Genomic DNA, 72,089 nt, shown 5'->3' on the forward strand with positions numbered 1-72,089 from the left:
GAGAGGGACTTGATGCATCGCTATCAAGAATTATTCAGTAAGTTCTAATTTCGAGGACGAAATTTTATTTAAGGGGGAGGAATTGTAAGGTCCAAAATTAAGACGACGTAATCCAACTGCATGCAAATCTAGGGAATATGAAAAATGAGTAATTAATTGATTTGGTTGCTTAATTGATATGTAACATGCATGAATATATGTTAAATAGGACTTATTTGTCATTATGCATAAAATTGTATTTTAAGGGATACTCAAGTTGCGATCGAGGATCGGAGACCGAGGGCTGAAAAACGTAAAATATTTTTATTAAATAATTATTTTTAATTGTTTAAAATATGGTTGATGGTTTTTCATATTTTTGAAAATAAGGAGTTTTGATGTGATTTTATAAGCCGAGACGTAAATTTTATCGGTGTTGGTTTTTTCAACAAAAATACGAACTTTTTGGCAACCTTGCTAATAAATTCACAAGTTTATTTAAACAAAACTATTATATTATTTTAATTAATTCCTAATCAAGCAGTAGTGGACCTAATTTGGGGCTTAGCGGGCTTAAGCTTAATTAAGGAATTAATTAGTATAAATTATGTAAAACGGCCCAAACTTTACACAAAAAAGGCAACTTTTCAGATTTTGTGCACACACAAACTCCTCCAAGTACACGACAACTCACAAACAACAATTTGGAGAAAAATCGATAAAAAGCTCAAGAAAAAATTCAAGCCAAGGTCTTGCCCCGTTCTTCACAATCGTCAACAAATAATCGTGCGTTTAAAACGCAAAGGCACGCATAATCCTTTCCTTTCAAACATCATCGCACCATATTATGATTTTATGCATGCTTTGAATGACAATCAAGTAACATGTTAAATATTTTCGTTTTTGTTCATAAGCATGGAATTTAAAGCATGGGTATTATCCAAAAAGCATGTTTTTGTATTGATTAAGGGCTGCCATGATATAGGGATAGATCAAGCTTGTTTTCACGTGAATTTAGAGTCCTAGATTATCACCAAAACATCACCTAAACACGAACCACGAAAGATGGAATCATACTTGGTCTGGTGTGTCTTAAAGGCTCACGGCTTTAGAGTGTGAGGGGCTGGGATTGGTTCGGCTGGGATCAGGGGCTAGCCAGGGCCATGGGTGAGTCCAAGGTGGAGTCCTAGCCATGATAGGACTCGAGTTATGTGGGCTGGGAGGAGTCCTTGCCAATAAGGACTCCTACCCGAGAGATGCTAGGGAAGTTGCGTAGGGTTACGTAGGTTGCAGGGGGATATGGGGCTTGACCAGGGAGCTCGGGCTAGGCTAGGGTGACTTTTTGGGGTCCTAGGTGAGTGCACAATAGGCTGGTTCAAGAGTGGCTCGATCGGCTAGGGTCCTAAGCACTAAAACGAAGAGTCCATACACTAATGGGGTTCTCGGCTAGCACATGGTTGGGGTTGGGGGCTTCGGTTTCTTGGTTTAAGTTGGTTCCTAAGGGATCCAAGGGTCCAGTAGGGTGCACTAAGGGGTTGGTCAGGGTCTGGACCAACATGGTTCGATTGTGGCTCGAGAAAATTGAAAGATGGCTCGGGGTGAACTTTCAAGGGTCAAGTTAGGGTTTTTAGAATTAAAATAAATCGAAACACGGCTCACAGGGGTCGAGTCGTGGTTCACAAGGGCTAAAATAATATAAAAGGACTAAGTTTTGAATTTATGAATTTTATATTAATGTTTGAGATTTTTCGGGATTAAAACGCCTTCAAAACAATTAATTACGAATTAATTAAAAAAGCATTGTTTTTAAGATAAAAATATTATGAGAATTTTAATTTAGGCTTAAATAATTGTTTGGGACATGTTAGAGTCAATGAAATTATGAAAACATCAAAAACGTGAAATTTTACGTCTAGGGGTAAAACGGTCATTTTACACCCGAAAATTAGTAAATGTCATGGCAGTGTCCTCAATGTTGTTTTATATGCTAATATGATTATTTTCAATGATTGTGGATTTTTATGAATTTTTATATGTTAAATTATGATTTTTATATGTTTATTATTTTATGATTTAAATAATAGACATTTAAAATATATGTTGCATGCTTGGATTCAAAATAAAACGATATTGTTATGCATGTTTTTATTAAGTGATGGAAATACGACATGTTGAAGTACGTGAAGGGATTGTGACTAAATACGATGATATATTGGAAATATCGTGATGGTTATGGTCCCAGTGAAAGCCCGACGATCGTGTTTCCTTGGATACGGATACGAATACGAATACAAATACGAATATATTAATATGTTGGCTAAGGCCCAGTTGACCGGTGAGAGTGTCGCTGGTGTCCCCGTCGCCCAGTGCTGTGGTTTTCTCTAGATGGATCCATCGCCCAATATGATTAAGAATACGAGTCGCAATCACGATCTGAATTCAACAAAACACGAACAGGAATAGGGGTGTCAATCGGGTCGGGTGGGTCGGGTTTCCGGTCAACCCGCGAAATTTTTTTATTTTTTTCCCAACCAGAACCCGAAGCAACCCGAACACGAACCCGTCTAACCCGACTCAACCCGTTTAACTCGCCTAACCCGAATTTTTTTTATTTTTTAAAAAAAATTAATGCNGACCCAACCCGAAACCTGTCTAACATAGTACTAACCCCAACCCACCCAACCCGTACCCGAAAAACCCCAACCCGAACCTGATTTTTTTCGTGTTGGGTCGTGTCGGGTTGACGGGTCGTGTCGTATTTTGACACCCCTAAACAGGAATATGAATATGTTGATACAGATATGAATATGTTAATATGAATATGAATATGTTGATATGAAAATGTTTAAGTTTAAAGTTATGCATTGTTATGAAAATGTTATTTTAAGTACAAGTATTTTTCACTGTTGTATGTGAACTGTATTACGTATTATTTGTTATCAAGGATATAATGTGTTAAGTCTTTAGACTCACTAGGTGTGTTTGATGTAGGTGATATTAATAATTATGATATTGGAGGTCTTGATGAGTGACTTTGCTGGACTGTCGGTGCACATAACCCGAGGACCAGCGCTTTTATTTTCCGCATATAAGCTTATGATTTACGTTAAAGATTTTACGACATTTTATTTATGCTTTTTGAGAGATTTTTTAGAGGTTTAATATGGGCTACACATTTCAACATTTATACTTTTTAGGTTTGGTAAAATGATTAACGATTTCATGTTTTGACTATTTCCTTTGGATTTTCAATTACTAGTTGGATGTTTTAAGAAAACGATTAACAGACGTTTCAGTATAAATATAAAATTACATAAAGTAAATGTTAAATTAAATCATTATATTTCATTTAAAACAACCGATGGAGCCACACTATTGCCTAAATAAAATATATGATTTAATAAGTTAGTTGCGGTAAAGTAAATTTAAATCCGGAAAGTAAATGTTAGTTGTAATAAAGTAAATGTTAAATTGTTAGATCTTAGTATTAAATCATGATATTTCATTTAGAACAACCGGCAGAGCCACGTTATCGCTTAAATGAAATATATGATTTAATATATAATAATAATAATAATAATAATAATAATAATAATAATAATAATAATAATAATAATAATAATAATTGATGAAATATTTATTATATCAAAATTAAACAACAAATCAAGATGACCACTTCAATGGTACCAAGCATTTGATGTAAATTGATAACAATAAATAAATTATTTTTATACCTACAATAAAAAGAAGTTAGCTAAATGAAAAGAAATATAGAAAGAATATACAAAGTATAATCAACCTTACTTCACCAAGAATTCATCCTTTTAACCGTGACATATTAGATTTAGCTTGCCATGAACTTACTTTTGATCAAAACTACAATCATCACTCATAGTTGGGAAAATGAAAGAAAATATATTGGAACTTAAAACTTTTACTTCCACACTAATGCACACGCACTCTATTTTACAATGAGATATGATACTCATCAAGCTAACACAAGGCCTCTATTTATAGGCCAAATGAGAGAAAATGTCAAATTTTATTAATGCCATATTGTAATAGTAGTTTTTGTCTCCTCCAACTTCAATTCCATGGCCCTTCTTTGAATTTGACTTTGCTCAAAGCAGCAAACATGTAGAGAATTGTCTGTAAATGAATTTGACCTTTTGGTTTACCTCATTTGGTTAAATATTGAAATAGTTATGATTTTTTACTTGAAGCTGGCCATAGTAAAATTAAATATGTCATCCTTTTGATATTTGTACAATTTGATAATCTTAATAAATTTTTTAGGCATTCATATCTTCTGCAAAGTTGTAGATACTTCCTCAAGGATTCCAAATATGTTTGAATCACTTCAATATGAATTTTTGTAGCTTGAGTTATCATTATTTTACAAACATGTAGAAAACCTGAAAATAAAACATATTTAATAAGATATTTAAATAAAACAAAAAATAGTAAAATAACATAATTTTATAATTTTAATGAAACTTAAATTTTAAAATACAGATTTAACATATAATAAATTATTAATTTTAAGTTTCATCATCGATCGGCTCACTAAATCAGCACATTTTTTACCGATCAAGAAGACTTTCACCATGACTCAATATGCAGAGTTGTACATCAGAGAGATAGTCAGATTGCATGGGATTCCAGTGTCTATTGTGTCAGACAGAGACCCGAGGTTTACATCTGCATTCTGGAAGAGTCTGCATCATGCATTGGGTACCAAGTTGCTATTCAGTACAACTTTCCATCCTCAGACCGACGGTCAGTCTGAGAGAGTGATTCAGATCTTAAAAGATCTACTCAGGGGTTGCATGATCGACTTCCAGGGCAGCTGGGAGCAGAAGTTACTTCTTGTGGAGTTCACATACAACAATAGTTATCAAGCATCCATAGGTACGGCTCCGTACGAGGCACTTTATAGGAGAAAGTGTAGATCACCGAACTATTGGGATGTGGTAGTTGAACGAGCAGAGTTGGGTCCAAACATTATTAGATAGACTGTAGAGCTAGTAGTCAAGATCCAGGATATGATGAAGACTGTTCAAAGCTGACAGAAGAGTTATATTGATAAGCGGCCCAAAGATCTAGAGTTTGCAGTGGGTGAACACGTATTTGTGAAAGTTGCACCTATGAAGGTGTAATGAGATTTGGCAAGAAAGACAAACTAAGTCCTAGATTCATAGGTCCATTTGAGATTCTCGAGAGAGTTGGGAAACTAGCCTACAAAGTTGTATTGCCGCCGAATATGGCGGGAGTTCATAATGTGTTCTACGTCCAGATGCTGCGAAAGTGCATGTCGAATCCTTCACATGTTCTGAATTATGAGGCTCTGCAGTTGACACTTAACCTGGCCTTTGAGGAAAGACCTACTCAGACTTTGGACAGACAGGAGAGGAGTCTCCGGAACAAAGTAATTCAAATGGTCAAAGTCAAGTGGCTAAATCATTCCGAAGAGGAGGCTATTTGGGAGACTGAGACTGAGATGAGGAGTCGCTATCCGAAACTTTTCTGTAAGTTTTAAATTTCGATGACTAAATTCTAGTTAAGGGGGGAGGAATTGTAAGGTCTAGAAAATTCAAGCGATGTAACCTAACTACATGTAAATCTAGGGTATCATTAAAAATGCTTAATTAAATGTTTTAAATGCATTTAATGTATGGTCATGACATGATTTTATTATTATATGGCATGATTTATTAGAATTGCATAATTAGAGCGCTTTGCAGTATTCAATACTCGAACAAGGAATGAAGATCGGGGACAATTTAAGAAAAATGTTTTTATTAAATAATTATATTTTTATTATTTAATATATGATATAATTGATATGCAATTTTCGAAAATGGGTTGTATGTTATATTTTTATACATCGAGCTATATTTTAAACCGGTAGTCGATTTTTAGCAAAACGGAAGACTTTTTGAGGGTTCGAGTAATATTTTTGAAAATGTACCAAAATGAAATATTTAACGTGCGTGTTATTGGGCCTAATGGACTTGTTTTAATAAATTTTAAGGCCAAGCCACCTCACTATTTTAAAAACTTAGGCCCAAATACTCACTCATTTTGCTATCAAAAATTAACCCAAACACTAGCCTCCCTCCCCACTCCTCTCAGCTGCACCCCTCCGGAGAAAAGCAGCAACTTTTGATAATTTTCGCAAGGATATTTCGGTAGGAGCTTTTTCCCGTCCCTCCGATCTTTTTCCCTCGCTCCGTTTGTTGGTATTTTTGAACATTTCAACACCGAAACACGCCCTAAATCTTTGTTTTCTCATCGATCGCATCATAATAAGTATTTTAAATTGATCATGCACGATATTTGCTGGATTTACTGTTATGAAGTCGTTTTACTTGATTTTTTTCATGAAAATATTGGGTTTATTTGACATGAATCTCACGTTCTTGACATGGTAGAGGGAGCTGCCATGTTTCAGTGTATAAAAGACGATTTACAAAAGGTTTAGAGGAGTTCTAAGTATTGATATCATATCTGGATCGAGGATGTGTAAGGGTCGATCGTGCTTTTTTGTTTTAGGGCATATGATGGCTCGATCGGATGAAGGCGTGTAGGCAGCGTGCATGGACTCGGTCTGGGCCATAGTTCAGATCCTGGTGGGTCTAAGTCGAGGCTTGGGATGGTCCATGGGCCGCTAGTCGTAGGGCTTGGCGTGGATCGAGAGGTTGGGTTCAAGCTAGGTCACGGCTTGGGCGAGTTGGGTAGTCCAGCATGAGCTAGAATCAAATGTTAGAAGCCAAAGGTGCACTAGGGTTTGATTATTCTTGGTTCAGAAAATTACAGCAAGGTTCAGGGGACTTTTGAGGGTTCTAAATGGTTTGAAATGGGTTGTATGGGGCATGGTTAGGTGTTATTAAGTCATGGTTTAAGTTTGGGAAAGTTAGGTTAAGTTTCGAGTAGATTCGGGCTAAAACCGAGACTCCGGTCCAAGTTTTAAAAATAATTATAGAATTTAATGCATGAGATCGAGTTTACGTCTAAGAAATGATTAAAAGTATGTTTTAAGGTTTTTTGATAAGTTTGGATGGATTCAGGTCGAAATTTCAAGGTCCAGGGGTAAAATGGTCAAATTAGGGTTTCAGGGATAAAATGATCATTTTGCACCTGAATCGAGTTAGCAGTCCTGGCAGTGTCTTGATAACTAAAAATGCATATTTAGAATGTTTATGTGAATTATGATTACAATTTTTTTATGAAAATGCTGAAAAATACGTTGCATGCTTGGTTTAAGAAATGTATGTATATGCATGAATTTTTATAAGTGATGAATATGATAACATGTTTTGAAGGAGATGAGTTGGTTGTGACTAATATGAACACGAACACGAACACGAAATATGTAAGGCCAAGGCTCATTTGAAGGGCAAGAGTGTCGCTGATGTCCTCGTCGCTTGGTACCATGGTTATACGTAGATGGATCTATCGAACATCAGCTGATAAGAAAGTAACAACTAATGATCTGAATCTAATAATGGAAAAACGAACATGTATATGATAACATGATTTGATTACGTTTTTATGTTTATGTTCATGGTTACGTTTAAGTTCATACTTTTGAAAATCATGAAAGTTATTTTAATTAGAGTATTTTTCACTGTTGCATGATATTTATATGTACTTGTTATAATAGTTCAGGTGTGTTGAGTCTTTAGACTCACTAGGTGTGATTGATGAAGGTGAGCAGTTTGTTGATGAGGAGACTGGAGGTGTCTAGGACAGAGTGGACTAGGGCTGGTTGTGCGCTGAAAGCCCGAGGACCTTGCGTTTCTTCCGCATTTCATGATGTTACGATTTCATGAGGGTTATGGTTAAACAATATTTCAAAACGTTTATGATTTTTATATTTTGAGGTTTGGAAAGTTTTTAGTATTATGTGGTTGTTTTACTTTAAACAGTACGTTTCCGTTGCTCATACCTTTTAGTTTTTTTAAAAACGCAGTTATTTTATTAAGTATTTGGATCGTTTGATAAAACGAATGGGACGAATTTTTATATATGTATGTATGCATATTACGGCCAAAGCCTATATTTTAAAAACAATCAGTAGTATTTTGGCACTAGTTGTTTCACGTGTAATTAACAACAATATTTGTTACACATATTTGAATACTAAAAAAAATCATATATTAGTATCATTTCTAAAATATTTGGTATTCAAATAACATATATAGTATCATATTTTTAATGTTTTACACCAATTTTCATCAAAGAAAAGAGGTGTCATCAATAACAATTCTTGTTATACATGATCGGGTACTCAAAAATTTTATTTTAATATCATATCTAAAATATTTGGTACTCAAATATCATATATTATTAGTACCAAATTTTTATTTGTACCAAATTTCAACAGAGACTACACATATGAACTCAAGAAGTGCAAAAACAATTTTTTGTGTGAATCAAGAACTGTAGAAATTTTTTTCGTCAGACAAGAGCTGAACACAAATAAAAATATGTTATTAGAGATTATTAATTATTTACTGGTATGTATATGTATAGTTTTGATATGTTGCCCACCCTTTCCATCCACCTATATGAATACCGTTTAAGTAAAACTTATCTATTAGATGTACAATTTTGATATATTTCATCATATTCAATAGGTGAATGTCATCTCTGCGATACTCACATATGTTAACACGATGAATGAGCAACATATCAAAACTATATCTGCGGGACATAAACACACCTATGTTAGAAGACAAATGCCAAACGAAAAAAGGAGGAAAAAGTAGCATTTCTTTCGGGTTGTCTCTGTGAACTCTGGTCCTCCCCTTCTGTTAATGATAAAATACAAAAGAAGACTATAAATGAGTAAAAAATGATACATTAGAAAATTTAAAGTTGTTTCTATCATCTGCCAAGATTTATTGAAATCAAATTTCATCCGGGAGGAAAAAATATTGACCAACAAACATTCAAATACATAAAATGGAAATTTTCTTAGGGATAATTCGACAGTCCAACCTTCAAACCTGATCACATCACCGTCGGAGTTGCCTCCGGGCCAGAGCTGGTGCCCGTTTCGGCATGTAAACCTTATAGCTCACCTGGTTAAACATTCCAAAATGGGTACCATCATAAGAAATAGGGAACATAGCGCATTCAATCTAGCATTTCATGGTATATATCCTAGTATGTCATGATATAATTCTTACCTGCACCATTTCACCACCCCTCATTACATACATTGTTTTCTTGTCAAATTCAGACCCATTCTTAGCCCCATCTAGCTGTTCTTTCGAGCTATGCTCACCAGAGGCTTGATTAGTGTCATTAACGGCCAAAACAACAGGAGCTTTGGGCGGATCAGTAGCCATATGTTCAGAATCTGAATCTTTTTTAACCTCTGGGAGGGTGGGTCTACTTCTCTTATCTGCCTCCTGAGCAAGAAAGCTATTTGGCTCGGTATAATTGTCTTCAATACTATCATTCCTTTTGATGGGTGATTCGTTAACATTTTCATTATTGGTATCAAGATTAACAATTTTTCGAGCAGCTTTAAGACCCCCTTTGAACCTCCTCAGATTTTCCAGAGCTTTTTGCCTCAAAATTAACTCTATGTCATTGCCGACACCATCCTTCGTCTTATCCCCATCCAAAGGGGTAAAATTAACAGAAACATTAACCTCTTTTTCATTCTCAGAACGATTTGTATGAACCTCATGTGACCGAGAATCATCAGCGTTATATCCTTCATTTCCAGATTTTATGGGCAAGATCACTTCACTTTCAACATTTTCTACACTTTTCTTATGGGATACACCACGTGATTGATCATTCGACTCCTTTTTATTCACTCCTTCATTACTGTCCATGCTTTTGGGAGATGGATAATCATCATGCTCACATACAATTTCTTCTTTTTGAGGATCTTTCTCCCATCTGTTTTCCTCTTCATCAGTGGGTCGGTTGAGAATGGCAATAACTGATTTAAGCCGCCTAGAGTTATTCACAGGAACTAAAGCCTTGTCACTTTGGTCTACACTGATATTATGGCCTAAAGCCTCGTCACTTTGGTCTACAATGACATCATGGTCTCTACAGGTACCACAAGAAGAACCACTTGGAGACCTTGCTTTGCGCTTTCTATGAGCCCTGTGAGATTCCCTAACTCTTAAACTTCTTATCTTTTTATGGAGAATCATTTTACTCCTTCGATGTTTACCATCTCCCGTACTGTTGCTGCTTCTACTATCACATGCTGAGCAGCTCTCTGAATCAGAGCTCAAAGAACTAGTAAAATGCCTTCTTAATTTCTTCCTTAATGGTTTGTTACTTGACTTAACAACATGATGTCTCCTATATCTTTTTCTCCTTCTCGACTCTGCATCGGATTTGGCACTTTCAAATCCTTTTCGATTCCTTCTCTTTCTACCCTGAGGTAGGGCTTTCCGTCTTTTATAACTCTTGTCATCATGTGCGGACGAAGACTCGGAAGCTGAAGTCATTGAATGATCATCCGAATACGATGAAGCTGAATCATCACGACGGCGTTTCTTAGATTTATTTTTCCTAGTCCTATAATCAGATTCTGAAGATGTGGAGGACCACATAGATTTAGAACTTAAAGAAACAGAATCACGACCGTGAAGAACCTCTGATTCCTTTTTTCTGCTCTTCTTCTTCAATAACTAACAGTTTGAATTAAGAAAGACTCGGGGTTAAGTCATAAACAATAATAGATGATAAATTCCGGTAGAACACAGTCCAAACGCAGCCGGATGACATTAGTTCCACGAGTACGAGGAAAAAACTGAATTTGATGCATATATAAATAAATTTTAATTTTACCCATTTTAAGTGTACATTACTTTTTCATTCAACTGATAGTTTGAAGATGTTGACTGTTGACATAGACTATTTATCCCAAAAAAATCCCCATTTACACACAAAACCTACTTAAATCTTCGCTGCACGAAACAATTTGAAAACCAAGTTCGACAAAAGATCAGATCACCTAATCAAATTACTTGGTCTACCATATCACATCTCTAAATCTTTTCTATAAACTCAAGGAACCCTTGAAATCCATGTCCAATTCAGTTCAACGCATACAATAAATTCCAAGATTCGATTTTTTATAAAAATTCTAAAAGAATACACAAAGAGAATAAAGCCCGAATCAGAATTGAACAACTCGATTAAATTATTCAGCAAGTAATCGACATAAAAAGCGCAAAAAAATCAGACAAAAAGCGAGTGCTGAAGACAAACCTTAGAAGAAACCTTGTTTCTCTTCTTCTTAGATGCTTTTATCCTGGAGGAGGAAGCTTTTACTCCCATGGAGTTTTGGGATTTTGTGGTTCTTGTATGGCTTGCTCGTTGTAATGGAATTGGGTGTAGATTTTGGCAGGAGTTGTTCGAACGGAGTTATTTTAACGCCAAGCTTAAGCGGAACACTCCCTAAGAGTCGCGTTTCATCTAAGTGTCGCATATGCGTTATGACATGACTTTGTTTTTGCATGAATTGTATTACAAGATTCTGTTACTTGTATTTAAAAATAAAAAATAAAAAATAAAAAATAAAAAATCTAATGACTTCAGTCCCGGTCCCGACTGCTTTTGGATCTATTGGTGTCGGAACCGATCCATAACTGGTTTCAAGGTAATTTCTGGATCCATATGTGTCGGAATCAGAACCTTGGAACAAATCCAATACAGTACCCGAACCGATAGTCTATGGACCGGTTCCGTGCAGGTTCGAACCGGTTCCGAGATTCCATTGACGGCCAGAATGAGGCACACTAAAAAAATTATCTTTGTGGTATAAAAAATATTATTTTTATTAAGTACTTTAAATTGGGAAATTAGATCATGAAAAAAGATAAATATAAATGAAACATTGATGTTAACATTAAATATATAAAATTCATCATAATTTATTAAAATTTATTTGCAAAACTCTAGAGCTTCCTCGGAACTTGAGCTTGCAAATTCTCATATCGCTCCGACGATCCTTTTTTTTTTTTTTTGCACAAACTAATGTTGTAGACATGTTCAACGTTTTGGGCTTTAAAATAATTTTTTGTTCGCAAATGATTCTATTGCATGTGGAAATTGTTGATTCGTAAGCAACACTTGAACATTTGACTGTTAGGACATCTTTTGAAATTGCCCCTAAGATAGGATAAAGTTACAAATTTGCTCTCCACCTTTCTATAGTCTGAAAATTCTAGCTTAAATAGATTTGTATCTCATTGGACTTTATTGTCGCAACCGATTTTCCTTTCAAATTTTGTAGTTTCAAACTTTGAAAGAAGTTGATTGCTCTCATTTTTCTTTTTTCTTTTGGCTCTTCCTCCGGCTCCAGCTAGTTACTCACCCTACCCTGTTTGTTAGCGTAAAAATCGAACAATTCTTGAAGAAAATGCATATTTGACTTCTTTTGAACGTCAACATTCTTTTTTAAAAAATATGCATAATATTTAAAAATATTTCTAAGCCACCTTGACTTTGACTAAGGCCAAGTAAGATTGATAAGCCATGCACAATTGGGTCAGTCTCCCAATATTTTAAAAATTTATCTTCCATACTTGAAACAAATCACTCATAATAACATCAGTACGGTAACAGCAGGGTAGTTGACGTCAAAAAAAATTTGAGTTGCCTCTTTAAAAATTTCCAACAAAGAGACGTAGTTACTAAAAATATCCCAGTCGGAGTCGATCAATATTAAAGCTTCTGCCGTAACATTGTTGCAAAATAGTGTAAGTAAATCTTTAAAACGTAACAAAGTCCTAAGCAAGTGAAACTAAGAATTCCATCGAGTTTCAACATGAAGAGAAACTTTTTTATATCTAATTCCGTTAGCAATGACTAGTGCTTTTCAATCACGACAATGTCTTCTTTCACGTAATAATTTTTCACATATTTTGAATTTTTCTATCATAGTAGCCATGCATTAATCAAAGGCATGTTTAACACATAAGTTGATAATATGACATAGACATCTAACATGAAGTAAATTGCCTTCTAAAATTGTTCTTAAAGTATCTTTAATGTATTTAATCGCAATATTATTGGCATTTGTATTATCTAGTGTGATCGACATTATTTTTCCTCTGTATGCCATAAACATTAGCAATATTTAAAATATAAAGTCTGAAATCCGCTCACGTAAACTACATGCTTAAAAATTTTAAATGCACTAAAAAAATTTAAATAAATGTTCTAAGTAAATAATTAATATTATTTGGAAGTAACTATATGTCTATGTTTGAAATTTTGTTATTTTATTGAAATTGAGGATTTTCAGGCGAATATCTGATGCTTGACTGAGGGAAAGAGACCGGGGACAATTGCGATAAAATATTTTTAAAAAATTTATTTTTCTTATTATAGGAGGCTCAAAAATATTTTGAGGATGAAATTTCTAAATTATATAAATTTATTGTTTGTTCGCAAGCCGATAGTTATTTCACTCTAAAAATCGAATTTCGGTAAAGTATGAGACTTTTTTGAAATTTGCACCATAACTTCGAAAATTTTGATATTTTAAAATTTCATGAAGATTTTATTAGCCTTAATGGGTCAAAATAACTAGAACTGAGATGATTAATTAATGCCTATTTGTACAATGTTTAAAAAGACCCAAAACCCTAAGCCTCGAAGGGGATTTTCAAAAAAAATGAGAAAAACTAGGGTTCCTAGCAGTTGCAGCAATGGAGACCTAGCTGCACAAAAATTAATAGAAAATGAGAATTTATGGTGAGGAAAGGGAAGAAAAGTCGTATCTTAATCGTGCTCTCCACTCCTTTGCGTCGATATTCGAATTTTAAGCGTTTTTTAAAGCAAAGGCACATTCTAAACCATTCTTTTAACATCATTCAAATCATATTATTTGTGTTATTGATGTCATGAATGAAAAATGATTTGTAGCCACGTTTTTCGGTAAGGAATTTTAAAGAGTCCAAAATCTTGAAATTTCAACAAGTTTCAAAATATTTTAAATTCTATGATTTATATGTTTATTTTATACATTTTTGTAAATTTTGGTGTTATCTTCGATTTGAGAGTAAATTCAAAATTTTTGAGTAAGAAACTGAAGAGATATGATTTTTCTCGTAGAACTGGTCAATCTATGCGAAAATTTTATTTGTCAACCCATCAGCTTCTGTTCTTTTGATCACTACAATTTATAGGTTAGTTATCTGGAAATGTTGTCAACGGAAGATTTTTAGTACTCGGCGTTATCTTATATTGAATAGTGAATTCGAAATTTTTGAATGAGCAACAAAGGAGATATGATTTTTCTAGAAAAAATGCTCAATGTTTGAAATCCGCTCATGTAAACCACATGTTTAAAAATATTAAATGTACTAAAAAAATTTAAATAAATGATCTAAATAAATACATTATATTATTTGGAAGTAATTATATGTTTATATTCGAAATTTTGTTATTTTATTGAAATTGAGGATTTTCAGGCTAATATTTCATGCTAGGCTGAGGCAAGGAGACCGGGGACGATTGCGATAAAATATTTTTAAAAAATTTATTTTCTTATAATTACAAGGCTCTAAAATATTTATTTAGAGGAAGAACTTTCTAAATTTTATAATTTTAATATTTCTTTGCAAGCCGATATGTATTTCACTCTAAAAAACGAATTTCGGTAAAGTAGAGGTCTTTTTGGAAATTTGCACCATAAATTTGAAAATTTAATATTTTAAAATTACGTGCATATTTTATTAGGTTTAATGGGCCTAATTAACCAGAATTGAGATGAATAATTAACGCTTATTTATACTATGCTTTAAATGACCCAAAACATTAAGCCTAGAAGGGAATCTTCAAAAAAAAGGAGAAAACCTAGGGTTCCTAGCAGTTGCAACATCCGAGACATAGATTCACAAAACTAGTGGAAAACGTGAATTTATAGTGAGGAAAGGGAAGAAAAGTCATATCCCGATCGTGCTTTCCGCTCCTTTGCATTGGTATTCGAATTTTGAGCATTTTTAATGCAAAGGCACACACTAAACCTGAAACATCCACTACTTTTTAACTTTAAAATCCTATTATTTTTTTAAAAAATTCGAAACATCCATTCCAAAATAACTCAACATTTCAAAATCCTAAATCATAAATCGTCAACCACCAAAATCATACGTCACATTTAAAAATAATCCAAACTTAAACTTCAAAATAAAGCATGAAACTCTAAGAGAAAATCCTCAAAATATTTTCTTAAAAACTTTAAATACTAATATGTGCGGAAAATAAATGTCCCTCGGGAGTGTACTGCCGGAGTCGATTCACTCAAGAGTCAGCGCTTCCCTCAATCTCATCATCGCCTGCAACCATTCCTAGTGAGTCTAATGACTCATCACGTTCTAACAATGAGTAACAAATAATACATATACAAACACATGCATAAAAATCATACTTTTATTTAAAATAGCTAGCATAAATGTTTGGGGTGAAGTTTGATCCTTGAAAGTGACTAGCTGTAATCGTATTATCATGTGGTCGACTGATCAGTCTTAGCTCACCATTGCACATGGGGACGGGCACTAGGCAACGCCGTAAATGGAAATATGACTCCTTCTGGGGTCTTCTCCCTCACGATATTCTTAATCATATCATATCATATTTGTCACAGTCAATTCACATCCTTCAAAATATTTTTCCTTTTCATTTGCAAAATATCGTATATTCCAAAAATAGTGGTTTTCAGTAAAAATTGTACAGCCTTTGCATATATCATAAAATCTCATATCTTTATCATAAACGTTTTAAAATATCATTTAGCATTCATTATGATTCTTTGGGACACTGTCAGACCTTTCGAACTACTCGAGATGTAAAATGACCATTTTGCCCTTGGATTATAAAATTCTCGATTTGAATTTTTACCTTAAAACTTTGACCCCAGCCTATCCCAACTCATCATATAATCCTAAATTAGACTTCTAAACATTCCTTAGACATAAACTTGAGCCATTAAACCTATTTTCACAATTCGACTTCAAAACTTAACCCGAAGTCCCGATTTTAACCCGAATCGTCTGAAAACTTAATGTAATTTTCCCAAATTCGAACCATGACTTACCAAAATATATCTAACCCATATAACATGTAAATTAAACCCATATTAACCCATTAAAACTCAGAAAGCCCTTCTACCCCTATGACACTTCTCGGCAACCTAAGAACTTCCCTCAACCATGAGCTAAACTCCCTCCAACTTGAACCTGCCGCTGCCAAGCCTTGACCAGACCCTAACAAGACCTCAATGAGTTATGAAGGTCGTGTTTTTGGCCGTTTGTGATTTGGTTAAGTTTAGAAGTCGTACGAGAATTTACGGTGCAATGTGCCAAAGTGACTCTCGAAAGAGTGTTTCATGATTTTGGCCTCCATTCACATCTTTCGTGGATTACAGCCCTAGGGATTTATTTTCCATCATTTTAGGTGTATTTTAATCATGGCTAAACGATGGTTCAATGTTGGTTCGGGTTGGTACGAAGCCATGGTTGAATACTAAGTTGGTTGGACGTAATTGTCTCATTTTTGGTTCGGTTATGAGTGTTGGTCAAGTTAAGTTTATTTGCATGTTTCTCATGTTAGGATTAGGTCGCATCGAGCCTGGGAACGATCCAACTCATTCGGTATAAACAGGGTTATAATTATATTACATTCATAAAATATAAAAATGTTTATTTTTGAGATATATGTGATATGTCTTGTGGCCACCTTACGCTTATGAGATTGCTTCACCCGGTGACTTACGACCGGTTTATGTTTATGTATGGGTACGAACATCCAGTCCAAGGGCTGTGGTGATCTCTACCGCCTAGTATACTATAGTTTAGTCTGATCAGACGTGCATGATATGTTATGGGACACTTGTGTAGAAACATTATCTCTACCAAAAAAAAAAATTACGATATGATAATTTATGACAGGGCTCTATCGAGCAAATCTTTTACGTACGATTTTCAGATATGCACGTATTTATAATTACTCATGACACAATTTTTACTTTACGCTTTACGATACGATATTTTTACGTTGCATGCGATTTTATGATATATTTACTTATTATTTACGATATATGCATGCTGAGTCTTTAGAATTATTAGACTTGATTGTTGTAGGTACAGATGAGGTCGAGACCGAGGGCGGGGACCAGTGAGCTGGCTTGGGTTAGCAGTAGTAGGAACCCGATTACCTCATGCTTCAGTTTATTTATCATCTTGTGCTCAAAACTCATTTTTATCATGTTGAAATATTTTTAAGTGTGGTTTGAAAACAATATATTTACTTCCGCTGTTACTTTAACATTAAATCTTTTTATCAGTTTATTTTACGAATGAGGCATGTTATTTATCGAAAGAGAAAAATTTTAAATAATTCTGTAATTTTAAAAATACGAAATACGGGCCTCTACATCAGGGCTCGACCAAGCTTTTTCTCGGCCGTGTCCAGGCGGTGTTAAAGGGCTAGGAAGAGTCCTAGCATGGCTAGGACTCGAGGGGCAGCGCGTAAGAAAGAGTCCACATGTGCTAGGACTCTTCCCATGCGCGCAAGGGGCGAGTACTGCAAGGGCTACTCAAGGATCCTGTGAGGGATAGCTAGGGTTGGTCAAGAGGGTCCAATAGTCTGGTCTGATGGTTCACGGTGGCTCGAAGAAAATAAAAAAAAGCGAAGGGGCTGCGGATGCGAGAAGGCTTGCGCGTGGGCTTCGTGCGCAGGCTTAGGGTCTCGTGCGTGGGCCAGGAATGTTCAGTAGGGTCCTTAGGGGGTCTGGTTAGGTGGTTCAAGGAGGCTCAGCCATGGCTCGATGAAATTGGGCCGTGGCTCGAGATAGAAGGCTTGTGTTCGAATTTAGGGTTTAGGAGGGAAGGGTTCGAACCGTGATCCACTGGGGTCGATTCATGTTTCACGAGAGTATTTTAGACATAAAAAGTTTGTGTTCAAAGTTTGGGAAGAAAATATTAAAGTTGGGGGTTTATTCGGAATTAAAACGCTTTAAAAATTATTAATTAATAAATTAAATAAAAAAGCATGAGTTACGTTAGATAAAAATATTAAAAAATTAAATTTAAACTTAAATAATTAATGGGGATAATCTTGAGTCAATAAAAGTTAGAAAATGTCAAAATCGAGAAATTTTAAGTCCAGGGTCAAAATGGTCAAATATAACTGGGTAGTACGAAATGGGTTGGCAGTGTCCTGAAGGATCATAACGCATGCTAAATGATATTTTATAATTTTTATGATGAAAATATGGTATTTTATAATTTATGATAAAGTTGAGCAATTTTTACTGTTAAAAATGTTATTTTTCAAATGTGGAAAGAGCACAATATTTTATGATTAAAAAGAAAAAAAAATATTTTGAGGGATGTGAATTGACTGTGACATAAAGGATATGATATATGATTTTTGAGAATATCGTGAGGGAGTAGGCCCCAGAGGGAGCCCGTTTACGGGAGAAGGCCCCAGAGGGAGCCCAACGATCGTATTTCCACTTTACGTAGGTGCCTAGTGCCCTTCCCTATGCGCTATGGCGAGCTAAAACTGATCAGTCGACAAAAGGATAAATGCTAGTCACTTTCAATGATCAAATTTCACCCAAAATGATAAATGATTGAAAGTTTTACGATTTATGATTTACTTATGCTTACAAGTTTATCTTAAATAAAAGTATGGTTTTAATGCATGAGCTTGTATATGCATGATTTGTTACTCCTGTTTAGAACATGCTGAGTCATTAGACTCACTAGGCTTAAATGATGCAGGTGATGATGATATTGAGGGATACGCTGACGCTTGAGTAGATTGAGTCCGGCAGTACACTCCATAGGGACTTTAGTTTTTTGCATTAGCTTGATAGTTAAAAGTTTTAAATATTTTTGTTAATGAATTTATTAGAGATTATGCTTTATTTTGAAGTTAGATCATGTTAAAGGTTTGAGTTGAATTTTTTTAATTGACGATTTAGGGATTTTTATGCACTTGAGATTTTAAATGTTAAACTATTTTGATTTATGGAAATGTTAAGTTATTTTAAATGATGAAATTCGAAATTAAGTATGAAAAAAAAATTTACTAGGATTTTAAAGTTAAAAAGTAATGGATGATTCAGTTGGTATCAGAGCCTAGGTTTCCCCAAAGGGTTGTGTTACTGCCACTCTGAGAAGCTCAAGAAGTCACGCCTCAAGTTTGTGAGTTTTTACTGCTTTAGATTTTATATGCTGAACTTTAAATGCTTTTACGATACATGATATAGAGGTTAAATGCATGTTTCATTTAAAATGTTAAACACATGTTGGTTACGTGGTATGGACGATTTGTACAAAGATGCCTCCTAGACGGATTTTACATAGTAATAATGAGGATAGGAAGGAGGAGGAGATTCCATAGCCTCCACTTAATCAAGATGCTAGTGCCCGTGTACTAGCCGGTATGGCTCGTTTACTAGAGCAGACGAGGGAAATGGGGCAAATGTCCGACCGGAAACTGTCTATGAGCTATTTAGGAGGATGGATCTTGTGGATTTTTCTGTCACTACTGATCTATTTGTGGCTGAGGGATGGATTAGATCTTTAGAGGTGATCTTTCGATATATGGATATGGCGGACGCCGACCGATCTTGTTGTACCATCTATCTGCTGAAGGACGACGCTTACTTATGGTGGGAGGGAGCGGAGCGAGGAGTGAATTTAGCGACACTGACTTGGAAGGATTTCAAGAGGATGTTCTATGATAAATATTTCACTACCGACGTTCGTTCGAGGTTGAAGAGAGAGTTTATGAGTCTCCGCCAGGGGAACTTTACTGTTGCTGAGTTTGTGCAGAAGTTTGATATGGGCTGTCATTTTGTGCCCTTGATTGCTAATGATGCTGCAGAGAAGTTATGACATTTATTAGATGGTTTGAAGCCAACGATTCGTCGATATGTGATGCTGACTGATCCTATTGACTATACTACTGTTGTTTCTAAAGCTTTCGGAGATGAGCAATCTCTTAATGATATTGACTGGTAGATGCAGCGCAAGGGGAATCGTGCCCTGCAATCGAGTCAGCAAAACAAGAGGCCGTTTATGGGACCATCGAAGTGGCCAGGACAGTACAAACCACAAGGACAACCACCTAGAAAAAACATCCCGAAGACTGCTGAGAAACCACTTTGCAAGGATTGTGATCGCCATCACTATGGCAAGTGCATGTGGGGCACCTACAAGTGCTTCAAGTGCGGAGGAATGGGGCATAAGGCTAGTGATTGCCCAAAGCTTAAGCAACCCACGACTGGAAGGGCCTATGTGATGCACGCTGAGCAAGCGGAGCCAGAAACTATGCTTATTATAGGTACTCCGACTATTCAAGAATTTAAAATTTCCTTATTCTTGAAATAATAAGCATGAATGCTAGAATTGAATTGAGATGGATGGAACTTGATGAGTTAGAACTGCATGTTTCAAATTCTAAGGTTTAAGGAATTTAATACTGGAATACCCTAGTTATTGGGATCAAATTGTTAAATATTGAAATTTTAGGGGCTAAATTGAAATTTACGAAAAATAAATAACGAGAACGTAGTGCAATTCAAAATTTCTTAGGACTTGATTGCAAAATCTGAAAATTTGAAGGGGTAATTTGGTAATTTTCGAAACTTATGGGGCTAATTAGAAATTTTCGAAAGTTCAAGGGGTTGAAATACTAATATGGGAAATTGGAGGGGCTTAGATGATATGAAATTTCTAAACTTTATGACCTTAATCGAGAATAATACAAATACTACCAAGATGAATTCTGTTTGCGTGCGTAGCTACTTACGCTTTGCTAGATTCTGGAGCTATGCATTCTTTCATATATGAATCCTTCTTGAAGAAATTGGGAATCTTACCAGTGGACGTAGAGTCTGGATTCAGAGTTACAGTGCCTTCTGGCGAACATATGGTCTCTATAAGCATGGTTAAGGACGTGGAGCTCAAATTACAAAAGGATATTATATGAGCAGACCTTATAGTACTACCAATGCTCGAGTTCGACATTATTTTAGGGATGAATTGGCTCACATTGAATGGGGCTACCATTGATTTTTGGCGGAGGTCAGTATCTATTAGACCACCGAAGGGGAAAGCATTTATCTTCGATGCGGCGCAAAACAATCAAATGCCGCATATAATTTCATGCATGCGTGCGAAGAAGCTTATTCAAAAGGGTTACCAAAGTTTTCTTGCTAGTATTGTATCTGCACCTGACACTGACAGTCGATCTATTGAGGACGTGATGGTAGTCAAGGACCTTCGGACGTGTTCCCTGATGATGTTTATTGCATCCCACCCGAGCGAGAGGTGGAATTCGCTATTGAGTTAATGTCTGGTACAATGCCGATATCTAAGGCACCATATCGATTAGCACCAGCTGAAATGAAGGAATTAAAGGACCAAATTGAAGAGCTATTAGACAAAGGATTTATTTGCCCTAGTTTCTCTCCAAGGGGAACGCCAGTGTTATTCGTGAAAAAGAAGGATGGAATTATGAGGTTTTGCATCGACTGTAGGGAGCCAAACAGAGTGACAGTGAAGAATAAGTATCCATTACCCCGAATTGAAGATTTGTTTGATCAATTGCAAAGAGCTTCGGTATTTTCAAAGATAGATATTCGGACTGGATATCACCAGCTGAGCGTAAAAGAGACGGATGTACACAAGACGGCTTTCAGAATGCGTTATGGGCATTACGAGTTTTTAATGATGCCTTTTGGATTGATTAATGCTTCGGTGATCTTCATGGATCTCATGAATCACATATTTCATCCGTATCTCGATCAGTTCATTATTTTTTTAATCTATTATATCTCGATATATTCCAAGAGTCGAGAAGAGCATGAACAGCACTTGAAGACGACCTTGCAAGTGTTACGAGATCGGAAATTGTATGCAAAGTTCAGCAAGTGCGAGTTTTGGCTAGAGAGCGTGGCATTCTTAGGCCACATCGTGTCAAAAGAGGGAGTTGAGATCGACCCATCTAAGGTCGAGTCAGTCAAGCAGTGGCCAGTGCATAAAAGTGTGACGGAAATATGCAGTTTCTTGGGTATAGCTGGCTACTATCGTAAGTTCATCAAGGGTTTTTCATCCATTGCAGTAACCATGACGTCGTTGACGAAGAATAATGGGAAATTTTTATGGGGACAGAGTGTCAAAACAATTTCGATAAGTTGAAACAAGCACTCACTACAGCGCAAGTTTTAGAAATACCGAAAAAGCAAGGGGATTATGTGGTATTTACGGATGCTTTGAAGCTAGGATTGGACGCAGTTCTTATGCAGCATGAGCGAGTCATAGCCTATGCATCTAGACAGCTGAAAGTACATGAAAAGAATTATCCGACGCATGATCTTAAGCTTGCAGCAGTCGTATTTGCGTTAAAAATTTTGAGGCACTACTTGTATGGCCAGAAATGCAAGATCTTTACGGACCACAAGAGCTTTAAATATTTATTCACCCAAAAGGAGCTGAATATGAGACAAAGACGGTAGCTAGTGCTTGTTAAGAACTACGATTGTGACATTAGCTACCATCCCGGCAAGGCTAATCTAGTTGCGGACGCTTCGAGTAGGAAATGGGCAGTCTTGGAAACCGAAATTACTTCTAGTGGAGTTTACTTGCGATAACAGTTATTATTCATCCATTGGAATGGCTCCATACGAGGCAATCTACGGAAGAAAATGTAGATCGCCTATCCATTAGGAAGAGGTAGGGGAAAGGGCTACGATGAGACCCGAGATAGTTCAGCACACCGCAGAAATGGTCGCGAAGATCCGAGACAGAATGAAAACTGCTTAGAGTCGACAAAAGAGAAACGCGGGCAAAAGGAGACGAGATCTCGAGTTTGCAATAGGTGATCAAGTATTTATAAAAATAGCACTTATGAAGGGTGTTATGAGATTTGGCAAGAAAGGCAAAATTAGTCCAAGATTCATTGGACCATTTGAGATACTCGAAAGAGTGGGAGCATTAGCATACCGAGTGGTGTTGCCACCTAATCTCGCAGGAGTTCACAATGTCTACCACATATCGATGCTCCACAAGTACATGTCAAACCCTTCACATGTACTGAACTTTGAGCCACTGCAACTTACACCAAATCTGTCATACGATGAGAGGCCTACTCAAATCTTTGGTAGACAAGAGAGAAAGTTGCGGAGCAATGTGATAAAAATGGTCTAAGTCAAGTGGCTGAATCACTCGGAGGAAGAAGCCACTTGGGATACTGAGTCAAAGATGAGGAGTAGCTATCTCGAATTCTTTGGTACGTCTTAATTTCGAAGACGAAATGTGGGTCCCTTGATTCTCAACTGTGATTATCATGCATTATTTCATTTAAATATCGTTTTAACTCTGCAGCGGAGAATGGGATTTTAAAATTTAATGTCAACACGGGCACGAAAAGTTCATTTCAAAAGATATTCAGTATTATATAGTGTAAAAGTATAATACATATAATTATTAGTTGAGACACCACAATTAACATTTATACTAAATTCATATAAATATTTATATTGTTAATATTTGCCTTTAACCAAAACACATATCATCCCGGATCAGTTCAACATCATACCATTTTACATGTTAGTGCTCGAATAAATAATACATAACAAAATATACCGAGCTTAATTATATATATTTATTTATGCATCTTTATTTCAGCTCCTCCCTACAGCGTCTGAATCGGCACGTATACTGACCAAGTCACCCTTACTGAGAAGTATGATAAACCGGGGTCTGTCCCCATCACCAATATCAACTCAGGGCAATCGTAAAAGATCTCCTCTACTAGTGCTAATGCTCCATCTATGAACATATAAGTTCTTTCCTCATACTGCTCCTCACTCAGTAGTATGATGGATGCCATGTTGCCCTGATTATCAACCACACACAGAAGATAATCGCCCCCGAGGGGTAAGCAATAGCCCAGTATGAAAATACCGAAATAAAAACAACATGAATTGTAACAAATGATACGTGGATGCAATGCATGATCAGGGTATATACACATGCACAGGAAATCAGTATATCGGAAGCTGCACAATCAGTAAATGCAGAGCATAACAGCTCAAGCAACAGGCAAAGCTTGGCTACACTGCCGTAGCGACCACTCCTTCCCCAGTCTACTACCGTGTGCCGGTAAGCTCTCCAAGGACTACAGACGTACTGCGCCTTATCGGCCTACAACATCTTTCGGGCTAGTCGCAGCTCCGTACCATCCCGAAAATCTCCTCGAATCCAAAAACTATATCGAAAGAAGTAAACACTGGAATCAAGGCACAATATGCAATGCAATGTCATGTCATGCATCGATGCTACATATATATAAAATACGTGTGTGTAAAATATGTTTGTTTTAGTGCATCGATGTTATGTAATGTCACAAATAATTCACGTAAACAATTTAATGTCATGTAATTCATGTTCAACAAATTTCAAACTTTACAAATACCTGTTGTATGTTACTCTGTAATAACATACCTTGTTATGAATTTATTTCAACGAGTGAAATTTAGCTCCGTAAAATCCTTGATCTAATATATAGAAAAGAATAGATAAATTTTTAACTCCATTTACTTGATTAACACTAGACACGTTAAATAATTTGATACAATTTCAATTCAAACAACTTTAGCCATAACTCTTTTGATTCATCTAATTAAAATTGAGATTCAGTAAATTTTTTTAATTCATAATTCCAAATTGTATTTATTATATAATGTTATAGTCTTGCAAAATAGTCAGGAATTTCAATTTTCTAAATCACATAAATTAAATAAATGTTCCTGATTATTATTATTCATTCTTAACTCAAGATTCATGACTTGTAATTCCAATATCATCAAAAGTCCAAAATAGCAGTAAGGTATGAACACCCATTAAAATTTCTAAATAATTTCTTAAATTCTTGTACACTGACATTGTAAGTCAAACATGTTGTTGGATTGGATCTATACATAAACTAGGAAGTTATATAAAATATTCAACATTTAGTACACGACAATACACTGATGATTTCAAACATAAAGGTTGGAAAAATGTGATTCAATTGCTAAATACTTAGTATTTCTACACCTACATTTAATAGCTTATAATATATGTGTGTGTGTATTTAAAATTCAAAGTTGATGACTCCCATTACTTCATCCTCTCATTATTTACTTACAAATCTTCAAATGACATGTATTATGTTTTTATTAACATGTTTTAAAAATTTTGAAAATAACTTGATTAAATCTTTCTAGGTGTATTTACTTGCAATAGTTGGCACATTATCATATATATATTTAAGGTAGAAAAATACAAGTAATTAATGAAACATTCTTACCTTCCCCGAGAACCTCCAAGTGATGCTGTAGAATTTCTTCAGTGTATTTATTATTGTTGGCTTATTATTAAAGTTTTAAGAGTTCAGTTCTTCAATACAAAATTCACTTGAAAACATCTTCTTATATAGTTGCAACCTCCTTGTTATTTTCTTCGATACCAAGTTTCAAGGATAGAAACAAAAGCTAATCATTTTGGAAGCAAGTTGCATCCAGCAATTACTTGAGTGAAATTTGTTTCAATATTTCACTTCTTGGAATAATATATTAGTATAGTTATATTATATTATTTTTACCCTTATCTTTTCATTTAATTTAAATTTTAAATTTATTTTATAATACATATATACATAGTGGCTACGTGCTTTAATTTCTTCCATACATGTATATTTTAATATGAAAAATATATATATACATATAATTATTTTACATTCTTAACTTATTTTTGGAGATTTTATTCTAATCGATCTGATTAACAATAAATTTCAAGGCCTTACACGAAATTTTATTTAGGGGGGAGGAATATTTTTGCATGAAAAATACATATGCACGATTCGTTTAACAATAGAACAATTATTTGTAAGTTTTGATAATTTTAAAGCGTATATGAATGTGTTATGATTTCTAACGAGTACGCTACCAACATATGATGTTTAAAGGATGGAACAAGTATTGTTTAGGCATGAGACGAGGGCTGGACAAGAGCTAGAAGGGGCCGAGAATGTTGAGGGTAGTGTCCTAGGGTTTTCATGGTATTATGGCTTGTAAGGGTTCGGCCATGAGGAGGGCTGCATCATGGCTCGACCAGGCTTGGTCTCGGCCCTGTAAAGGTGGTGTTCAAGGGCTAGGAAGAGTCCTAGCATGGCTAGGACTCAAGGGGTAATGCGTAAGGAGGAGTTTTCATGTGTTAGGACTCTTCCCATGCGTGCAAGGGGCGAGTACTGCAGGGGCGGCTCGCGGCACTGGTGAGGGCTGGCTAGGATAAGTCAAGAGGGTCCATTAGAGTCCTAGTTAGGTGTCTTGGCTGCTGGTTCACGATGGCTCGAAGAAAAGGAAAAAAAAACGAAGGGGCTGCGGCTGCTAGAAAGCTTGCGAGTTGGCTTCTTGCGCGGGATGGGGGGCTCGTGCATGGGCCAGGAGGGTTCAATAGGGTCCCTAGGTGGTCTGGTCAGGGTATAGTTCAAGGAGGCTCGGCCATGGCTCGATGAAATTGGGAAGTGGCTCGAGATAGATGGCTTGGGTTCAAATTTAGGGTTTAGGAGGGAAGGGTTTGAACCATGGTCCACGGGGGTCGATTCATGGTTCACGAGCGTAGTTTGGGTATGAAAATTTTATGTTTAAAGTTTGAGAAGAAAATATTAAAGTTGTGGTTTATTCAGATTAAAACACTTTACGAATTATTAATTAAGGAATTAAATCAAAAAACTCGAGTTTACGTTAAATAAAAATATTAAAAAATTAAATTTAAACTTAAATAATTATTTGGGATAGTCTCGAATCAATAAAAGTGAGAAAAAAGTCAAAATCGAGAAATTTTAAGTGCAGGGGCAAAACGGTCATTTATACTTGGGTAGTACGAAATAGGTTGTTAGTGTCCCGAGGGATCATAACGCATGCTAAATGATATTTTATAATGTTTATGATGAAAATATGATATTTTCTGATTTATGGTAAAGTTGTGCAATTTTTACTGTTAAAAATGCTATTTTTAAAATGTGGAAATGACACGATATTTTATGATTAAAAAGAAAAAAAAATATTTTGAGAGATGTGAATTGACTTTGACATAAAAGATATGATATATAATTTTCGGGAATATCGTTAGAAAGAAGGTCCCATAAGAAGCTCATTTACGGGAGAAGGTTCTAGAGGGAGCCCAACGATCGTATTTCTATTTTACGTCGGTGTCTAGTGCCCGTCCCCATGTGCAATGGTGAGCTAAGACTGATCAGTCGACCAAATGATAAAGGATAGTTACTTTCAAGGATCAAACTTCACCCAAATTGATAAATGATTGAAAGCTTTACGATTTATGATTTATTTATGCTTACAAGTTTATTTTAAATAAAAGTATGATTTTAATGCATGAGCTTGTATATGTATTATTTGTTACTCCTGTTTAGAACGTGCTGAGTCATTAGACTCACTAGGCTTGAATGCTGCAGGTGATGATGATATTGAGGGAGGCGCTGACGCTTGAGTGGATCGAGTCCGGCAGTACACTCCCGATAGACTTTATTTTCCATATTAGCTTGATAGTTAAAAGTTTTAAAGATTTTTGTTAATGAATTTATTAGAGATTTTTATGCTATATTTTGAAATTAGGACGATCATGTTAAAGATTGGAGTTGAATTTTGTTAATTGACGATTTAAGGATTTTTATACACTCGATATTTTAAATGACTATTTGGATTTATGAAAATGTTAAGTTATTTTAAATGATGAAATTCAAAATTAAGTATGAAAAAAAAATTGTAGGATTTTGAAGTTAAAACATAGTGGACGTTTCATTACATTTAAATAGTCATGGCTAAGGTAAACATTTCATGGGGTGGGAACATGTCATAAACTAAGCCCACTTAATAATATCAAATATTAACAAAATGAATTAAAAACAGTAAAATATCTTAACATACACCTATCACATTAGTCAAGGCTCTCGATCATCCTTCGTACATTTAATATTAGATGTTAACACCAATTAATTAATTAAATCTAGGCATTTTTTTTCTGATAAAAAAAATTATTGGTGCATCAATTTTCTGAAAAATTTATTGGTGTGGTTAGAAATATTATTCAACATGATTTCAACCATACGATAAAGAGAACCTGGCTCTGATACAATTGTTGGGTTATCGATTTTCTCATGTCCAAAACGCCGCGGAAGTTTAAAAAAATGTATTTTGACATTCAAAATATTATCTTGGATACTTGTATGGTTTAAATTAAAAGAACATACATAAGGAGTTTATAATTTACATTTAGTGACTAAATCACTCGGCACCAACTACTCCGGTATTGCGCATTTAGCTCTTCTTGAATTTCCTACGAACTTTCTTCAAAATCTCCTTTCTTCAATCTCATAATCCGATCTACGACTGGATTAAATGTTCCTCTTCTAACTTGTAAGAGAAAGTATAGAAGATATTTTTCCCGTTGGAGAGTAAAAATTGAAAGGAGGCTCAAAACCTTGAAAAAATGGAATGGCCGAATTTTTTGAGAGAAGGGAGTGCAATTTTCGAAAATTGCAAGGAAGAGAATGGAGGCTAGGGTTATGGCTCTCATTTCTTAAAACAAAAGCCTTAACCTAATTACCTTAATTGTATATTTATGTTCCATAATTAACATTAATGGGATTGATTAATTAAATGGACTAGTCCAACTAGTTTAATTAATTATATCAAAGTCTATTAAGAACTTTAATTATTTAGTATGTTAGACTTGTACTCCCACAAGCCTATTTGTAAGGTCCAAAATTAAGACGACGTAATCCAATTGGATGCGAATCTACTAAAAATGAATAATAGCTATTAAATTTTTTTAATTGTTTAAATTAATCATGTGTGATATTTTTATATGATTTTATAGTAGTTGTCTATTTGAATGCATTAAAATGTATTTTTAAAGGTTATTCGAGTTGCGATTGAGGAACGGAAACCGAGGGATGAAAAAACGAAAAACCTTTTTATTAAATAATTGTTTTTAATTATTTAAAATAAGTTGATGCTTTTGATTATTTTTTAAAATAAGGAGTTTTGAGGTGATTTGATACGTCGAGACGTAATTTTTATCGGTATTCGTTTTTCAACAAAAATACGAACATTTTGACAACTCGGCTAATAATTTCACAAACTTTCCTAAACGAAATATTTTATTAAAGCACTAATGGTCTTTTTGGGCCTAACTAACCTTGTTAATGGACCTAAACTATTATCAAGTTTTATTAAGCAAATATATAAGCCCATAACCCAACCCATAACTCATTTTATCACACTTTAAAATCAATTAAATAAAAGTATAAAACAATTAATCAATTCAAGTAATTTGCATGCATGTGGTTTACGTAGATTTAATTTTTCGGACGTTACAAGCCGTTATCCGAACACAAGATATTAAAAGTGATGAAGACGGCCATGACGAAATTGAGGGAACATCCGGAACACCGGCATGAGGAAATGTGAGTGATTGAGCAAAGCCACTCTTAAAAGTAAGTAGATAAAGATAAGCGAACTACATGAAATTCCATTCTTCTACATCAAAATATGAAACATAGGGAAATTATATAGTTATAACTATATAAGTGCACTTTTTAATTTATAATTTTTATTCTTTAAATTTTTATTTACAAATAAAAATGTTTTTATTTAAAAAAATTACGGATTGACCGGTAATTAGACCCGACGATTAACCAGACCCAGAACGTCGGGTTCACAACCCGAACCACAACAATCCAAGATGGTTATGTTAGGGGTTGGGATTTTCCCGACTCGGACCTTGGTCTTCTCGTGCTAGGTTTACGTCAGGCTTTCTCACAAAATACTTAATAACAAAATAATTTGACTCAAATTTAATAATTTCATATATAAATCAAATATTTTTCAAATCAACTCGATCAATTTATCCGTGTATACGAAAAACTCAACAAATTTAAACTACTGTAAAAGTTGACTAGCTCAAATTCAGATTCCGAACGCAATAATAACACGATGCATTTCTTTATTATTAATTGAAATTGAATAAATAATAATAATATTAATTTTTTACAAAACAAAAACAAAATCTTTAGGCATGTGATGAGCCTCCGCGTGCCCCCCGTGATTCCTTTTAAAGCTTCCATCTCTCCTACCCTCACCATTTCCTCTCCCTCTGTTGTTAATTTATCGATGCAAAAGGGATAATTCGGTGAAAATTTAGCCGATTTCTTCTGAATTTTCGCGAGGAGGAAAAATATCCGGTGCTTCAGGTAACAATCGTTCGACTGTTTTGTTTGTTCTATTGTTTCAGCAAACGAGATTGAGGTATCGTGATTTGCGTTCGTTTGATTATAAGTATTCGTTTTGGTGTGATTTAATCTGTTTTCAGAGTTTCCATATATGAACTGAGATTGAGTTGTGATTAATGATTATAAATCGTCGTAGGGTCGTAGCTGTATATGTGTATAGCCGATTCTTATTGGTATTAGATTTTGGAGATGTGATATCCTTTTTTTCTACTTTTTCTTGATTTGATACTTCTTTGAATCCTTAAGTAGTTCTGTTCTGAATCTAAATTCACATTCGGTTGAATTTAGCTGCAGATTGAATTAATTCTCGATCGTACAAATAAAGTGGCTGAATATGTCATCATCTCTGCTATCACCAAATCCAGCAGTAAATTCTGACAGATCATTAGCCAGGAGAAAGAAGAAGAAGAAAATCCAGAGCTCAGCTGTCGGAGAGAATCTCAGAGACGATTTCCAACAACAAAATGCGCCTGTTCAATGGAAATCCGACGCTCAGCACCAAATCTACACCTCCAAACTGCTGCAGGCGCTGCGCCAGGTGAGGCAGAACAACAACGGCTCGTCGCCTCAGAAATCAGCTTCGAGGCGCGTGCACGAAGCCGCGGACAGAGTCCTGGCCGCCACGGCCAAGGGCCGGTCGAGGTGGAGCCGAGCCATGCTTATGAGCAGGCTCAAACTGAAGTTCATGAAAAAGAACAACATCACGAAACGGCAGCAATCGGTAATGACGGCAATCACTACCGGTAACAGCAGCCGGCCGCTGAAAAAATCGAAGGTGAGTATTCTGCGACTGAAGTCCAAGAGTCTCCCTGAAGTTCAGCGCAAAACGAGCATTCTCGGCCGCTTAGTCCCCGGCTGCCGGAAACAACCATTGCAGGTGGTGTTAGAGGAGGCCAACGATTACATACCCGCGCTTGAAATGCAGGTAAATACATCACATACCCATATTTATTTTCTAATTTCTTCAATATTTTAATCAATCAATTCGTTGCATTTGAATTGAATTTCGCCATTTAATGAACAATAATCCGCCATTGCAGGTGCGGGTAATGAGAGCTTTAGCAGAGTTACTATCTGTTTCAGGCTCTTCTTCTTCTTCATCATCTTCTAACGACTCCATTAGTGGTGCTGGTACAGCTGGTGGGCTTACTCAGTTCCGCACAAGCCGGCCTCCCACTAACTGATATCTATTTTCAAAATTATTTCTTTTTTGAGCCTTTGTCATTGAATGGAATATTCCAATGTGAATTATTTTGTTTGGAAAAAAAAAAGGGTTTGTTTTGTACTTAATAAATGGTATTATTTGGTGGATTTGGGGAATAGTTAGGAGGAAATGGTGTGTGTGGGTGAGGTGCAACGAATCCAGGTCACAATCTTCTTTATTAACGTGGTGGCAACTTTGTAAATCTTGCTACTTCAAAAATGGTCGAGTCTCGAATCTTTCCTAATAATATTAAGCAAAAAGGAAGGCTAACATACCCCTAAGAAAAGCAGATAATCATATGAAAGACTACTCTTTGGTTCCATTTTTTTAATTTCTTTGGGCTAATGGAAATCAATGGGTCGCAAGTGGTTTGTTAATTATTGTCATGAAAGTTTTATCGACTATTTTATGGCCTTTTGGTGGCCTACGTTTGTTTTTGCTTATTAAAATACAATTCTATTGTCCAACTTGGTTTTGTTGGTCTATATATAGATGCGCAAATTAACAAAGGTTGGAAGTATTTGGATGTCAATTGGAAATTTTAACATGGAAATATCTAAAAATTTATTTATTGTTTCGAATTGACAGGTTGGTGGTGGTCGTTTCAAATACATTCGATATAGAAATAAAGATATATCAAAGAAGAATTGAAAGAAATTAAAAGGTAGAATCTTTGGTTATGAGGAAATTAATGTATTTCTACCGAGAGTTACAAGAATGTATATATAACTATTACAAAGAATTTAAGCTATTAATCCTAATTGATTTGCATAAGAGAAAATTGATTCTAACATGATTTATTTACATAAATACAAGAACGTGATCCGGGATATTATTGCATCCAAATCATTCCTTTAATACTCTCTCTCAAGTTGGAGCGTGAATGTCAATAACTCCCAACTCGTGAACAAGCGTGGGAAACGTGGTCTGGCCCAACGCTTTGGTAAATATATCTGCAACCTGATGCTCACTTGAAATGTAGGTTGTTTTGATCTCTCCTGTGTTGATACGTTTACGAATGATGTGACAGTCAACCTCGATGTGTTTTGTTCGTTCATGAAAAACTGGATTAGCAACAATGTGCATGGCTGCTTGATTGTCGCAGTATAGAATCACTTGTAGGGGATGAGCAATATGCAAATCCCGTAATAGGTGCTTTAGCCAAGTTATTTCACAAGCAGTTGATGCCATAGATATATACTCTGCTTCAGCTGAGGATCTAGATACGGTTGCTTGCTTCTTGCTTTTCCAAGAAATAAGGGCTTTTCCAAGAAAGACACAATATCCAGTCACTGATCGACGTGTAGTGATATCTACAGTCCAAACCGCATCACAAAAACCAACCAAATTCAAATCATTTTTAGAAGGAAATAATAGTCCTTGTCCAGGTGAATTATTCAAGAATCGGAGTAAACGATGAACTGCATCAAGATGCGGCCGTCTAGGCTGTTGCATTAATTGGCTAAGCGTATTAACTGCAAAAGAAATTTCTGGCCTTGTGATTGTTAAGTAGATCAACTTCCCAACTATTCGTCGATAATGTGTCGGGTTTTTGAGTATATCGCCCTCAGTAAATGTGAGCTTCAAGGATTGTTCCATAGGAAATTTTGCTGGTTTTGCACCAAGTAACCCTGCTTCTTGGAGAATATCTAAAGTGTACTTGCGTTGATTAATTGAAATTCCCATCTTAGAATGAGTTATTTCAACACCGAGAAAATATTTTAGCAATCCAAGGTCCTTAAGCTTGAAACACGATGCAAGAAAAACTTTCACATTGTTTATACTCTCTAGACTATTCCCTATTATGATCATATCATCAACATATAATAAAATGGCTGTGAATGAGTTTCCACACACCTTGGTGAAAAGAGAATGATCAGCCTGCGATTGTTGGAAGCCAAAATTTGTGATGGCGGATAGAAACTTATGAAACCATGATCGGGAGGCTTGTTTTAATCCATATAAGGATTTATGAAGTCGACATACAAGTGACTCCCTCTGTCGATGAAAACCTGGAGGAGGGTGCATATACACTTCCTCGGTGAGATTTCCATGTAAAAAGGCATTTTGAACATCCATTTGGTGAAGTTCAGTTCCCAACCATGAATAGAGGCAAGAGCAAGAAGACAACGAAATGTAGTGAGTTTTGCGGCGGGAGCAAAGGTCTCATGATAATCAATGCCTTCTCGTTGGGTGAATCCTTTGGCAACAAGGCTGGCTTTGTATCGCTTGATAGTCCCATTAGAGTTATATTTGATCTTGAACACCCATTTACATCCAATGGGACGACACCCCGAGGGAAGAGCGACTAGAGACCAAGTCTTGTTTGCCTCTAGTGCTGAAAGTTCAGCCTTCATCCCCTCAATCCATTTTGGTTCCTTGCATGCTTGCTCATATGTTTCTGGTTCTAACACACGTGAAACAACATGGATAAAGGAACGATGAGCCCGATAAATATTAGAGTAGGACACATACCTGGATATTGGATGTTTGGTGCCAGATCCAACTAGAAGAGATGAGTCTGTAGCAGGAAGAGTATGGTTGATATGATAATCTTAGAGGTGAGATGGTACACGTCTTTGACGAGTGGATTGTTGAAGTGTTGTCTCAGGGATTGTTCGAGTTTTGGTCACTACAGATGTTGTTTCAAGATCTGGTTGATCAGACGGTTCAAAATGATTTGTTGTGGTTGATTGAGGTTCAAAATTAGTGGGGTTATTGGGAGCTCCAGTTGTTTTGTGTGGGTGAAGTAGTGGAGATGACCTCTTCATCTATTTATATTGGTTTGGGCAAAAGTAGTGTGTTGTATTGATCATTATTATGCATGGTGGAGTATGGAAAAATATTTTCATGAAAAACAACATCTCGTGAGGTGAGTAATTTTCTTTCTGTGAAATCATAAACAAGATATCCTTTTTGCCCTGATGGGTACCCAAGAAAAACACATCGTTGTGATCGGGCAGCAAATTTGTGAGTAGGATTGATATTTGTGGCAAAACATAGGCAGCCATATGTACGCAAGTGTGAGTAGAGAGGAATCTTTTTGTGTAATCGTTCATACGGTGTTTTGTTGGATAAAAGTGGTGTAGGCAAACGATTAATGAGATAGCAAGCCGTCTTCACATGTTCCCGCCAAAAATTTAAAGGAAGATTTGCTTGAAAGCGTAAAGCACGATCAACATTTAAAAGATGACGATGCTTGCATTCCACTACCCCGTTTTGTTGGGGTGTGTAGATACAAGATCGATGAAAATTTGTGCCACACTCATTAAAAAATGTTGCTAAGGAAAAAAATTCTAGTCCATTGTCAGACCTTATGTTTTTAATTGAACGATTGTATTGAGTTTTGACCCAAGTAAAGAAATTTTTAATGAGGGATTGGGTTTCAGATTTATGATGCATGAGATGAACCCAAGTGTAACGAGAAAAGTCATCTACAATAGTTAAAAAATAACGTGCTCAAGAATAAGAATAAATCTTATGTGGCCCCCAAATGTCGCAATGTATCAAATCAAAAGGCTCATGACTAGAAATATTACTAGTTGAAAATGGTAGACGTAATTGTTTTGCTAGATGAAAAACATCACAAATATTATTGAAATAAAAAGAAATTTCTGGAATAGTTTGAGATAATAACTGTAGTGGAGTGGCAGAAGGGTGCCTGACTCGCCTATGCCAGAGGTCAGTTATGTAATGGACTGTGTTTGACAAGTGTGGACTCCGATTTTGGATAAGATAATATAGCCCATTACTCTGCCTGCCCAGCCCAATCATCTTCTTCGTAGTTGAATCCTGCAACACGCAAAAATCAGGATAAAATGTCACACTACAATTTAAAGCTCGTGTGAGTTTGCTAACAGAAAGTAAGTTAACTTTGAAATTCGGGACATAAAGCACATCATCAACACTCATATCATTGCATAACTTCATGGTTCCAACAGATTTGATTTGTGCATATCCTCCATTTGGTAGTTGCACAGTGGGATATTTAGCGGCCGATTCATTTGCACTAGGCCGATTTTTTGATACATGATCGGAGGCACCGCTGTCTATAATCCACACATTATGGCTGGAAATAGAGTTGTTACCTGAAGTGTTGATAAGGGGTTCGTTGTTACCATTTTCTTTGCGAATAAGCATCATAATTTGATCATATTCCTTAGCAGTGAATTGTTTGGTTTCCATGTTGGAAATGGATGTGGACTTCATATTTTTCTTTCCCTTTGGTTTGACATATTTGCCATGATATTGGTGTCCAGGTGGAAACCCATGAATATAAAAACATCGATCAACAGTATGCCCATCTAATTCACAATGAGAGCATTTCAGTCGTTTGTCGCCAGCAGCCGATCGATAAGACTCAGTTTCTTTTACTTGCCGACCATGAATTTGCATATTTTGTTGAGCAAAATTTTAGCATTATATCCAGTAGTATCTCGATTGGCAGCAATTTCATTTTGTTTTTCGTGCTGCAATATAAGGGCATGAACTTTGTGGGTGTCAGGTAGAGGATTCATCAAAAGTATTGAACCACGGATGGTGGAAAAAGAATCATTTAATCCCATGAGAAATTGCATGATGACGTTTTCTTTCTCTTCTCTTTCGAGAAGTCCTTTGACACCTCCGCAATGGCAAGCAATTGGATCATGATAGGAGCCCAACTCATCCCATAGAGCCTTCAGTTTGGTGTAGTAAATTGATACAGATTGGTGTCCTTGTCGGTGTTCCACGATTTCGCGGCGAATCTCAAAGACACGAGCATCATTTCCTTGTGAGAATCTGTCATATAAATCATTCCAAACATCAAGTGCAAATTCAGCATAAATGATGCTGTCGGCAATATCGGGATGAACGACATTGAGGATCCACGATAATACCATATGATTGCAACGTTAAAATGCCGGAAACTTGTCGTCTTCAACCTCCGGTGCTTTGATTGTCCCATTGATGATTCCGATTTTGTTTTTAGCACTCAAGGCTATGCACATTGCACGACTCCACTGCCCGTAGTTACTCTCATCGAATAATTTGGAGACAAGAACCAAACCGGGATGATCGGATTGTTGTAAGATTAGTGTATCCGATTGGTTTGTTCCGGTCTCCGATTTCTTGCCTTCATCTCCCATTGCAGCGAGAATAATTTCTCAGAACCAATTATGCTCTGATACCATGAAAGAAATTAAAAGGTAAAATCTTTGGTTGTGATGAAAATAATGTATATGCTCTGATACCATGAAAGAAATTAAAAGGTAGAATCTTTGGTTGTGAGGAAAATAATGTATTTCTACCGAGAGTTACAAGAATGTATATATAATTATTACAAAGAATTTAAACTATTAATCCTAATTATTTTGCATAATATAAAATTGATTCTAACATGATTTATTTACATAAATACAAGAACGTGATCCGGTATATTATTGCATCCAAATCATTCCTTTAATAAGAATATAATAAAATTTGGAATATGTAATAACTGAATTATTAGCTCAAATATCTAAGATCAATTCGAGTTGAGAATTTGAAGCCCTCAGTTTAAAATCCAACTATCCAAGTGCCACGAGCGCGTAACAACATTTGGAAGATTTTTTTTAAAACTTTTGAGGTAAAACAATATTTGATTGTGTTTTTGGATATGTTTTCGTTCATCAAAACTACAAATGAAACATATTTTAAAAAATATTATGATAATTCTTTGCAAACATATTTGCACCCCATTTTCACATTATAAAATTCGATAATTTAAATTCTTTAATATTCTTTTTCATCACAATCAAGAAAAATTCACCATTGCAGTATATATATTATAACACAAAGTATTATATCTATATTTCTAACACCTTAAAAACAAAACAATCGAACATATTCTGACATGATAGTTATATTAGAAATTATCTTATTCTAATATATAATCAAGAATGAACAATATTCCCTAATCGGTCTTTCAAAAATACATTTACAGACTGTATTTTTAAAATTCAATAAAATTTTATCCAAATATATTGATAATTTTGATATCCCACGAGTGAGATATATCGACTCACTCTCAACAGTCAACAACCCTCAATAAAAAAAGGTCACTCGATAACTAACTTAATAAATAAAAGTCATCCTAGCGTCCGCTGTGGCCCAATAGCCAAGTTCCTTCATGAGGTCTCCCGAGAGCTCATCCATCCAGGAGCTCTTCCCTCCGTGAGCTCATCCCAGGCCTTAGGAACTGAGCCGAGGTCCAGCCGACCTCCCGCATGTCCTCATTTTCCAAATGAGATCTTGCATGCAGAGCCGTACCTGTGGTTCACGAGGTCCGAGACGATATGTTAAAAAAAATCTTGTTGTGATAAATAGCCGTCACTACAAGAATAAATGCTTATGGTGACATTCATAAATGTCATCATATTCAATATTTAGTGACATTTAAGTTTTAGTGACACCTCCAACAAATGCCCTCTATTCCAATGTCGTCTTAAACTTCTTGACATTTTTTTTAATGTCATTATAAGATGTTAATGACAACTTTATACGTGTTACTAATTATTCGTACAATGACAATTTTAAATGTAAGAAAAACTCATGTTTTAAAGACATTTATACATGCCTTGTTATTATAGTAATAATGACAAATTTATATGTCATTTAAAATCATTTATAATGACAACTAAAAGTGTCATGTTTGTTATTTATAGTGACAATAAAAAATGTCACTAAAGATAGGTTATAAGGTTAATTTAAAATGTCTCATTATGTAATCTTTAATGACACTTACAAATGTCTTCTATACTAGTATATAAGGACATTGAAAATTGTCATTAATAGTTGTTTATAATGACTTTTTGAAATGTCTCCATATGAGTTTTACAATGACAATTTTTATGTACATGATTTAATTAATGTTCTATTGTGACATAAAAAATGTCATATTTTATGAAATGTAATCGATTTTTAATATTTTCAAGATATAATATTCAAGGATATGACAAATTAACATAAATACAAATACAAAATTTTAAAATAGAAATTAAATTGCTAATCAATAATTGTCATTAATTTTGCAATCATTAATGTATAACATTGACAAATTTGTTATCTCGAAAAAATCTATACCCCAACAAATGTATCAAATGTATTTAGTTTAAGAACTAGCAAACAATTAAGTCTTGTAAAGCAAAACATAAACAAACTTGTGACGCATCTTCATTTTTCAAGCATCTCATCTTAATCAAAATCCAATATTCTTTTCACCTACAATAAAAATTCATATATTTGTATGAATGAAATAAAATTAAAGAAGCACAAAATAAAGAGATTAAAATTTAATTCAAACTAGTGAATATCATACCAAATGATAAACCGGAAATTTATTATTTATCCAAATACACATAGTAGAAATCTTCCTCATTAACTGTCAACTGCAAATATAATTGATATTGGTTTAAAAATATAATAACATGACGGACATAATAATAAATACTAGTTAATTGAAAAGTTGAATATCATACCAAATAGATACTAAAATGTTTTTTTATTTTACACATTATTAATTTTTTACAAATGTCGTTATTAAGTATTTGTAATAAGCACGGAGAATATCCTCCAAAACCTGAATAACTCGCTCTGACTGCCTATCTGTCTGAGGATAGAAAGCTGTGCTAAACAACAATTTCATACCCATCGTCGAATGCAAACTCTTCCAAAATGAGGAAGTAAATCTGGGTCTCTGTCAGATACGATAGAAACTGGAATACCATGAAGTCGGACTATCTCCCGGATATACAACTCTGCATACTGAATCATGGTGAAAGTCGTCTTAATAGGCAAGAAGTGCGCTGATTTGGTAAGACGATCAACAATCACCCAGATAGCATTTGATCCTCTGACTGACTTCGGTAAACCGGTCACGAAGTCTATGGTAACATTCTCCCACTTCCACTCGGGAATAGGAAGAGGCTTGAGCAAACCTGCTGGCCTCTGATGCTCTGCCTTCACTAACTGACAAGTCAGACACTCGGATACAAAACGTCTGATATCCTTCTTCATTCATGGCCACCAATATAATAACTGCAGATCTTTGTACATCTTCGTACTCTCAGGGTGAATAGAGTACAGTGACATATGAGCCTCTGATAGAATATCCGCTCGAATGGAATCACTGCTAGAAACCCATATCCTGTCTCGGTATCTCACAATACCGTCACTAACTGAATACAAGCCACTGCCCTTGGCCTCATCTCTCTGCTTCCACTTTGCCAACTGCTCATCTGCTGACTGACCACTGCGAATACGGTCTAGGAGAGAGGACTGCATAGTCAAGGTAGATAGACGAGGAACTCTACCTCGAGGATATGCCTCTAGATCAAACCTCTGCATCTCAGACTGAAGAGGTCTCTGCATCGTCAAATGGGCCATCACTGCAACTTTCCTGCTCAGTGCATCCGCAAATACATTAGCTTTACCTGGGTGGTAGTAAATGTCACAATCATAGTCTTTCACAAGCTCCAACCAACGCCTCTGACGCATATTCAGCTCTTTCTGCGTAAAGAAGTACTTGAGGCTCTTATGGTCGGTAAAGATCTGGCACTTCTCTCCGTACAAATAATGCCTCCAGATCTTCAAAGCAAATACAACAGCTGCCAAATCTAGATCATGGGTAGGGTAATTCTTCTCATGAGTCTTCAACTGACGAGAAGCATATGCTATCACCTTCCCATGCTGCATCAATACTACGCCAAGACCGAGCTTCGAAGCATCGGTATACAAGACAAAATCTCCAGGCCCTGATGGCAGGGCCAAAACTGGTGCTGAGATAAGAGATTGCTTCAAAGTATCGAAGCTCTTCTGGCACTCATCGCTCCACACAAAGTTCACATTCTTCTTGGTCAATGCTGTGAGTGGAACTGCGATGGAAGAAAATCCCTGAATGAACTTTCGGTAATATCCTTCTAAGCCCAGAAAACTGCGGATCTCAGATGCATTCTGCGGCACATCACAGTCTCTAACTGCTGCAACTTTCGCTGGGTCTACCTCAATACCACTGCTAGAAATAATGTGGCCTAAGAACGCCACCTTCTCCAACCAGAATTCGCACTTACTGAACTTGGCGAATAATTTATGCTTCTGTAAGGTCTGCAAAACGGTGGTCAGATGTCTGCTGTGATCCTCTTGATTCTTCGAGTAGACGAGAATGTTGTCTATGAATACTATCACAAACTGATCGAGATACCGCTGAAATACGCGATTCATGAGATCCATGAAGATCGTTGGCGCATTCGTAAGACCGAACGGCATCACAAGGAACTCGTAGTGGCCATAACGAGTCCTGAAGGCAGTCTTGGAAACATCAGCGTCTTTCACCCTCAACTGGTGATAACGGGAACGCAGATCAATCTTGGAGAATACCGAAGCTCCCTGCAACTGGTCAAATAGATCTTCAATCCTCAGAAGTGGGTATTTATTCTTCACTGTAATCCTGTTCAACTCCTGGTAATCGATGCAAAGTCTCATAGAACCATTCTTCTTCTTCACAAACAAGACTGGCATGCCCCATGGTGAAAAGCTTGGGCGAATGAACTCCTTGTCAAGAAGTTCCTGAATCTGCTTCTTAAGCTCTGCCATCTCTGTCGGTACGGTGATTTTGAGACCGGAACCGTACCTGGCATAAGCTCAATGGAAAACTCCACCTCTCGCTCAGGTGGCATCCCAGAGACGTCTTCCAGAAAAACGTCTAGAAAATCTCTGAAGACTGGGACATCTGAGGCTAACTGACTGGATGCCTCGGGGACAGATATAAAAGTTGCTAAAAACGCTCGACACCCTCTAGGCATGAGCTTCCTAGCCTGGACATAAGGAATAATGCGCGGTAAGGGAAAGTATTTGTCCGTCTCAAATAAGAACTGTGTCATCGCAGGCGGTCGGACTAGAACAGATCTCCGCTGGAAGTCTATCAACACTCTGTTCCGCAATAGCCAATCCATGCGTAATATGATGTCGAACTCTGGCATTGGCAAGACAATCAGATCCGCATAAACAAGGTTGCCATGAAGCTCCAGATCTATGTCTCGGATCACATTGGTGGCTGTTATCTCCTCTCCCGAAGGCAATACCACTGAGTAGGCTACATCGAGCCCAACGGTCTTAACTTTGAGAAAATTCGCAAAGACCTCAAAAATAAATGAGTGAGTAGCCCCTGAATCTATCAGGGATTTTGTAGCTGAGCCAGAGCATGCAATCCTATCGCAATACTAGGTTCAAAATCTCACCCAAAACATTAAATCCCAAATATAATTTTAAAGCTTAAAGGTACCTGTCATAAGCATGGTATCGGGGTTCGTCTCCGCTGCATGGAGAGCAAATACCCTGCCTTGGGTAGGCAGGTTCCTCTGAGGGCACTGTGATAGCACGTGGTATGGGCTACCGCACTTGTAACACTTCCCAGAGCCATACATACATACTCCAGGATGGCGGCGTGAGCATTTAGGACAGATCGGGTGCTCAATAGGCTTAGGGACTGCGCGTCCCCGCTGCTGCTGCTGCTGCTGCTGCTGGTGGCCTCTGTTTCTGGGCGGGCCATGGAAAGGCCTCTTATTCTGCTGCTGATGCTGCTGAGGAGGAGGGCGGTGTGGTACTTGGACTGGGCGCTTGCCCTGGCGGTCTCTCTCGATATCACGCTGATCCTGCTCTGCAGCTAGAGCTCTGGAGACAGCGCCCTCATAAGTAGTAGGGTCAGACACCCTAACATCACGGCGCCAGATCGGCCGTAGACCCACCAAGAAATGCATCAACTTCGCTTTAGTATCATTCGCGATCAGGGGCACAAAATGACGACCCCTCTCAAACTTAAGGATGAATTCCGTTACAGTCAAATCTCCCTGCCTCAGGCTCATGAATTCCGTGGTCAACCTGGTGCGCACTTCCTCATTAAAATACTTGGAGTAGAATACCTCTGTGAAACGCGCCCAACTCAGTGTAGCCAAGTTCAGGGCTACTGATGCTCCTTCCCACCATACGCGGGCATCTCCTCCGAATAGGTAGGTGGCACAACGGACTCTGTCCGCATCTCCAAGCTTCATAAACTCGAAGATAACCTTGAGTGACTTGATCCAGCCCTCGGCAATCATGGGGTCCGTCGTCCCTGAAAACTCCTTAGGACGCATCTTCATGAATCTCTCGTAGACAGCCTCAGGCCCTGTCGGCCTGGTCGCCACAGCATTGTTTCCCGCAAACTGTGCGAAGAACTGAGTCATTCCAGCTAGCATCTGGGCATTAATATCTGGTGGAGGGGGTGGAGGTCCGTGCCTCTCTTGCCTCTGATCCTCAACGTCCTCATGACGGTGCTCAGCATCACCTCTCGGGCGTCCAACCTGGCTTCTAAGAGGCATACTGTTCCATATATAACCCATACGTAACCAACATGCATAATTCCATAATTTATTTAAATGTAAATAAATACTGAACAATTAAAATCTGAACGCTTCATTAGAACATGCAGTTAAAATAATTCCGGCTTTAAATAAAATGCATGAATGTAAAACTTACAGACCGAAGACGTGACTTCGTGAGCTTCTCGAGGTCAGTAGTAGTGCAACCCTTTACAAGAACATAGGCTCTGATACCACCTCTAGAGGCCTCTAAATTCGTGCTTAAAAATTTGCGGAAAAATTTAAAAATTTTCTTTTTCATTAATTAAAATGCCTCTTTCATAAATAAACTGATAAAAATAAAGTTTGATGTTCAAAAATAGCAGCGGAATTAAATAATATTTCAAAACGACAGCTTAAAATAATTCATTGTAATAAACTGAGTTTATCAAAAATAATAAATAAACTGATAAATGAGGTCCTCGGGCCCCACTACTGCCGACTCGAGCTGGCTCACTGGTCCCCGCTCTCGGTTCCGACATCATCAGTACCTACAACAATCAAGTCTAGTGAGTCTAAAGACTCAGCATACATATATCTTAAATAACAAGTAAATAGATAATAATAAAATTACATGCGAAGTGAAAATATCATGTCATGAGGAATTATAGTACGTGCATAACTGAACTGAAAATCATAAGTGACTGTTTGTTCAATAGAGCTCTGTAATAAAATAGCCTGTCATAATTTTTGTTGAGATTATGTTCTACGCAAGTGGCCCCATGAACTGCACTGAACTGACCGGTAACTGACAACCGGGACCGATAACTGACGACCGAGTGAAATACTAATCGTCTGATCAGACTAATGCCACAGTATACTGGGTGGTACAAAACTGAACTGACCGGTAACTGGCGACCAGGTGAAGTAATAATCTCATAATAGTACAATGGCCACAAGCAATATCACATAAATCTCAAAAATGAATAATTTCTATTTTTATGCACGTAATATAATTAAATAACGTAATTAAATTTCCTGTATTAATTTTATCAAATGGGTTGGATCGTTCCCAGGCTCGCTGCGACTTAAATCTCACATGAAAAATATGTAATTGATTTTTCTTGACCAAACTTTGTAATTGAATCCAAAAAACGAGACAATTACGCCCACTGACTTAGTATTTAATCATGACTCCGAGCCAACCCGAACCAACACCGAACCAACGTTTAGTCATGATTAAAATACTCTTAAAAATGATGAAATAATGCTCCTAAATTTACAGTACTCGAAATTTAGTGAATAGAGGCAAAAAACGTGAAACTCTCTTTCGAGAGTCACTTTGGCACATTGCACCGTAAATTCTCGTACGACCTCTAAAATGATCCGAATCACAAACAGCCAAAAACATGACCTTTATAACTTGATGAGGTACTGTTCAGTTCAAGGCCATAGGCTAAAAGCCATCCAAGAACTCGAACGAGCCTTTAACCGAAGCGTCAAGTTGCTGTCCAGAAAATACAGCAGTAGCGCTTGTACTTGCATGCGTCGTTTGCGAGGCTAATGGCCATTGGGGCTTGAACCACCAACTAGAGCCTCTTCCAAACATCCTAAGGTATGGTTTGAACCATGGCTAAGGGCCCTAGGCCAGCCAAAATCCAAACCACACCATGAATCAGCCGAGACTCCCACCGGAGAGGTAAACCTGCGCGCGTGGGCTGTTGCAATCGTTCTTGCTGTCATGGGTCATTCTAGTGGCCATTGATTGACCATGGCATGATCTAGACATCAAGGGTTATGGTGTGAACCAGGGCTAAGGGCCAGAGGCCAACCAAGGTCCACTGCAAACCACCAAAACCGAAAGGGACATGTGCATAATTTAAAAGGGGTCGAAGGGGGAGGGGCTGTTCTTGCTTCTTTTGATTTAAAACCGATTCCACCATGGACCAAGCCTCAAAGGGGCGACTTGGTCATGTCTTAGACATGATAGGGATGTGTTCTAACCATGGCTATAGGCCCAGAGGGCAGCCAAGATCAAGAACTCTCTCCCTTGACAGCAACCATAAAAACGAGACTCAAAAGGGACACTTATGGAGTGTTGCTGTCACATGCGAGTTTCCAGCATGTATGGGACTGAACAAATGAACCAACATGGTCCTAACATGTCCTAGCACAGGTCTAGATGCAGCTTTGGGAGCCTAGGGTCGAGCCAAATCCTGCAACAACAGAAACAAGCCAAACCGTGAGAGCACAAGGGAAAACCGAAAATCTGCACCTTGTTTTCGAAAATATTTGTCATGTATTTCGGTTTTTCCCTTCAAATTCGTGTACATATGATATTTAAAATTAATTATACGACTTGATTGAAGAGCAAGGAATGATAAACATGCGTGGAAATCGTTTGAAAAGAAAACGAATTAATACGACGATACGGCGCGGCGGAGACGGAGTTGCTTCTCTTGTTTCTACTCGATTTTCTCTCTTATTATTCTATGGCTAGCTCACGATTTTTCAGTGCTGAAGGAGGCTGAATTTCGAAATAAAGGAGAGGGAGAGAAGGCTAGAAGAAATGAAGGGAAGTCTACAAGATAATTGAAAAATTGAATGGTAAAATGAATCTTTCTATCTTCTAGTTTGTGAGATAAGGAAATGGCTTGATATCAAAAGATTTTGAAAGATAATTCTAGGGTGCACTTGGTCGATATTTTGGTCTAGGAACAATGGATAAATATTGCTTAATTAATTATTTGTTGGTGATTTAAAAGTGGAGAGAATATCTACCTAGAAAAAGAGATTAAGGGAAGATAACAAGGAATGAGTTGTAAATCAAAATTAAATCTTTTAAAAAGAGGGTTGGCCGATTTTTTTATCATAAAAATGTGGGTAGGGAATGGCTTAGTTATTAATTAAATGAGGATTTAAATTGAGGGAATTATCTACCAAGAAATGGATATGGAAGAGAATCAAGGTTGAGTTGTCAAAGCAAAAATTTAAATGTAGAAAGGAGGGGGCCGATTTTATCTAGTCAAAAGAGGTGAGAAAATTGCTTAATTAATATTTATTGAAGATTTAAAGTTGAAGGGATTATCCATGCCATGAAAGGATCAAGGAAAGAATTAAAGATGGAGAGTTGACAATATTTTCAAATCTCCTCAAGGGGTGGCCGATTTTTTTCTAGGTAAATGGGGTGGGACAATATTTCTTAATTATTGAATTTCAAATCTTTAGTGTGTTATCTACTCATTAAATATTTTAGTGAATTAATAAATTAATTAAGGAATACCATTATCTTGCATGCATGGCTAATTTTTAATTTAATTTACTAACATGTTAGGTTATAATTTATTAAATATAATAAGCCTAGATTAACTTATCTCAATTGGTCACATATTTTATTTTAGGCTTTTAATTAAATTATTAGACATAAAAGAATTTATTTCCTTCTTATCTCAAATTAATTAACTAAATTCTTAAACTTTATTTTACATTAAAATAAATTATTCTTTGACTTAAATTAAATTTAGGAATATTTTCGTATCATTAACTTTTATCTTAAAACTTCAACTCCGGTCCGGCCTCACTTATTTAACTGAAAAAGGCAGTGATTAAATTACTGCGTAAAATAATTAAATTTAAATATTAGAAATTATGCATGGCTTATACGTAGTCTAATTTACGGGTTCTACAGGGTTAACTTCCGAACTGTAGTCTTCGGGAAACGCCTGAAGAAGAAGTCAGTTCTGAAGAAATATATTGATTTGGAGACTATGGTGCTGAAGACAGTTAAGGCTATCACAATCGTTCAAGCCTTAGAGAGACGAGCTTACTTCTTTGACATCATGCGGATGAAGAAGTTGACTGCAGTGACTGCCTAGCTGAAACTGAACTATGATCCAACCAGTCCAACTACGTATGATGACATAGCAGTTTTTCAGCAATTGGATTCATATCTCATCTCACTACAAATGAAGATCAAATTATGGGAGATGGATCAACAGTTGTACATACCAGTTTAGACCAATAGTCCAAAATCAGCAGATCAGGTTCAGCCAACTGAAGCTCAGTTTGAACAATTCAAGGAGCAAGCTGCTGAATAAGGATCTAAGCAAGTGATTGATTCTGTTCCTGAGATGATTCAACCATCCAATTCTTTTGCACTGCCGAGATCTTCACCAGCTGGGCAACCAATATACACAGACGTTGAGTTGTCATTGGCCAACGTTAACGAAGTGGTCATATAAGTTGCAACTGACATCCAGTTGAATTTTGAATTTGCTCAACCATTTGAGGAAGATGCAGGCCCAAGTTCATCAGAACAAATAGCCTTGGAAGCTATGTTGAAAATTATTGAAGATGAAGTTCAGTCAGTTGTCATGACTGAACAACGATCTGACGTGGCCCAGTTGCATTCAGAACCAGTACTTGATACGCGAAATCCAACTGATGCGTCGTCTAGTTCAACTGCTCCTCAACAACATACTTCAGTTCCTAACCTACAACAGGATGCAGTTGAAGAATTCATTGCTGAAATGGAACAACAAACTGAGACTGAAGCTCAAGCCTTAGCAATGGTTACTTTCAGCGAGAAGGACAATGGCAAATCACCAGCCAAATCTGAAGCCTTATCTCCTGAGGTACCAATTGCTACTGACATAATGATCGAAATATTCAGTCCGGTTTGCACAATCTGATATCAACAGTTTCGGAATTCAAATCTACTCAAATTATGCATACACTGAGATTTGATTCCATCAAGGAACACACCATGAAGGATTTGAAGAAGATCACCAAGGACATAACTGATCTGTTATTTGTTGTTGACAAACTGAAGAAAGACAGAGTCACTATACCAGCGTTGTTCTAAACCCAGGATATGCTCATCAACAAAATCGACTTTGTGCATACAAGCCTATTCAAGAGGATGGCCGTAATGCAAATCCAAATGCTTGATGCAATATTCCAAGTTAGCGTAGAAGTCCGTCATCTTTCTCACACGGCAGGTGTTGACAAAAAGGGGGAAGAGGAAAGAACTGAACATCCAACTAATCAAGGACCAGCTGAAAAGAAAACTATGAAATGATGCACAGTCCAATCAGTTAGATAGCTTAGCAGTTCAGTTGATCATTATTTTTTATGTACGAATCTGTACATTTCTATTGAAGACTATTTTATTTACTATCGTTTTATCAGTTTTCAAAATCTAAGTTTAGTCAATCACCTAAAAGAGAGAAATTGTTACAATTAAAGGTTTCAAAGTTTGACAAATTAAGCATCAAAGTATGTAGAACTGATCATCTCAACTAAAGTAACTCGAACTGAAGCTATCTAAACTGAAGTCATCCGAACTGAAGATTATTGAGTTATAAAATCGGATGCAATCGAACTAAACAGAGTAAAACTAAATCGATAAAGTCAACTGGACTATCAGTTAGAACTGAACAGGACGCCCTAAATCAATTTAATTGATCAGTCATATATTCAGTTCAACGGATCAGTCAAATAAGTGAACTGATGATCAGTTTGACATGTCATCAGTTAGTTCAGCTATCAACCGACAAATTGTATGCAGCAGAATGCAAATAATAGAAGGAGCGTCGCATTAGTAGACTGCAACATCGTACTATTGTCAGAAGAATGTTGACATTTTCAGAAAGGACAAATCAACGGATAAGTAATAATTAATGCATTCAATGTTACCACTGGAAGCAAAGCCTATAAATAGCTAAGAAGTTCAGGGAGAAAGAAGTTGTTGATTTCCAGATTTGAGAACATTTGAAAGATTCAGTTATACACGATCAATTGCGATATTCGTACAGAAAATCTCACACTTCATATATATTCATAGCATTCAGTCTATCTTTTGAGCAAAATTACTAGGGCATTACATTGATAAATTTGATCTTCTTAGATCAGTTGTGCTACGAAAGAAAATCAGTTATGTACTGATAAGTTGTAAGAAACTAAGAGTTTCAGTTTGACAGAGTTTAAGTTCAAATTGAAGTGGGTTATTACAGTTTCTGTAATCAATCAAAGTCTTTTAGTGAAAACATATTCTTGTGATAGAAGGTGTGACGTAGGAGCAATTGAAGTCTCTGAACATCCATAAAATCTTCATGTTCATTGTTTAAGTTATTCTTTAAGTATTCAATCTATCAGTTAGTTTATTTCCGCACTCTAATAGGTTAACTGACTGATACTGACAATAAGATTCTTGAATTCAGTTTATTACTAAACTAATTTCACCATTTCAAAAAGAACCAAAATCTTAAAGTATTTATTCAACCCTCCCCCTCTCTTCTAAACACTTTGATCCATCAAACTGATCCTAACATCGTACCTTGAGTGGGAATAGAAGGTGGAGCATCAGTTTGAGAGTCAAAATTATACGGAAGCTATGAAGGTAAAATGAGCTCATAGCGAGTTTTCCAACAATGATGCTACTTGGTGGGATAAATTAGTGTTGGGTAGGAGCAGATGTGGAGAGAATTCTATAGTAATTTGGGATGGGATGAAAAGGGTGATGAAGAAGTGATTTGTTCCTAAGCACTACGATAGAGGACTTGGCAGGAGAGATGTTGTGGCTTGTATGAGGCTTCTTGGCATCCACCTGGTGGTCCAACATGAAGGAGAACATCCTGTATATGCCAATAATGGAGTCGAAACCTTCAGCTACCAAGCATGGATATCGAGGTACATGTAACAATTCAATATCTCATACTCGTGATATTATATGTTGTTGGTGTCTAAAGATAAGACATGATATTAGCCAATGTCCAAATGAGGCGGTGACAGTAATGGATTCTCAATGGGAGATTGAATCCAAAGTTGTAATTGAGCATGAATCTGAGGTTGTGGTTGAGAAAGTTGATGATGATAGTATTCCACTAGTTGATGAGTCGAATGATTTTGAACGATATACAGTGTAAACTGAATCACTATGTGGAGAAGAAGTTTCTAATGTGTCTGTTTTGGAGGAGGAGAATAGGAAAAATGAAACATTGATTTATGAAAGTGTTGAGGAAACACGTGTGTCTCTTGTTCGATTGAATCCAAAGGTATTTCTTGAGGGTCAATTGAAATCTCTTGAAGTGAGTGAAAATAAATGTGAAATGACCGAAAAAAAGAGCGAACAAAAGAGTGAGGTGGACATAGAGAGAAAAAAGATGCGATGAAAGAAAAAGAAAAAGAAGCTTAAGAGAAAGAAAAGAAAAATAATTTGATGGCCCAAAAATGTAGTTCCCAAATTCAGTACACGTATAACCCAGTATTTATTTAATTATTAAAGCATTTATTTAATTTTAAAATGAGTCTTAGTGGTGCATGATTTATTTAAATGCATTACTTTAAATTATTTATTTTTATGTGATGCACGTTAAAATGTTCTTCGAGTTTCATGTTTCAGGCGATTATTCAAGGCGGAATCGAGAAAAGAGACCCGGTGACGATTTTGGCAATTTTAAAAATGCGGTATTTTATTTTAAGTCGAGAGTGGGGCATTTTAACTAATTTACTAAGTTGTTAGTATTTTAAAAGCCTAATTTAATCACTAGGTGATTTTATGATTTTAAAGTTTTAAAGAGTTGACAATTGTACACTTTATTTTTAAACTAGGAGAGGTTATTTAAATTTAAAGGAAGGTTATTGTTTGATTACCATTTTAATTAATTGTTAATTTATAATTAAGCTAAACTTTAGTACCTAATTATCAACAAAACACACGCACCCACACATGTTTACACACACCATTCACGCATCACACACACCCACACCCTCATTGCCTCTTCATTTCATTTTTTTTTAAAAAAGAAAACCTAGGGTTCTCCTTCCCAAGAGCAGCCACCCACTCCTCTGCACTTTTCCAGCACATTATTTGAGTTTTCTTCAAGGAATTTAGTGCCACGTTCGTCTCGGATCGTCTCTCGCATCCTTCCCTCGTCGGTATCGCATATCGTTATTTCTAATCATCAAAAAGGCAGGTATAATCTGTTTTTCCTGCGTCGATCATGTCATAGTATGCGTTGCAATGTAGTTTTTATGAAAACCATGTGGATGTTGTGTAGATGTTTGAGCAATCATGTTTAGATCACTTTTGAAACCATTTTTGGATCTAAAATCACATTTTTGCTGTCTTTTTATATACTGAGATTTTTCGGTCATGATTTTGGGAAAACTTTCAACCTAAAAATCGTAGAACTTTTTGATACCTTCGATTTGATTTAAAATTCGAAATTTTTGGATACAATTGAGTGAGTTATGGCATTTTTCGTTGGACTGCTCAAACTGCGACTTTTATGTAAATTTGTGTTGTTGAAGTTATTTGTTGCAGGCTTCGTTGGGAATCGACGGGCGATCGTTGCTGCGTTTAAGTAAGTTAAGAACGATGTTAGGATTATTTTTGGTGTCTCTTTTCGTGTCTTAAGCACAAGGTTGAACTAAGAGTCGTAGGAAGAAAAGTGGTGTCGATATCTCGGGTTGTGTCGTTTGTTATTATTTGTCGTGTTTAGTGGCAATTGTAATAGAATGTATGGGTCGGATTCATTACCTTAGTGTCCTAGGAGGGGTCTCGAGGTATCGATTCTCAGCCCTTATGGCTTAGTAAGAAGAGAGAGACGTCATGTTAAGTTTTCGCGCAGGCTTCGTTTTTCCGAGACTACACGGACCAGTACACGGACCCTGACACGGGGTCCATGCATTTGTTGCACTCGGGTGTCACTTTTCCAGTAGTTACATAGAGGTGTACACGGACCTAGACAAGGGGTCCGTGCCTGTGTTTTCTTCGAAGTGTCAATTTGCAGAGTCTACACGAACCAGGGCATGGGGTCTGTGCCTTCCCTTTTCTGCACGACTCATTTTACAGTGTCTACACGGACCCAGAGCCGGACCTGGGCACGGGGTCCGTGTACCTTCATTTTTGGGGAATAATTTTAAGTTCACCTTAAGAGTTGATTTGGGGTTCAAGATCATGGTTGGTGCGATGATTAAACGAGGTCAAGTCCCGAGTGAACTAGAATGTCAGAAGTTATTTAATCACTTTGGTGGTGAGCTCGAGTACCTACGTCTCAGTTATGCAAGTTAAGTATTCAAACTCATGTTAGTATGTTGCAGCAGCGGCCCCAAGCGATATCCAACGAATCCCTCAACGCCAAGTAAGTATGTTGACGTGCAAAAGAAAATATTTCAAGTTTTTGAGGTATGCTGAATGGCTTGTGACCAAATTATGAATGGGTTTGGAAGTCGGTGAACATGGTCGAGGACCTCTCCACCCCGTTAAAGCATGAACGGGTTTAGATCAGGATTGGAAAGCGTTAAAGCATGAACGGGGACCAATCCACCCGTTAAAGCATGAACGGGGATCTCATGTATGTGGCAGTGGGTACGTCCCTGTCAGCCCAGTCCTGTGGTTTGTTTGATCAGGCATTTATTATGTATGGGTCACTTGCTTTGAAATATGTCTCTACGCAAAATGATGAAGTATGTATGTTCAAGTATGTTCAAGTATGCAAGTATGTTTAAGAAAAGTTTTTATGATTATGGCACGTCTATGTTATGCTATTATGATAACGCTCAAGTACGTTTATGTTATCATGTTCAGATTTATATTTCCAATATTTACGCTCTATTTTGAAGTTGCGTGTGGTTTTACTACGTATTACTAGTTACTTCCAGTTTATTCGTGTTGAGTCTTTAGACTCACTAGACTTGATCGATGCAGGTGAGGAGTATGTTGCGGAGGCTAGGGGTGGGGACTAAGGAGCTGGCTTGGACTGAGCGGAAGGCTAGACCCGAGGACCGCCAATGTTTTAAACTTTAAAATGTTAAGCATGTCGAATATTTTTATTATACTCTGATTTTTGTGAAGTGGTTGATGAGGTTTCAAATAATCATTTCTTTTGGGAGACTCAGTGACGAAAGTTTTAGACGAACAGATATTTTAATTCCCTTGTGAAAGTTTATTTTGTATCTAAGAAATTTTTTTTAATTTTTCCGCAAATTTAGAATAGTAAAAGTACGGTACGTTACAGCTGGTATCAAAGCGGTGTTCTTGTAAAGGGTTATGCCTATTGCCATTTGCAAGAAGCTCACGAAATCACACCTCAAGTCTGTAAGTTTTGAAGTTTTAATTATGTTTTGTAGTAATAATTGAATCATGATTTCAACATGTGCATATTTTAAAAGTTCAAATTTCGTGCATCTATTGCTATTATCATTATGTTCATGCATGTGGGTTTACGTGTTGGGTAAATTATTGAAACAGTATGCCTCCTAGACGCGTGATTAACCGGGAAGTAAGAGAAGAGGACAGAGAGACCCGAGATGAGGGGAGGGCCAATGCTCCACCTCCACATCCAAATATTCAGGCGCAGATGCTTGCAGGAATGACGCAGTTCTTCGTGCAGTTCGCGGAGAACCAAGCTGCAGCAGGAGGTACAGGGGAGAGGTCCAGACCAGAAGCAGTTTATGAGAGGTTCAAAAGGATGAACCCAAAGGAGTTTTCGGGGACCACTGACCCGATGTTAACGGAGGGGTGGATTAAATCCATCGAGGTAATTTTCGATTTTATGGAGCTGGCAGATGCACACCGGATCAGGTGCGCCATATTTCTTCTAGCAGGGGATGTCAGACGGTGGTGGGAGAGTGCGTCACTGTCAGTGAATTTGAGAACACTGACTTGGGATGGTTTTAAAGAAGTTTTCAACTCCAAGTACTTCACTGAGAAAGTACGCTCCCGCTTGACTAGAGAGTTCATGGCGCTGCGACAGGGAGACAACAGCGTAGCCGAGTTTGTGTGAAAGTTCGAAAGGGGGTGTTACTTCGTGCCCCTAATAGCTAATGATGCCCGAGAAAAGCTGAGGTATTTTATGGATGGGTTACGGCCGATCTTGCACCGAGATGTCCGAGGAGCTGGTCCTACTACATATGCAGTTGCCATGTCTAGAGCTTTGGCGGCAGAACAGGATCAGAGGGACATTGAAGAGGACAGGCAGAGCAAGAGGCCCTATCAGGCTCCACAGCAGCCGCAGCAGCATCAGCAGTGACCCCCATTTAAGAAGCCTTACCAGGGACAGTAGGAGAAAAAGCCTTATCAAGGACCAACTAAAGGCAAGGGTCCTATTCAGCAGCAGAAGGCGCCTCAGAGGCCTGGGAATATTCCAGTGTGTCCTAAATGCAACCGCCAGCATCCGGGAGAGTGTTTATATGGATCAGGCAAGTGCTTTAAATGTGGAGCAAGTGACCACATGTTGAAAGAGTGCCCACAATGGAAGCAACGAACCCAGGGCAGGGTGTTCGCCATGCATGCTCAGGAATTGAACCCAAATACTACACTGTTGACGGGTAATTTATTTAATTCAGTACAGTATTAGATTTTTTTTACCTTGCATGCTCGTTTTGTTTTGGGATTATTAGGTTGTTAGTTGGCATTTTTGGTATCTTTTGTTGCATAAGGTTTATAGTAGAACTTTTGGGATATAAGTTTCATGTCGTGCTAACGTCTCTCGGGAAATATCTTCATTAAGAGATTAGCTACGAAGGCCCTGATAGATTCGGGAGCCACTCACTCCTTTATCTCGGAGACATTCGCTAATCATTTAGACATCAAGTCTATCGGCCTTGACGTGAACTATTCAGTGACAGTCCCATCAGGGGTAGAACTGTTAGCTACCAGCGTGGTCAGAGATATTGATCTAGAACTGCAGGGTCACCTGGTGTATGCCAACTTGATAGTATTGCCGATGCCAGAATTCGACATTATCTTGGGAATGGACTGGCTGACGAAGAACCGAGTCTTGATTGATTTTCAGAAGAGATCAGTGTTGGTCAGACCGATGGGAATGAAGCAGTTTCTATTTGAGCCAGACAGATGGAGAAGTTTCCCTCGTATGATCTCCTGCATGCAGGCACAGAGGCTTATTTCTAAGGGGTGTCAGGCCCTCTTGTCCAGCATTATTTCGGCACCTGATGCACCCACTCCATCTATATCAGATGTGCCGGTAGTCAGAGACTTCCCAGACGTCTTTCTTGACGACGTCACAGGTCTGCCACCAGATAGAGAGGTGGAGTTTTCCATTGACCTTATGCCAGGAACAGTGCCAATCTCTAAGGCACCGTACCGATCAGCTCCAGCTGAGATGCTAGAACTCAAACAGCAGATTCAAGAGCTTCTGGACAAGGAATTCATTTGCCCTAGTTTCTCTCCGTGGGAAGCGCCAGTGCTCTTTGTGAAGAAGAAGGATGGGAGTATGAGGTTGTGTATCGATTACCGAGAGCTGAACAAGGTAACGATCAAGAACAAATACCCACTTCCAAGGATCGAAGACTTGTTCGATCAGTTTCAGGGAGCTTCGGTGTTCTCTAAGATCGATCTTCGATCGGGGTATCATCAGCTGAAGGTCAAAGATGCAGATGTTCACAAGACAGCCTTCAGGACCAGGTACGGGCATTACGAATTCTTAGTGATGCCGTTTGGACTGACGAATGCTCCAGCAATTTTCATGGACCTCATGAACCGAGTATTCCAGCCTTATCTTGATCAATTTGTCATAGTATTCATTGACGATATCCTTATTTACTCGAAGTGCCATGAGGAACACGGCCAGCATTTGAGGACGGTCTTACAAATCCTGCAGAGTCGCAAGTTATTATCGAAGTTCAGTAAGTGTGAATTCTGGTTGGAGAAGGTAGCCTTTTTGGGTCATATAGTGTCTAGCAGTGGGATTGAGGTGGACCCAGCAAAGGTGACAGCCGTTAAGGAATGGGTCGAGCCAAAGAATGCGTCTGAGATTCGCAGTTTCCTAGGCCTAGCAGGCTACTACAGGAAATTTATTCAAGGGTTTTCTTCGATAGAAGTGCCACTCACTTCACTGACAAAGAAGAATACGAAATTCGTGTGGAGTGATGAATGTTAGGAGAGCTTGGATACTTTGAAGCGAGCTCTTATTTCAGCGCCAGTGTTAGCCATGCCGTCAGGGCAAGGAGACTTTGTGTTATACACCGATGCATCTAAGCTCGGGTTAGGCGCAGTGTTGATGATGCATGGTCGGGTTATAGCTTATGCTTCCATGCAGTTGAAGGTACATGAGAAGAACTACCCGACTCATTATCTTGAATTAGCCGCAGTAGTCTTTGCGTTGAAGATCTGGAGACACTACTTGTAGGGCGAGAAATTCCAGATATTCACAGATCACAAGAGTCTCAAATACTTCTTCACGCAGAAAGAGTTGAATGTGAGACAGAGGCGATGGTTGGAGTTAGTGAAAGACTACGACTGCGAAATTAGCTACCATCCGGGAAAGGCTAATGTCATCGCAGACGCCTTGAGCAGAAAAGTGGCAATTGTAGCACGGTTGTCCGTGCAGCGACCTCTTCAGTCTGAGATTCAGAAATTTGATCTAGAGATTTATCGTAAGGGCAGAACTCCGAGGCTGTCTAATCTGATAGTCAATTCCAATTTGCTAGACCGTATTCGTCAAGGACAGTCTTTAGACGAGCAGTTACAGAAATGGAAGCTGAAGGATGAAGCCAAGGGCAGTGTGCTCTACACAGTGTCAGATGGTATTGTGAGGTACAGAGGGAGAATGTGGGAGCCTAAAATGGATTCGATCAGAGATGATATTTTGTCAGAGGCACATGCATCTCCGTATTCTATCCACCCAGGAGGTACCAAGATGCACAAAGACCTGCAGATCTTGTATTGGTGGCCAGGGATGAAGAGAGACATCCGCAGATTTGTGTCTAAATGCCTCACTTGTCAACAGGTGAAGGCGGAACACTAGAGGCCAGCAGGGATGCTTAAGCCACTCCCTATCCCAGAGTGGAAATGGGAGAATATTACTATGGATTTTGTTATTGGGTTGCCAAGGTCAGTCAGAGGATCCAATGCCATTTGGGTTATCGTGGACCGACTCACTAAATCAGCGCACTTCTTGCCAGTGAAGACGACTTTCTCCATGACGCAGTATGCGGAGCTTTATATCAGGGAGATCGTTCGGTTGCATGGAATCCCAGTTACCATTGTGTCTGACAGAGATCCGAGGTTCACATCTTCATATTGGAAAAGCCTACATGCAGCCATTGGGACGAAGCTGCAATTCAGTACAGCTTTTCACCCGCAGATAGATGGCTAGTCGGAGAGAGTGATTCAGATTTTGGAGAATCTATTGCGAGCATGTATGATCGATTTCCAAGGGACTTGGGAATCTAAGCAACCTCTAGTGGAGTTTACATACAACAACAGTTTTCAAGCATCTATTGGTATGGCTCCCTATGAGGCATTGTATGGACGGAAGTGTAGATCACCGATTTATTGGGATGAAGTCGGAGAGACAGCAGAACTTGGGCCAGAGATAGTTCAGCAGACCGCAGATGTGGTGGTCAAGATTCGAGACACAATGAAGACCGCCCAGAGTCGCCAAAAGAGCTATGCTGACAAGAGGAGGAGAGATCTCGAGTTTGCCGTAGGTGACAACGTTTTTATAAAGATAGCACCTATGAAGGGTGCTATGAGATTTGGGAAGAGAGGCAAGCTGAGTCCGAGATTTATTGGACCTTTCAAGATTCTCGACAGAGTTGGGACACTAGCGTATCGTGTTGCCCTTCCGCCGAATGTGGCCGGGGTACACAATGTGCTCCATGTCTCGATGCTGAGGAAGTACCTAGCTAATCCATCACATGTTCTGAGTTATGAACCGTTACAGTTGGCTCCAGACCTGTCTTACGAGGAAAGACATGTCCAAATCCTAGACAGACAGGAGCATAGACTTCGGAACAAGGTGATGAAACTAGTCAAATTCCGGTGGCTGAACCAATCAGTGGAGGAGGCAACTTGGGAGTCCGAGGCAGATTTGAGAATTCGCTACCCGGAGTTGTTTGGTAAGATTTAATTTCGAGGACGAAATTTATATAAATGGGGGAGGAACTGTAGTGACCAAATTCAGTACACGTATAACCCATGCATTTATTTAATTATTAAAGCATTTATTTAATTTTAAAATGAGTCTTAGTGGTGTATGATTTATTTAAATGCATTACTTTAAATTATTTATGTTTATGTGATGCACCTTAAAATGTTCTTCGAGTTTCATGTTCCAGGCGATTATTCGAGCCGAAATCGAGAAAAGAGACCCGGTGACGATTTTGGCAATTTTAAAAATGCGGTATTTTATTTTAAGTCGAGAGTGGGGCATTTTAACTAATTTACTAAGTTGTTAGTATTTTAAAAGCCTAATTTAATCACTAGGTGATTTTATGATTTTAAAGTTTTAAAGAGTTGACAATTGTACACTTTATTTTTAAACTAGGAGAGGTTATTTAGATTTAAAGGAAGGTTATTGTTTGATTACCATTTTAATTAATGGTTAATTTATAATTAAGCTAAACTTTAGTCCCTAATTATCAACAAAACTCACGCACCCACACATGTTTACACACACCATTCACGCATCACACACACCCACACCCTCATTGCCTCTTCATTTCATTTTTTTTTTAAAAAAAACCTAGGGTTCTCCTTCCCAAGAGCAGCCGCCCACTCCTCTGCACTTTTCCAGCACATTATTTGAGTTTTCTTCAAGGAATTTAGTCCCACGTTCGTCTCGGATCGTCTCTCGCATCCTTCCCTCGTCGGTATCGTCATATCGTCATAGTATGTGTTGCGATGTATTTTGTATTAAAACCATGTGAATGTTGGGTAGAAGTTTGAGCAATCATGTTTAGATCACTTTTGAAACCATTTTTGGATCTAAAATCACGTTTTTGCTGTCTTTTTAAATACTGCGATTTTTAGGTCATGATTTTGGGAAATCTTTCACCATGAAAATCGTAGAACTTTTTGATACCTTCGATTTGATATAAAATTTAAAAAATTTTGATAAAAATTGAGTGAGTTATGGCATTTTTCGTTGGACTGCTCAAACTGCGACTTTTATGTAAATTTGTGTTGTTGAAGTTATTTGTTGCAGGCTTCGTTGGGAATCGACGGGCAATCGTTGCTGCGTTTAAGTAAGTTAAGAACGATGTTGGGATTATTTTTGGTGTCTCTTTTCGTGTCGTTAAGCACAAGGTTGAACTAAGAGTCGTAGGAAGAAAAGTGGTGTGGAAATCTCGGGTTGTGTCGTTTGTTATTATTTGTCGTGTTTGGTGGCAATTGTAATAGCTTGTATGGGTCGGAGTCATTACCTTAGTGTCCTAGGAGGGGTCTTGAGGTATCGATTCTCAGCCCTTATGGCTTAGTAAGAAGAGAGAGACGTCATGTTAAGTTTTCGCGCAGGCTTCGTTTTTCCGAGGCTACAAGAACCAGTACACGGACCCTGACACGGGGTCCGTGCCTTTGTTGCACTCGGGTGACATTTTTCCAGTAGGTACACGGAGGTGTACACGGACCCGGACACGGGGTCCGTGCCTGTGTTTTCTTCGAAGTGTCAATTTGCAGAGTCTACACGGACTAGGGCACGGGGTCCGTGCCTTCCCTTTTCTGCACGATTCATTTTACAGCGTTTACACGGACCCCGAGACGGACCTGGGCACGGGGTCCGTGTACCTTCATTTTTGGGGAATAATTTTAAGTTCACCTTAAGAGTTGATTTGGGGTTCAAGATCATGGTTAGTGCGATGATTAAACGAGATCAAGTCCCGAGTGAACTAGAATGTCATAAGTTATTTAATCACTTTGGTGGTGAGCTCGAGTACCTACGTCAAACTCATGTTAGTATGTTGCAGCAGCGGCCTCAAGCGAGATCCAACGAATCCCTCAACGCATAGTAAGTATGTTGACGTGCAAAAGAAATTATTTCAAGTTTTTGAGGTATGCTAAATGTCTTGTAACCAAATTATGAATGGGTTTGGAAGTCGGTGAACGTGGACGAGGACCTCTCCATCCCGTTAAAGCATGAACGGGTTTAAATCAGGATTGGAAAGCGTTAAAGAATGAACGGGGACCAATCCACCCGTTAAAGCATGAACGGTGATCTCATGTATGTGGCAGTGGATACGTCTCTGTCAGCCCTGTACTGTGGTTTGTCTGATCAGGCATTTATTATGTATGGGTCACTTGCTTTGAAACATGCCTCTACACAAAATGATGAAGTATGTATTTTCAAGTATGTTCAAGTATGCAAGCATGTTTAAGAAAAATTTTTATGATTATGGCACGTCTATGTTATGCTATTATGATCACGCTCAAGTACGTTTATGTTATCATGTTCAGATTTATGTTTCCAATATGTACACTCTATTTTGAAGTTGCGTGTGGTTTTACTACGTATTACTCGTTACTTCCAGTTTATACGTGTTGAGTCTTTAGACTCACTAAACTTGATCGATGCAGGTGAAGAGTATGTTGAGGAGGCTAGGGGTGGGGACCAAGGAGCTGGCTTGGACTGAACGGAAGGCTAGACCCGAAGACCGTCCATGTTTTAAACTTTAAAATGTTAAGCATGTCGAATATTTTTCTTATACTCTGATTTTCGTGAAGTGGTTGATGAGGTTTCAAATAATCATTTCTTTTGGGAAACTCAGTGGCGAACGTTTTAGACGAACAGATATTTTAATTCCCTTGTGAAAGTTTATTTTGTATCTAAGAAATTTTTTTTAATTTTTCCGCAAATTTAGAATAGTAAAAGTACGGTATGTTACAAAAAAAGTGAGAATCAGGGAGAATTGTTTTTGTGTAAACCCATTCAAGTACCTTTGTACAAAGATGTTTATTTACATTATAATGATATAGTATGTTCAATCCCGAGTATTGTTATTTCTTCTTTCCAGGATTTTGGAGGTGTCACCACTAAGAGATAATCGAGTCTTGTTGCTAGAAGAATCCAATGGCTTGAGCAGCATGAAGTCAAGGGCAATTAAAGTGAGGTAAGAATAGTTGACAACTCAACAAATGTGAGGTATGTGTTACTATCTTATCTTACTTTAATGAATTATTTTCCCAAGATTTTAGAGTAAAGAGTGCAAAGATAGATTTTAAAGATGTAATTTGATTTTGACTTCTGTTTCTAAATTTATGGGTGTGAGAGTCATGAGAAGTTTTATGCATTGATTTTAAACTTTTTTGCATTTGATTTCTCACAAGGTGCCAAATTGGTGGGATTTGGTGACTATAATGACTTGTATGCATTAAATTTAAATCTTTGTGATTTGTTAATATATTGCATGGATAATACATGTTACATGTTCTATTTGCAAGTTTATTATTTGTCTGATGATAGTAGTGAAAAGTGCATGGTTGGATATGAGCATTTCTATGCTCATGATGAACATCCATTAAGGAGAATAAAATTTTCATTCTATATTCATTGCATTAGTTACGTGATAGTGAGACGTATAGATGTTTGATCATAGATGTATTACATGAATAATTGTGTTTGTTGCACAAGAAGAGTTATGTTAAGTTGTATAGTGAAGGATGCATTGCATATGGAGAGATGTCATCTAGGCTTGATTCTTATGTATTACATAAAATAATTCTTATTCCTAGTGAACTATGGTCGTACACTTGTATAAATTTTATTTTGGTGTTAACTAGGTCTGAGAAGTCGAGAAATATGATATTTGTAATATTTAATGAAATTTTATCATTTGGTGTCATTTGTTATTTGTTATATGGTGAAGTTGATGATTACATGGTGAAGGCAACCTTGGAAATAGGCTTCCAAGCGGTGATGGAACACGTGGGCGATAACACCTACAGACTAGAGTTGAGATGTAAGCATGTTGATAATATAGTCCTTGATAACACCTACAGACTAGAGTTGAGATGTAAGCATGTTGATAATATAGTCTTTGTTATTATCAGTTGAGATGTTATTTCTTGAGGGTGATAACACCTACAGACTAGGCTTCCTTTAGTTGTTAATCTCCGAACATCTTTAAACAAATTTGTGTCTATTTATTTATTGAATTTTTTTACTTGCTACTATTTTTATGATGCATTGTCAAGGAAATTTATGTATTCTTCAAATACCAAAATATTAAATACTAAGTGTTTGATAAAATGCTTCAACCAAAAATGCTTTTACACAATCAATTGTATATATTTTAAATACTTTACCAAAATATTTAATCGGTCTCTACGAATGATTATTTTGAATGTCTGCCGCATGATTTAATTAATCGATATTAAATATTTCAAAAATCGATCTATTGTAGCTCAATAATTATCCTTCAATCGATCATATGAGATATTGTAGTTATGAGCAAATTATATGAAAAACATTATTTAACTAAAGGAATAGGCATTTCGTAAAAACTAATTAGTGTCACAAAGTCCGAGTACTAAAGACACCAACCTTTATATATAGTATAGATTTATGCATCCTCCTAAACATTGATTAAAAACAACTACTTAGGTAATAGTAACATTATCAATATCAATTAAGGAAATACCTAATTGAAATAGTTTTATTGATTAAATTTCAAATGGTTTTCCTATCTGCGGGATTAATTTGGTTACTCTCAATTGAAACAAGTTAAATTTCATGTACTCATTACTTCTTTTCCGAAACGATATTTGATTCTTCTATTTCTTTTAACTTTTTAAAAGAACTGTTAGGATCGGTTGATTGGTTGAGATTTGTTTAGAAGGGGTGTTGAATAAACACTCACGATTTTATAATCTTTTCGAATGAAGTGTCAGTTTTGTGACAAACTGAAACTAGAAATCTCGTCAGTCAATGACAATCAGTTTAACTGATAACAGTTGCGGAAATAAACTGACTGAAAGATAGAATAAATAACTCAAGTAAGAACACACAAAGATTTATGGATGTTCGGAGACTTCAAATGCTCCTATGTCACCTCTTCTATCACAAGGATAGGATATGCACTAAAAGACTTTGATCGATAAAAAACCTGTACAGACCCATTTCAGTTTGGACTTAACACTGCCAAAACTGAAACTCTTAGTTTACGAAATATCTCACAGTTCTTCGACTGAACTTAGCACAACTGACCTAGTTAAAGATCAAAAAAACAACAAAACAGTTTGTGCTTATAAGCTCGAAAGGTAGCCTCAAATGCTACAAATATATCTGATAAGTGTGAGCTTTTTGATTCAAGAGTAAGAGCGATAAATTCAGCAGGGTAATAGCAAGCTTAAGAGAATAGATAGATCGATCGATAGAGAGAGTTTTCTCAACTGATCTTCTCACCTATTTATAGGCTTCTCTTCAACGGTAACATTATATATAATTTGAATCTTTATACCTATTGATTGCCACGTCAATATTCCTCTGACATTCGTACACTGTAAGCTCTGAAATGCGGCGTTCCTCTATGAGTTGCAGTCTTCTTTGTACTGTTTTCGGTTGGATGTCCTTTTCTACAAATGATGACGTGTACAGCTGAATGATCAGCTGATAAGCAATCGCTGGTAAGCTTACAACTGAATATATCAACTGATCAGTCAGTTGACTTCGTAAGTTCAGTTCAGCTGGTTTCAGTCGCCTTCGATAAACTGCGCATTAATCTTCAGTTAGGCAACTGTCAGTTGATTTATGTAGTTCAGTTACTTCAAACTTCTTGATCAGTTTAGTCTAATAAATTAAACACTTAGTTTGTCAAACAACCGAAATTAAGTTTCCAACAATTTTCTCTTTTTTGGTGTTTGATAAAACTTGTAAAGTATGAACTGATCAACTGAACTCAAAAATATTCTTCGAACTTATTGTAGATAAAATAGTTTTTCTAATGTACAGATTTGTACAAAAAAAGAGAAAATCATAGTCTTCAACCAATAACTGTAGTTAGTTGATCTTCATTTCTTCTTCTTTCCTTTGTCTTTCTGATCTTTTAGCTCTTCTATCTCTCCTATTTCCCCTTTTTTTTCAAGCACATCAACTTTCTTGGATAAAATTCGAACATCCGCTGTGATATCTGTCATAGTATCCATTACAATGTCTAGCAGCATATCAATCCTTTTGTGACTTTGATTTCCAGAAAATCAAAGCGTCTGCCGACTAATTCTTGAGTTTAAAAATGAGATTCAGTCGACAGTCTGTCTTTCTTGATTTATTCCATCTGGAGAAGAAGAGAAGACACAGTCTGATTGATGAGATATAGTTTGTTTGTGGTAAACTCATTGTTAGAGTTAAGCTTCAAAGATTGTGCAAGCTGAGTTGACTTTATTTCAGAAATAGAATTCATCATATTGAAGATGTTGGTCTGAATAGTCTGAATTTCTTCAAACAGGGAATCGGTATTTGAAATACTAGGAGACATGGTTTTTGAAGTTTCTGGAATCGGCACCCGTTCCTGTTGAGTAAAGACAACCATAGTGCCGTCAGTTGCTTCTGTTTCATGCGTCACAATTTCTGAAATATTTTCAGTTGTATGTTCCTGGGGAGGAGAAGAGACAGATGGAAGAACAGGAGTAGTAGAAGGTTCTTCAGTTTGTTGAGTCACTGGCTTTTCAGTCGGTTGATTAACTGGCTCTTCAGCTGGCACTTCTTCAGTTGTAACTGAGTGCAGCTGAGCCTCCTCAGTTGGTTCAAAAACTGCCTGTTCAGTCATAACAACTGACTGAACTGGCTGTTCAATTTCTCCAAAAATAGCCTTCTCGGCTGGTTCTTCAGAAATAACAGCTTGATCGGCTGGTTCTTCAACAATAATAGGATCTACTTGTTCTTTAGTAACAATAAGTGGATCTGCTGGTTCCTCAGTCAAGACATCTTCAACTGATTTGGATGTTTCCAGCTGAATATCTGAAGTGACTGATTTGATGACCTCATCAAGATTGGCCAATGATAATTCAGCTTCGGAATAAAGCTTCGGATCAGCAGTTGAAGAGGGAGGTGCTGAAGAGGATGATGGTTGAACAACTGATGTGGAAGGGGAAGTTGCTTGTTGAGAAGATTCAGCAACCGTGTCCTTGGAGGGCTCTTGAACTGATTTTTCAGCTGGATCTTTTGATGAAAAATCTTGGGAGGCTTCTGGAATGATCAGTTCTTGATACATTTCTCAACTTTTGATCTCCATATGCAATGAGAGAAGATCCGAGTCCAGTTGGTCATGCACAGCTCTGTCATTGTATGCAGTTGGACTAGTAGGATCATAGTTTAGTCAGTGTTGAGCAACTATTTTCTGTAGCTTCTTTGCTCTCAGTTGATTGAAGAAATAGTTTTTTCGCTCCAGAGCTTGAACAATGGTAGATGCCTTGACTACTTTCATAACAACATTTTCCAAATCAACAAATTTCTTTAGTTTTGACTTCCTCTGTAGCTCCTTGGCAAAGACTTTCGTTCTGAATTTCACCCATTCATCATAAGTCTTGAGCTTGTTTGCTGAAAATTCATTGATCTCTTGTCAAATCAGATCAATGTGCGTTTGGATGGCATTGGTTGGCCTGGGCTCTTCTTGTATTTTTCCCTTGCCTTTTGACTAAGTAAGGACATGAGGAATGCTCAACCCCGAAGTAGTCGCATTAATTAGTTCTCTGATCACTAGCCCCTTTGGTCTGGCAGGAGGTAGAGGGGTGTAGCCAGTGATAGTGATCAATGGAGCCTTAACTCCAGCAAGTTTGTTCTTATCACCTTATTCGGTGGCCTTCTTCTTTGGTAAAACAGCAGACAGAGGTAACTGATCCTCAGTTGAAGATTCGGTTGGAATAGCTTTTAGAGGGATAGCCTTGATAGGCTGTTAAGCCTCCGACTGCATCGGTCTTTCAGTTGGTATGGTCCCAACTATAGTAGCAGGTTTTGTCTTCAAAGTTCTTGGCTTCTTGATGACCTTCGGATATGGAGTCTTCTCAGAGTCAGTTTCACTGATAATCAACTTGCGCTTGATCGTCTTCTTCTTAAAGTCTTCTTTTTCTGAACTGACTTGGAAGCCTCCTCTGTCGCAATCTCCTTCTTTACCTTCAAGAACTGCTCAGGAAACATGTCCAGTTTCTGCTTTGGTGGCTGGACATTCTTGGCATTGAAGATTTTCAGTTTTGATGATTTTTCACAGTTATCAGTCACCAGCCCTTTAACTTTCAGCAAATAGCTGAGCTGCACCGCATAACCCTTCGATTGCTTGGACACTTGAAACATATTCTTTAGGATGACGAAAATTATGTTCTTCCAGTTCAGTCTCCGGCCAGCCATGATAGCAGTCATAGCTTGAAATTTTTTAAGAGTAATGCAGCAAAGGATCCAGCCTTTGCTAAAAGCCCTTTGGCTACAATATCTGCCAGCAGTTGTGCCTCTGGTTTCAGCTCCTTCTTGGGATCGGAAACTTTGATTTTCCGACCATCAGTAGAAAGAAGGGTTTGCATCTCCTCAATATCAGATGCCTTTACTTCGGTGAGATTAACTAGCCCATCAGAAGGCAGTTGAAATAGGTTGCATAAGAAATCATCGTCAATGATCAGTAGCTGACAATTTACAGTAGCTGCGATACTGCCGGTTGTAGTGACATAGCCGTTGGCATAGAGATCCTGAATTTCTTTAGTATAGATTTCTTGGGAAGATAATCCCAAAAATTGTTTCAGACCAGCTGCTTCCAGTTTGATGAAGATGTTCTTCACAGCTTCATCTGATACAGTCATTAATGAGTCAAAGTTGATTGCCATTGCGTTCATGACATGAGCTGGGATCTGATTTGCCATTTGATTGAATGTTTTTCTGCGAGAAAGAAAACTTGAATTTGTTTTTGCTCTGTAAATTTTAAGTAAGAGTAAGGAAATAAACTGAAGTGGAGCGGGTATAGTACTGATGTAACTGACTGTTCAAATTATTGGACACGTGTCAGTCCAGGAAAATTTGAATTAAAAATGTGTGTGCGTGTGGAAAAAACGTATGTAGAGAATTCATGGATTACGCGGGTCCACGTTCCAAGATACTATTAGTTGAAAGACATCAATTAATGCTTCGAGAAATAGTCACATCATTCAATATTGAATATTATTCGATTTATTAATTAACTTATCGGAGAAGATCAGCTAGATCAGCAGTTGAATGACCAGTTAAAAAATCAGTTAATTCAGTTGAAGACCAACTGACTATTGTCTTCTCAGTTAACTTTTCAAATCGATATTCTCCCTCAATAAATGCATATAATTAAGAGAAAGGATAAGAAAAACTTAGTCTTAGTAAGTCAAAAGACGTTTCAATTGACTTGAGTCTCTTCATCTTCTACAAAACTTAACTTTCATCAGTTAATAAATAGTTAATTAACTGAATATAATAATTGTCCAACTAACATCAGTTGATAAACATTTAAATAATAAATGACAAAATGTATGAACAGCAATCGACAAAGCAGCAATAAAACTGATATAATTAAGATAAATCAATTAAACCAAGTATATTGCGAAAGTGAGAAAACTTGTAATCTGGCAATGGTTTGGTGAAGATGTCAGCAGCTTGTTGTTCAATTGACACATATTCCAGTCTGATAGCTTTCTTCAAAGCATGACCTCCGATGAAGTGATGCCTGACATCAATGTGCTTGGTCCTTGAGTGAAGAACTGGGTTGTACGTTATTGCAATCGTGCTTGTATTATCACAAAATATGGGAGATGCTTTAGCATCAACTCCATAATCTTTCAGTTGTTGCTGAATCCAGAGCAGTTGGGCACAACAGCTTCCAACAACAAGGTATTCTGCTTCAGTTGTGGAAGTGGCTATGGATGTTTGCTTCTTGCTGAACCATGATATCATTTTGTCTCCTAGAAACTGACAAGATCCACTGGTGCTTTTACGATCTAGCTTACATCCTGCGTAGTTTTCATCTGAATATCCAACTAAATTGAAAGAACAGTTTTTAGCGTACCATAATCCCACATTTTGAGTGCCTTTTAGATATTTTAAAATTCTTTTGGCAAATGAAAAATGCAATTGCTTAGGATTTGCTTGAAATCTAGCACACATGCAAACAACAAATACAATATCAGGACGACTAGCAGTTAAGTACAATAATGAACCTATTAAGCCTCTGTAGATTGTCGTCTCAACTGATATTCCCCCTTGATCATTGTCCAGTTTGACTGATGAACTCATGGAAGTGCTGGCAGCTGAACATGTTTCCATGCCAAATTTCTTGAGCAATTACTTCATGTATTTTGTCTGACTGATAAAAATACCAGTGTCCAGTTGCTTCACTTGTAGTCTGAGAAAGAATGTCAGTTCACCCATCATACTCATCTCAAATTTGTCCTGCATTAACTTGGCAAATTTCTCACATAATTTGGGATTAATTGACCCAAATATAATATCATCAACATATATTTTCACAAGTAAAATGTGATCATTCTTAGAAAATTTGAACAAGGTCTTGTCAGCTGATCCAACAGTAAAATCATGATCAATTAAGAATTTTGAAAGTGTCTCATACCAAGCTCTTGGAGCTTGTTGAAGACCATATAAACCTTTGTTCAAATGATAGACATGATCATGAAAAGAGTGATTGATAAAACCTGGTGATTGTTCAACATAAACTTCTTCCTACAACTGACCATTCAGAAATGCACTCTTTACGTCCATCTGGTAAATTTTAAAGTTCTTGAATGATGCATAGGCAAGAAACATTCTGATTGCTTCCAGTCTTGCAACTAGTGCATACGTTTCATCATAGTCAATTCCTTCTTCCTGCGTATATCCTTGTGCTACAAGTCTTGCTTTGTTGCGTGCAACTGAACCATCTTCGTTCACTTTATTTCTGAATACTCATTTTGTTCATATAATTGTTTTACAAACTGGTTTTCGAACTAAGTTCCAGACATTGCTATGGGTAAACTGATTTAGCTCCTCTTGCATTGCATTTATGCAGTTAGGATCAACAAGATCTTCGTCAGTTTTCTTTGGTTCCAGTTGTGAGACAAAAGGAGAATGAATGAACAAATTAAGCATTTGATTTCTTGTTCTTACCGGGTCAGATGTATTACCTATCACCAATTCTGGAGGATGTGATTTCTTCAATCTGAGTTCAGTGTTTGCTGGTTCCATATCAGCAAGTGTTTCTGTTGGCGACTGAATGTTTTCAGTTTCAGTTGGAGCTGTATCAGTTGGTAACTGAATATCATATGTTTGCTCCACCAACTGATTATCAGGAGCATGTTCATGTTCAACTAATTGATCTAGTATTTTTGGTTCAGGTGTTTGAAGGATATTTCTTTTGATATAATTTTCTTCTTCATTATCATCCCCCAAACTGATCTCTGTAAAACGTTCAACTAGCTCAACTGGATCAGTTGGCTTATTAGTTAGCACAGTTTCATCAAAAACAACATGAATAGATTCTTCAACATCTAAAGAGCTTTTATCAAAGACTCTATATGCTTTGCTAACTGAAGAATATCCAAGAAATATTCTCTCTACAGATTTAGCATCAAAGGCTTTTAAATGATTTTTACCATTATCAAAAATAAAACATCTGCAACCAAATATTTTGAAATAAGAAACCACACTTTTTCTTCCATGCCAGATCTCATATGATGTTTTCACATGATTCTTATTAATCATTGATCTGTTCTGGTAAAACATGCATTGTTTACTGCTTCAGCCGAAAACCTTCGAGAAATACCAGAATCAGCAAGCATTGTTCTAGCAGCTTCTTTAAAGGTCCGATTTCTTCTCTTGGCTACACCATTTTGCTGAGGTGTTCTAGCTGCTGAGAGCTCATGCTTGATTCCAGTGTTTTCTAAAAAAGTTGAAAGATTTTGATTGATGAATTCAGTCCCTCTGTTCAATCAATCCTAACTGATTTTTCATTTAATAGTCTTTTGAAGAGCTTAATCTGTTGTGCAGCAGTTTGGTCTTTGGATTTGAGAAAAATAACCCAAGTAAATCTTGAAAAATCATCCACAACCACTAAGGTGTATTTCATGCTCCCTAAACTCATGACTGGTATTGGACCAAAAGATCCATATGTAACAGTTTTAAGCATCGGGAAGATGATTTACAACCTCTATTTTTGAATGAAGATCTTACTTTTTTACCAAACTGACATGCTGAACAAACTTTTTCTTTTGAAAAATCTATTTTGAGCATACCAGTTACAAAATCATGGTTACTCAGATAGGCAATAGATTTAAAGTTTAAGTGGTTAAACCTCTTATGCCATAACTAGTTTTTAGAAGACTTGGAAGCAATGAAACAAACTGGTGCATAAGGTTGTTCAGTCCAACTGACTTTGTAAGTGTTTCCACAATGATTTCAATTTAGGATGGCCTCATCAGTTGAGTCTCTAACCGAACAAGTGTGTCTGTCAAACTGAACTGAGAAATTATTGTCGCATAACTGACTGATTCTTATCAAGTTACACTTCAAATTCTCAACTAGCAAAACATCTTTAATTGTAAAATTACCATGGATAAGCTTACTCTTACCAACAGTTTTACCTTTGGAGTTGTCTGCAAAACTGATGTTTGGTCCAGTATATTTGATTAGTTGAGATAGAAAATTTGCATCTCCTATCATATGCCACGAACAGCCACTGTCTAGATACCAAGTTGATTCTTTGTTTTTACCTGTTACCTGCAATCATACACAATATATAATTTTGGTACCCATATTCATTTGGGTCCTAAACTGATTAGTACTTTAGGAACCCATACTCGGACCAGTCTAACTGACTTTTCAGTTGCTGTGTTCCAAAGGGTTTTCTCGAATTCTTGGCAATATTTGTGAGATGTTAGGATAAAACAGTATGATTTGTATCCTTTTTCAACTGACTATTCTTTTGATATCGTTTCTGAACTGGCTTACAATTGTAGTAATGGTAATAGCCATTCCTTGAGTACTGATTTTTGCGACTGAATCGTTTAGGTGACCAATTTCTTGAATCAGTTGAACTCTCAGATCTATATCCAATTCCATACCGTTTGCCTTTGTTCTTACTTTCAATAAATTGAACAGCTGATTTACTTGGTTCTGAGAATTCATTTACCATAGTTGATTTTACAAAGGTAATGTACTTTCCTTTGTTTTCATTCAACCTTGGCTGTGTATCGCTTGCAGAATTTTCATCATGACTGTTAAAGCCTAAAACAGTTTTATCAGCAACTGATTTTTGTGAATTCTGCATTTCAGTCAATGGAACTGAAGACTTGTTCCAAGCTTGAATCAGTTCAGTAAATTTTGAAATTTCTATTTTTAACTGACATATCAAAGCTTGATTTTCAATCATTTCAGTTTTTGCTGTGCAATCTCTCTTTTTAGACTCAATAGTTCAACTGAATTATCAGTTTCTATTTTGTTGTCATTGGGATCAATTTTCTCAGTTCTAACCTTCTGAAATGATCATGCAAGTTTGTGATACTCATTTACCATGTCATGCAATGTGGCAATGAGTTCCTCACGAGTGAAATCAGTAGAGCTGAAGTCAATTACCTGTTTACTTGCTGACTTTAGTTCAGCATCATCTGCCATTAAGCACTTGACTTCCTCCTCTTCTTCTCTAGAACTGATTGGACTTTATGGTTCTGACTCGCCACTGTCAGTTTCTGCCCACTTAGATTTGCTCTTTTCAGCCAAAAGCACTTCATGTTTGTTTTTGGATGATTTCTTGCCATCCTTGGTCCTTCTTCTGTGCTCATAGGGCTTCTTTCGCTTTTCAGTTGATCCTCGACTGTCTTTCTTTGGCTTAGGACAGTCTGCTATAAAATGACCAGATTTGCCACAGTTGTAGCAAGCATAGGATTCTTCTTTGGACTAATTTTTCTAATATTGCTTCTGGAAGTTTCCTTGATTCTTCCTCATAAACCTTCCAAATTTCTTGACAAACAATGACATAGCATCATTGCTCTGTTGATCAGCAGATTTGTCAACTGAACCAGTTGGTTCCATTCTGACAGCAGTTAAAGCAGTTGTGGCAGCTGGTGTTGAAGGTTCTCCTTCTCTAGGTTGTAGTTCAAACTCGTAAGCCTTTAGATCAGCAAACTACCCATGAAGTTCGATCTTGTTAAGATACTTTAACTCTCTCATTGCCATGGTCTTGACATCTCATTCATTGGGAAGACCTCTGACCACCTTCAGTGCCACTTCTTTGTTCGAATACACTTTTCCAAGCGCATTCAGCTCATTGATAATACCACTGATCCTCTCATCATATTCGTGCATGGATTCTCCAGCCTTCATCTTGTTGTTGTCAAATTTCTGAACAGCAACTGATAGCTTGTTCTCTTTTGTTTGCTCGTTTCCTTCACACAGCTGGATTAGTTTCTCTCATATCTCTTTGGCAGTTTTGCACATTTTGATTTTGCTGAAAGT

The 72,089-nt window shown here is 37.1% G+C and overlaps 4 protein-coding genes across 7 annotated transcripts; 2 read left to right on the forward strand and 2 right to left on the reverse strand.

The window, feature by feature from the left end:
- The first annotated feature begins 5,137 nt into the window (after positions 1-5,137).
- LOC140979071 (uncharacterized) lies at positions 5,138-5,518 on the forward strand. The gene has a single exon (XM_073444425.1). It carries the CDS (start codon positions 5,138-5,140, stop codon positions 5,516-5,518), a length of 381 nt encoding a protein of 126 aa, XP_073300526.1.
- Positions 5,519-8,829: 3,311 nt separating this feature from the next.
- LOC140979376 (uncharacterized) lies at positions 8,830-11,451 on the reverse strand. Of its 3 annotated transcripts, XM_073444741.1 has the most exons (4): positions 11,236-11,451; positions 10,019-10,652; positions 9,177-9,979; positions 8,830-9,068 (listed from the first exon to the last, which is right to left on the reverse strand). In XM_073444741.1, the coding sequence occupies exons 1-4, from the start codon at positions 11,302-11,304 to the stop codon at positions 9,003-9,005; spliced, it is 1,572 nt and encodes a 523-aa protein (XP_073300842.1). In that variant the 5' UTR covers positions 11,305-11,451; the 3' UTR covers positions 8,830-9,002. The 3 variants fall into 3 exon arrangements, with proteins under 3 accessions (XP_073300842.1, XP_073300841.1, XP_073300843.1); XM_073444740.1 differs by having other exon boundaries at positions 9,177-10,652; positions 11,236-11,449; XM_073444742.1 differs by having other exon boundaries at positions 9,177-10,495; positions 11,236-11,389.
- An 18,689-nt stretch (positions 11,452-30,140) lies between these two features.
- On the forward strand, positions 30,141-31,709 carry LOC140978835 (transcription factor bHLH148-like). Of its 2 annotated transcripts, none has more exons than XM_073444066.1 (3): positions 30,141-30,309; positions 30,637-31,273; positions 31,389-31,709. In XM_073444066.1, exons 2-3 carry the CDS (start codon positions 30,683-30,685, stop codon positions 31,530-31,532), a joined length of 735 nt encoding a protein of 244 aa, XP_073300167.1. In that variant the 5' UTR covers positions 30,141-30,309; positions 30,637-30,682; the 3' UTR covers positions 31,533-31,709. The 2 variants fall into 2 exon arrangements, with proteins under 2 accessions (XP_073300167.1, XP_073300166.1); XM_073444065.1 differs by having other exon boundaries at positions 30,143-30,309; positions 30,643-31,273.
- Positions 31,710-35,922: 4,213 nt separating this feature from the next.
- On the reverse strand, positions 35,923-36,678 carry LOC140979072 (uncharacterized). The gene is made up of 2 exons (XM_073444427.1): positions 36,461-36,678; positions 35,923-36,331 (listed from the first exon to the last, which is right to left on the reverse strand). Exons 1-2 carry the CDS (start codon positions 36,676-36,678, stop codon positions 35,923-35,925), a joined length of 627 nt encoding a protein of 208 aa, XP_073300528.1.
- Positions 36,679-72,089: the final 35,411 nt, after the last annotated feature.

Source organism: Primulina huaijiensis, chromosome 6 (assembly GCF_012295235.1).
Source record: "Primulina huaijiensis isolate GDHJ02 chromosome 6, ASM1229523v2, whole genome shotgun sequence".
NCBI classification, from domain to species: Eukaryota; Viridiplantae; Streptophyta; class Magnoliopsida; order Lamiales; family Gesneriaceae; genus Primulina; species Primulina huaijiensis.

Coding starts and splice junctions, on each gene's coding strand:
- LOC140979072 (XM_073444427.1), bottom strand. CDS start 36,678: ATGGGAGATGAAGGCAAGAAATCGGAGACCGGAACAAACCAATCGGAT. Junction 36,332..36,460: donor CCGGAGGTTGAAGACGACAA/GTTTCCGGCATT, acceptor TTTATATGACAG/ATTCTCACAAGGAAATGATG.
- LOC140979071 (XM_073444425.1), top strand. CDS start 5,138: ATGAGATTTGGCAAGAAAGACAAACTAAGTCCTAGATTCATAGGTCCA.
- LOC140979376 (XM_073444740.1), bottom strand. CDS start 11,304: ATGGGAGTAAAAGCTTCCTCCTCCAGGATAAAAGCATCTAAGAAGAAG. Junction 10,653..11,235: donor GAAACAAGGTTTCTTCTAAG/GTTTGTCTTCAG, acceptor TCAAACTGTTAG/TTATTGAAGAAGAAGAGCAG. Junction 9,069..9,176: donor GGGGTGGTGAAATGGTGCAG/GTAAGAATTATA, acceptor ATGTTTAACCAG/GTGAGCTATAAGGTTTACAT.
- LOC140978835 (XM_073444066.1), top strand. CDS start 30,683: ATGTCATCATCTCTGCTATCACCAAATCCAGCAGTAAATTCTGACAGA. Junction 31,274..31,388: donor TACCCGCGCTTGAAATGCAG/GTAAATACATCA, acceptor CCGCCATTGCAG/GTGCGGGTAATGAGAGCTTT.